General features: G+C 44.3%; 1 protein-coding gene across 1 annotated transcript; it reads right to left on the bottom strand.

The window, feature by feature from the left end:
• Nucleotides 1-31,967: 31,967 nt before the first annotated feature.
• Nucleotides 31,968-64,935, bottom strand: LOC148973666 (uncharacterized). The gene is made up of 2 exons (XM_089119202.1): nucleotides 64,696-64,935; nucleotides 31,968-33,908 (listed from the first exon to the last, which is right to left on the bottom strand). The coding sequence occupies exons 1-2, from the start codon at nucleotides 64,933-64,935 to the stop codon at nucleotides 32,403-32,405; spliced, it is 1,746 nt and encodes a 581-aa protein (XP_088975328.1). The 3' UTR covers nucleotides 31,968-32,402.
• Nucleotides 64,936-72,089: the final 7,154 nt, after the last annotated feature.

Here is a 72,089-nt window from a genome sequence, read left to right as displayed (position 1 = left end):
GGCCAAACCTGGACAACTGGCACCATCTGGTAAAAAAAAATTTGTAAAAATAAAAATTTTGGAGCCTTGCCAACAGAATAAAAGCCTCTTAACAAAGATTGCATCAATTAAATGTCAGTTAAATGACCCTGGGATTAAAAATTGCGGTTTCAATGGGTTTCAATGGGAACATTTTTGTCCAAGAGGCGCTGATAGGGAGTATTTTGTGTACCTAATGCAAAATTATTACTATTTTTTTTTTTAAGAAAATGGTGGGGAAATTGTAAAATTCTATAAAAAATACACACCTGTGCCAAATTAGCATTAACACAAGTGATTAAAAAAAAACTGAAAAGGACAAAAATGTCCATAAGGATGCACAAGGGTTAATGCAGCTTGTAGTTCTCATTAGTTATGTAGACCTACTTGTGTGTGAAACCCAGCGTTACTCGGTCAAAAATGAGCTGGGACTTTCAGATCTTTTAGCGCTTTTTGGGGGTTTAATTCTGTTTGGTGAACCACCGGGTAAAGGCAGTGCTCTGTACTTTTGGTACTTGTGTAAAGTAAAATAAAAGTGTTTAGTTTTTTACTTTTAGTTTTTTAGCTTTTAGTTTTTCTCCCTGGTACTCGTGTCAGGGCCTCCCAGAGTTTCCTCAACCTGTCCTGGAGGATGTGACATGTGAGCCTGTGCACTGTGTGCAGGGTTAAGGACTGATGATAGTAGCAGGACTGGCCCCTTCACCTACCGTCACTCTCTCTTCAAATAAATGCTGGACAGGCAGGACAAAGTAGAACACCACTCCTTCCTCTTGCACCATAAAGGGGCCTTGTTGTCACTTTCAGATATGTATGGTTTATGTTAAGCCACATCTTTGTGGATTTTGTGGCACTACTTTTGTGGAATTGGATGATGTCAGCTTATGACTTTAATTACAAATGTACATCATATTGTACAACGGTACAGTGAAGCATGGCTCTGCATTGCAATTTGCAACTCTTTCACTTGCACACACAACCAACACCACACTTTATGTAAAAAAGATTGGATAGCATTATTTATTATCTTTAACTTCAGTAAAGCAGATGTAAAACACTACAAGGGGAATGTGTTGCTCTCAGGAGGAGGCTGTTTTTGCACAGTGACATCCTGGCTCTGGCTAAATCTACATCTGTCCACTGCAGAGGCTAATAACCACAACCTGGAAGAGGAACTATAAATGTATCAAAGTATAATATAACCTTATAACATTTACAGTAGGTTTTAGTCTTCACTCACCCACTATGCTTGTAAAACATGTTAGGCCATATATGCTACTGAAAGAGTTGCAATGCAGAGCCCTGCTCATAGCATACATAGCTGTAGGCCCTCTTCACCAATGGTCTTACAAATGTTTAATTATCCCTAACAACCAGAGCTATTATTTTATTAATTTTCATTTTAGTTTCATTTTGTGTTTCATATTTTAGTTAACTAAAGTGTTTTTCACACCCAGTGCTACTTTAGTTGTACTAAAAAAAGTTATATTAGTTCAGTTTTAGTCTACCATCACCTCGCTAACTATAGTTACTTTTATTTTGAAAGTGTTTCCAGGTACATTCGCTTCCAAATAAGGAATGGACCACGTGATTTCCGTTTTTGGTTTATAAACGAAAAACGAATTGACACAAGTTCAAGACTCAATTCATTCTTTGTTCAATAAGGAATAACGATAAACGGGCAGTTTTTAATTGGTTTTTCGTTTTTTGATTCTGACACAAAAAACGGTTATTTGGTTTTTCTATTTGAAACAAAAAACAAAAAAACGGTATTTTCGTTTCATAATTACAAACGAATTACGGATTATCCAGAGATCCCCTGACCTATATTCACACAATAACTAACATGTTTCTCTGTGCAATGAAAAGAAAACACCTAATATGTTTCATTGGATTGCATAACAATCTAAATTGTTCTTCGTTGCAATGAAAAGGCATAACGTGATGTTTTCTCGTCTGTGCACAAACAATCTAGTTTGTGAAATAGAAATGCATGCGAAAGCACATGCATACATTTTCTTTTCATTGCAAAGAGGAACAAGTTCGATATTTTATGCATTGCAATAAAAAAATTACCCGTTGCTTTGTGCAATGAAGAGATATGGATTGTGCATGAAGAACGTTGTGCATCAAAAATAACATATACTGTATATGTACTATGCACTTTATTGCATTCAAGAACTAAACCTATCCTTAGTGCTTTGACTGGATAACGTGTGTTGTTTCATTGCAATGCTTACATTTTCTAACTTATTCTTCTTTGCAATGAAAAGAAAAGATAAAACACGAGTGCTTTTCCATGCATTTCGAATCTACAACTAAGTAATTTGTGTTTTGACGAGAAAACATCACAAGAGCGATCGCTTTACAATGCATACACTAACTTGTTCCTTTGTGCAACGAAGATATTTGCAATGCTTTGTGCTTTAGGATTGCATGGCACATGCACGCAATAACTAACCTCTGTCCAATGAAAAGAAAACACCTAAGATGTGTTTCATTGCATTGCATGAAAAATCTGACTTGTTTCTCGTTTTCATATGCACGCAATAACTAACCTCTGTGCAATGAAAAGAAAACAAACACCTAAGATGTGTTTCATCATGACATATCTAAATTGTTCCTCGTTATGCTTATGCACGCAATAACTAACCTCTGTGCAATGAAAAGAAAACGTCTTAGGTTAAGGTTACGACTGTAACCTATGTTCCCTGAGAACAGGGAACGAGACAATACGTCGAATGACGCAATGGGGAACGCCTCAGGCGTGACAGGTGTCTGAAATCAAATATCAACTCACAGTAATCAGGTTGACCGGCAACAGCCCGTGCATCATCAGCTTGAATGATGAGCTGGATGTATAAGAAGGGCGCCTTGAAACCGTGGCAACATCCTATCGTCTGAAGGGACTGTTGCAGGCAGGCCCCGAGGCATGGCAACGAGACGTATTGTCTCGTTCCCTGTTCTCAGGGAACATAGGTTACAGTCGTAACCTGAGACGTTCCCTTTCGAAGGGAACTCAACAATACGTCGAATGACGCAATGGGGAACGAAATACCCACTCCGCCATGCTGAGGGGAGTGCATGCCGAAAAGGCAGTGACAACTGTCAGAACCAGTAATTCCAAGGAACACTGAAACCACTCACCCTATGTTACATCGGGCTGTCAGTGACAGCACTCCCTACCGGTCATAGCCCAAGCTAATGAACCAAGAAAAACCAGAACGTAATAACGTGGGTAAATCGGGGCCAGCTCAAAGGCTTTAGGACCACAACTTCAAAATAGAAGGGGTCCCTTCTAGGGAGTGTGGCTAGGGGGCCAAAGGGACCCCCAGCCAGTCACTATTCAGGAGAACGCTCCTCCTGAAATGCCCCCAGGCTGGCCTGGTGATCTGTACTAAGACACAGAGTCTGGCCATAGCCTGTCCGTCCAAGACAGAGCCACTGGAAATTGCCTAGGAAAGGCATCCAAAAACTGAAGGCCCGCGAAGCTGGCAGAAACCATCGAGTTTCAGATCACAGAGACGGGATCCTCTGGAGAGTGTGACTCAACCTTAAAACAACGGGAATCGTACACTCAATCCACGAGTTTCCACCCAGTGCTCGCTTTGAGCACTGAGGAAGTAAGAGAGGGATCAAAACCAGGAAGGTCAATGAGACCTAAGACCTGATGACCCCCTGTGTGGGGAGCTCTGAAACATGAGGGCTCATGTCAGGAAGGCCGTACATTGTGCGGCCTGAAACCCAATGACCACAGCATGTGGAAGCTCAGCCTTCAGGAAAGCCAGAGGCTAGAAACCTGACAGACCCACAATATGGGGCTACCTCGAAAAAGGTCTAATGAGACCTAAAACCACCAGTTGTGGGAGATAGCTTGAACAAGTGAAGTGCCTGTCGTAATGTATTGCGACAAAGACACATCTAGAGTGGGACCCAAAGTGAAGAACCGGAGTCTGAACCACATAAGAAGGGACCGAAGCATACTGCGCGTAACCCTCACCATAAGAAATGGATTTTAAAAAGTGCACAAGACATCTCGTCGGGTGACTTATCACAATAATAGGTGAAGTATGGGTTTGTGTACTTCACTCTCAATTCAGGAAGGCCTGGTGAGGCCTGTAACCTGGTGACCACAGTATGCGGGAGCTCGTAATCTGGCGACCACAGTATGTGGGAGCTCATAACCAGGAAGGCCTAGTGAGGCCTGTAACCTGGCGACCACAGTGTGTGGGAGCTTGTGACCAGGAAGGCCTGGTAAGGCCTGTAACACCCGATAGTCCCAATGCATGGGGAGCTCGTACTCAGGAAGGTCAGTGAGACCCAGCCTGGTGTACCTGAAAAACCACACTAAGTGGGAGCTACTTCCAGAAGTTAGCTCTTAAGAACTCTTATAGTGGGACCCGAGGAACCCGAGGAAGATGTGGTCTGAGCCACATAAGAAGGGGCCGAAGTATACCGCGCGTGACCCTCACCATAAGGAATGGATTTTAAAAAGTGCACAAGACATCTCGTCGGGTGACTTACCACAATAATAGGTGAAGTATGGGTTTGTGTACTTCACTCTGAATTCAGGAAGGCCTGGTGAGGCCTGTAACCCAGCAACCACAATATGTGGGAGCTCATAACCAGGAAGGCCTGTTGAGGCCTGTAACCTGGTGACCACAGTGTGTGGGAGCTCATGACCAGGAAGGCCTGGTAAGGCCTGTAACCTGGCGACCACATTGGGTGGGAGCTCGTACTCAGAAAGGTCAGTGAGACCCAGCCTGGTGACCACAACCTGTGGGAGCTTACTCCACCAAGTGGAGGCTACTTCTTCCAGAAGTTAGCCAGAGAAGGGCATCCCTGTAGCCTACTTAAGTGACAGGACGCCTCTTAAAGTGGGACCCAAGGGAAGACCGAGGTCTGACCCACATAAGAAGGGACCGAAGCATACCGCGCGTGACCCTTACCATACGAAATGGATTTTAGAAAGTACACAAGACATCCCGTCATGTGATTTACCACAATAATAGGTGAAGTATGGGTTCGTGTACTTCACTCTGAATTCAGGAAGGCCGAACTTGAGGCCTGTAACCTGGCAGCCACAACAAGTGGGAACCCATAATCAGGAAGGCCTGACAAGGCCTAACACCCGATAGTCCCAATGCATGGGGAGCTCACATTCAGGAAGGCTGCTGAGGCCTGCAGCCTGACATGTGAAGACTCACCACTACAACTTAGCGACCACGAAAAGTGGGGGTTTCACGTTCAGGAAGGCCTGGTGAAGCCTGCAACCTGACATGTGACAACTCATAACCAGGAAGGCCAATGAAGCCTGAAGCCTGGTGACCACAGAGTGGGAGCAAAGTGCTCAGGAAAGGTGGTGAGGCTGTAGTCTGGCTACCGCAGCATGTGGGAGCCCACATTCAGGAAGGCTGGGTGAGGCCTGTAAACTGACTACCACAGTATGTGGGAACTCATAACCAGGAAGGCCCCTTTGAGGCCTGTAACCTAGCAACCACAATGTGTGGGAGCTCATCACCAGGAAGGCCTGGTGAGGCCTATAACCTGACTACCACAGTATGTGGGAACTCATAACCAGGAAGGTCCCTTTGAGGCCTGTAACCTAGCGACCACAATGTGTGGGAGCTCATAACCAGGAAGGCCTGGTGAGGCCTGTAACCTGGCGACCACAGTATGTGGGAGCTCATAACCAGGAAGGCCTGATGAGGCCTGTAACCTGGCGACCACAATGTGTGGGAGCTCATAACCAGGAAGGCCTGGTGAGGCCTTTAACCTGGCGACCACAGTATGTGAGAGCTCGTATCCTGGTGACCACAGTATGTGGGAGCTCCTAACCAGGAAGGCCTGGTAAAGCCTGTAACCCAGCGACCACAGCATGTGGGAGCTCATAACCAGGAAGGCCTGGTGAGGCCTGTAACCTGGCGACCACAATAAGTGGGAGCTCATAACCAGGAAGGCCTGGTGAGGCCTGTAACCCGGCAACCACAGTATGTGGGAGCTCATAACCAGGAAGGCCTGGTGAGGCCTGTAACCTGGCGACCACAGTATGTGGGAGCTCATAACCAGGAAGGCCTGGTGAGGCTTGTAACCTGGCGACCACAGTATATGGGAGCTCATAACCAGGAAGGCCTGGTGAGGCCTGTAACCTGGCGACCACAATGTGTGGGAGCTCATAACCAGGAAGGCCTGGTGAAGCCTGTAACCCAGCGACCACAGCATGTGGGAGCTCATAACCAGGAAGGCCTGGTGAGGCCTGTAACCTGGCGACCACAATCACTGGGAGCTCATAACCAGGAAGGCTGGTGAGGCCTGTAACCCGGCAACCACAGTATGTGGGAGCTCCCACAGATGTCTCTCCGTGGCCACCATAGCACCGACGGAACAGCAGATTGCTTGGTGGCCCGGAGTCCCGCAGCAGATCAGTATGGTAGGCCTGAGGACCACAAGGGCGTGCAGAACCGCACCTGCCTGACCTGCTGCCGTGTACGCTCTGTCATTCAAGCATGAAGATGTCTTGAGCAGCTTGGATGACAGGGTCAGAGCTCTTAGTGAAGAGGACCAACCAGAGACGAGATAGTTAGCCAACGTCTCGTCCACTGGCGGCATCGACACATATCCGTGCTCCACGGCTCCCTCCACAGCAGCGAAACTAGCCCGCTGATGCAGATAGAGACGTGAGGAGAACGGATTCTTCCATGCCCTCTCGATCCCAGCGTGGAGATCGGAAAGGAATGGAAGGCTCATCCGGGCTGGTGGCTTATGGGTGGGGAGGAACCAGCCATCCAAAATACCATGAGCGGGTTCCTCCCAGACGCGCCTCCACTGCAACTGCAATCTGTCTGTGGCGCGCCCCATAATGTCAACCAGCTCAGCGTACACTGGGCAGGAGGGCTGAAATGGTTCGGTCTCAACCAAACTGACATCCTTTTCTATATATATATATATATATATATATATATATATATTACAGCCAACTCCTGCCCTGCCCGAAGAGAACAGTTACAGATTCACCAAAGAGAGAGAGCGCTCATTTTCTCTCTTCTTAGAAGTTCAACGTTAATCTGTAACTCAGCCCGAGCGGGAACCAGAACCGCGGGGTTCAGATGCCGCGCCCACTTCCCTCGAGAAGTGGGTCAGACGAGAGCAGAGAGTTCTGAAAGGAAAACTCTCAGTTCGCGCAAAAAACTCCCCCGAGAGCTTCCCGCGAATGCTCTTCTCTCAGGCAGAACACGCACAGATCGTGTGAATCCTCCGGTGTCAAATATCTGGACACCAGTCGGCACACTCGCGCAAAGTGTTTCTCCACGTCTCTGCGCGCTTAATCGTTGATACTATCACACAGACAAACAGTCCCTGAAGACGAAAAGATGTTGCCACGGTTTCAAGGCGCCCTTCTTATACATCCAGATTGACGCACTCATCATTCAAGCTGATGATGCACGGGCTGTCGCCGGTCAACCTGATTACTGTGAGTTGATATTTGATTTCAGACACCTGTCACGCCTGAGGCGTTCCCCATTGCGTGATTCGACGTATTGTTGAGTTCCCTTCGAAAGGGAACACCTAAGATGTGTTTCATCGCATTGCATGACACATCTAACTTGTTCCTCATTATGCATATGCACGCAATAACTAACCTCTGTGCAATGAAAAGAAAACACCTAAGATGTGTTTCAGTGCATTGTTCCTCGTTATGCATATGCACGCAACAACTAACCTCTGTGCAATGCAAAGAAAACACCTAAGATGTGTTTCAGTCCATTGCAAGACATATCTAACTTGTTCCTCGTTATGCATATGCACGCAACAACTAACCTCTGTGCAATGAAAAGAAGACACCTAAGATGTGTTTCATTGCATTGCATGTGATATCTAACTTGTTCATCGTTATGCAAATGTACGCAATAACTAAACTCTGTGCAATGAAAAGAAAACAACTAAGATGTGTTTCATTGCATTGCATGACATATCTAACTTGTTCGTCGTTATAACTATCCACGTATTAACTAACCTCTGTGCAATGAAAAGAAAACACCTAAGATGTGTTTCATTGCATTGCATGACCTATCTAAGTTAGCCTAACAAGTTGTTCCTCGTTATGCTTATGCACGCAATAACTAACCTCTGTGCAATGAAAAGAAAACAACTAAGATGTGTTTCATTGCATTGCATGACATTTCTAACTTGTTCCTCGTTATGCCTATCCACGCAATAACTAACCTCTGTGCAATGAAAAGAAAACATCTAACATGTGTTTCATTGCATTGCATGACATATCTAACTTGTTCCTCGTTTTCACATGCACGCAGTAACTAACTTCTGTGCAATGAAAAGGAAACACCTAAGATGTGTTTCAGTGCATTGCATGACATATCTAACTTGTTCCTATGCATATGCACAATAACTAACCTCTGCAAGTAAAAGAAAACACCTAAGATGTGTTTCATCGCATTGCAGGACATATCTAACTTGTTCCTCGTTATGCATATGCACGCAATAACTAACCTCTGTGCAATGAAAAGAAAACATCTAACATGTGTTTCAGTGCATTGCATATTTAACTTGTTCCTCGTTATGCTTTTGCACGCAATAACTAACCTCTGTGCAATGAAAAGGAAACACCTAAAATGTGTTTCAGTGCATTGCATGACATATCTAACTTGTTCCTCGTTATGCGTATGCACGCAATAACTAACCTCTGTGCAATGAAAAGAAAACACCTAAGATGTGTTTCATCGCATTGCATGACACATCTAACTTGTTCCTCGTTAATAACTAACTCACGCAATAACTAACCTCTGTGCAATGCAAAGAAAACACCTACGATGTGTTTCAGTGCATTGCAAGACATATCTAACTTGTTCCTCGTTATGCATATTTACGCAACAACTAACCTCTGTGCAATGAAAAGAAGACACCTAAGATGTGTTTTATTGCATTACATGTCATATCTAAGTTGTTCATCGTTATGCAAGTGTACGCAATAACTAAACTCTGCAATGAAAAGAAAACAACTAAGATGTGTTTCATTGCATTGCATGACATATCTAACTTGTTCGTCGTTATAACTATCCACGTATTAACTAACCTCTGTGCAATGAAAAGAAAACACCTAAGATGTGTTTCATTGCATTGTATGACCTATCTAACTTGTTCCTCGTTATGCATATGCACGAAATAACTAACCTCTGTGCAATGAAAAGAAAACAACTAAGATGTGTTTCATTGCATTGCATGACATTTCTAACTTGTTCCTCGTTATGCCTATCCACGCAATAACTAACCTCTTTGCAATGAAAAGAAAACATCTAACATGTGTTTCATTGCATTGCCTGACATATCTAACTTGTTCCTCGTTTTCATATGCACGCAGTAACTAACTTCTGTGCAATGAAAAGGCAAAACCTAAGATGTGTTTCAGTGCATTGCATGACATATCTAACTTGTTCCTCGTTATGCATATTCACAATAACTAACCTCGATGGAATGAAAAGAAAACATCTAACATGTGTTTCATCGCATTGCATGACATATCTAACTTGTTCCTCGTTATGCTTATGCACGCAATAACTAACCTCTGTGCAATGAAAAGGAAACACCTAATATGTGTTTCAGTGCATTTGCATGACATATCTTGTTCCTCGTTATGCATATGCACGCAATAACTAACCTCTTTGCACTAAAAAGAAAACACCTAAGATGTGTTTCATCGCATTGCATAACAAATCTAACTTGTTCCTTATTATGCATATGCACACAATAACTAACCTATCTTCAATGAAAAGAAAACACCTAAGATGTGTTTCATTGCATTACATAACATATCTAACTTGTTCCTCGTTACAATGAAAAGATATGACATGATTTTGCATGCATTTCTATTTTACAAACTCATTTATTTGTGCACAGATGAGAAAACATCACATGAGCTTTACAGTGCAGAGTATAGCTATTGAGCTCATTTCTGGTAAAAGGGTTCTCAAAAGTTTTTAAACAATATAAGCTTATAGACACCTTTTGATGATATATAAGCTATACAAAGGTTCCTATTTGACCTACTGAACATAGTTCTGGCCCACGTGTACTAGATCTTAAACTTTCTAAACTTGCTCATTGACTCCTTTTGATGTTACTGAAGCCATACAAGTGTCCTTATTTTACCTAATGAACACATTAGCCATATGGATTGTTTATATCTGACCCATTGAACTCATGTCTGGTCAAAGGGTACTTGATCATTAGGTTACTATACATTGATATTTACTACTTATATTAGTATTAGATATTTGACCGACTGAACATATATCTGTCCCACGAGTACCTGATATTGAACTTTCTATACATACTAAATAGACTACTTCTTATGCTACTTCCTAGGCCTAGAGGTTCCTCTTTGACCCACAAACATAGTCCTGGGCAACGAGTACTAGGTCTCGAACTTTCTATAAATTCGAGATGGTCCTCACTGCGGAACATGAAATCCATGGGGAGGAGTCGGATCCAGATCCAACTCCTCCCACCGTACATACTGTACATCTAAACCTAACCAACTCCGCCCCCTGATCCCTAAACCCAACCCTAATCCCTAAACCCAACCCTAATCCTACCCATCTCCACCCCTTGGATCGTGATCCGACTCCTCCCCGTGGATTTCATGTTCTGCATTTAGGACGTGCTACTGATAAATTCTCATAGACTCCTTTTGATGCTTCTTAAGCCATATAAAATGTCCATATCTTAAGTATTTAACTCATGTCAGGTCAAAGGGTCCTCAAAAGCATAGCTGTCAACCCTCCCGTTTTTTCCGGGTTTCTCACGTATTTTAGTTCTTTTCCCGCTGTCTTCCCGTTTTAGTATTTTCCCGTAAAATATCCCGTATTTTTACGCTTTGATTGTGTCAACTCAGAACACGCAACTATCTGTCTGTGAAGTGTAATTTCAGTGTTGGTCACGGAGGGAAAAATGACGTTTCGCAGCACGACAAATCACTGAAACACAAGCGCGCGAGTGAGTCAGCTAGGCACACAACATCCTTAGCATCATTTGTGGTGAACCGTGCCTCTTCTGAAGCTGACCAAATATTAAAAGCTGAGGTGAAAATGTCGATGCTAATTGCCAAAAACAATGTCGCGTTCAGTTTTTTGGACGACTTCAACCGTAGTGTGTCTGACATGTTCCCGGATTCAGCGATTGCCAAGAAATACGCTCTGGGGAAAACGAAGGCTACACAAATCATTAAAGGTAAGACTAACTTAAATACTATACATGGAGTTACTAAGCTAAGCTTTTCTAACGTTAACGTTACTAAGTACGGGTAGCTGCTACACCATGAGTGGTTTTCACGAATCACAACTTAACATTACTCATGCTACTCATACATCAGTAGACTAACAAGATTTCCGAATTATTGAAATATTGCAGTCTTTTAACGTTAACTAATGTCCCACTCCCACATTCACTCCTTACTCAAAAGACTACAATCTTTCAATATTTTTTCCCAAATCGTGTCAAAGTCTTCTGGTGTAAGGATGGTTTTAGTTTACGTTATATTAAGTCAATGTAAGTTAATGTTAACAATTTTGCTGCACAGGTGCCATAGCTCTGGACATGGATGAAGATGTGACATCAATCTGTAAATCCCAGCCATTCTCTCTTTTATGTGATGAGTCCAACTGTCGAGGCTAGGTGCGCTGTTCCCACAGTTTCTCATACATGAGGATATGCTCAGAGAGGAGCTAATTGATTTCCAAGTCACTGATAGCAAAGATCTCCCACAAGAACCAAGAGTAGACAGATTCTGTGGCCTTGTAGGAAAGAATGACCGTTTCACTGAGTTGGCTAGACTTGCAAAGACACTGTTATGTATACCACACAGTAACGCAAGCTCAGAAAGGACATTAGCATGGTGAGCAAGATTGTTACAACCAACCGAATGGCACTGGATTCCAGCACTGTGTGTGCATTGCTATCTTGTAAAATAAACCACACTGGTCCGGTTCACCTATACACTCCCTCACAGAAAGTGTTAAGAAATGCAAAATCAGCCACATATGAATACAATAGGGCTCATGCTTCACACCAGGAAGGGTGGCAAGGTTGTCTTTACTGTCTCTATCCATTTGTTCAACTGCCTCTTGCACACATTCTGTCTCTTCCTCTCCATATCTTTCTCACTCTGTCTCCCAACATTAAAGGAGAACCCCAGTCAATTTTAACATTGAGCTCATTTTTTTGTATTGAATTTTAAAATTGAGCTCATTTGTTGTTCTCTGTACTGACAGCACTCCACATTTAGAAAAAAATTTAGCTCAATGTTAAAATTTACTGGAGTTCTCCTTTTAAGCTAAATGAAATGTAGCTAATGTTTACTTTGTTCATAAATAAAGCACTTTAAACATATCCATTGGTCTGTCATTCTTTAATGTATATCGTGTAGTTATAAACTCTTTAGACCGTTAATGATTAGTGCTTTTTTAAAGTTTGTGGTAAGAATGGTGTAAAAAAAAAAATCCCTTATTTTGGGGATAGATTCCGGGAAATCTCCCTTATTTTCAATGTTCAATGTTGACAGCTATGCTCAAAAGTTTTTAAACAAGAAAAACTTTTAGACTCCTTCTGATATTACATGAGCTATAGATAGGTTCCTTTTTGACCTACTGAACATAGTTCTGGCCCACGAGTACTTGATCTTGAACATTCTAAACATACTCATTAATTCCTTTTGATGTTACTGAAGCCTTATTTTAACTACTGAACATATTTCTGTTCATATATTTTATTTATAAAGTGTTCTTTGAAAATCAGGATACTATACAGAATGACCTCTTATCATGTTATTTTAGCCAGACAGATTTGACCTACAGACTATAATTCTTGCCCATGTGTCCATTTCTTGCCCATGTACCTAATATAACTGATCTTGAACTTTCTACATATTCTCATAGACTCCTTTTGATTATTCCTAGGCCATATAGAATTGTCCACATCTGACCTATTGAAATTATTTCTGAAAAACTTATGGACTTTTTTTGATGATATATAAATCAATTGCCAAAAACATTATAAAAACTCTATAGTAATTTGGACACTACCAACCACCTAAAACACCCTAGCAACACTCTAGCAACCGCCCAGCAACCTAGAACACCTTAGCAACACCCTAGCAACCAACCAGACCACCCTAGCAACCACCTAGCAACACCCTAGTAACCACCCAGAATACCCTAACAACCACCTAGCAACCACCCAGAACACTGTAGCAACCACCGAGAACACCCTAGCAACCGGGTGGTGAGATTTGCCACTGCAAGCACCACTTCACTTTTTCTTCTGGAAATGTGCCATAAATGTGTTACATAGGTCAAAAGTTGACCCATGTATCTAAAACAACATCAGAAGGAGTCTATAAGTTTATATTGTTATGGTAAAAGGGTCCTCAAAAGGTTTCAAACAATATAAACATGAAATGTAATAAAAGAATCGATTAGTTAAGAGCTAAATCATGCCAAAAACATTATAGAAATTCTATTGTAACCATATGTGAACACTACCAACCACCTGGAAAATTCCATAGCAACAACCCAGAATACCATAGTAACGACCTAAAACACCCTAGCAACACCCTAGTAACCACCCATTAGCACCTTAGCAACCATCCAGAATACCCTGGAAACCACATAAAAACACCATAGCAACCACCCAGAATACCCTAACAACCACCCTAACAAAAATTGACCTATGTATATCTAATATAACATCAGAAGGAGTCTAAAAGTTTATTTTTTGTTTTAAACTTTTTGAGGAACCTTTGACCAGAAATGAGTTCAATGACATCATGAGAAGTAAATCTATCGGTATATTAACCCACAGATCAAGTACCCGTGGGACATAAATGTGTTCCTGGAGGTCAAAAATTGACCTATGTATACCTAATATAATTGAACAATGTATATCTTCTATAACATCAGAAGGAAGTCAAATATTTGTATGACTGAAATGACATCATGAGAAGTAAATCTTTCGCTATACTCAACCACAGATCAAGTACCCGTGGGCCATAAATGTGTTCCTGGAGGTCAAAAATTGACCTATGTATAGCTAATATAACATCAGAAGGAATCTATAAGTTTACATTGTTTTAAATTATTTTGAGGAACTTTTGACCAGAAATGAGTTCAATAGGTCAATAAGCATCTATTGGAGTCTTGGAAAGTTCAAGATCAAGAACTTTTGGGACAGAAACATGTTCAGTAGGTAAAATATTTTCTGCCTTAAATGACATCATGAGAAGTAAATCTCCAATCAACCAGAACACCCTAGCAACCACCTAGCAACACCCTAACAACAAACCAGAACACCCCAGCAACCAGCTAGCAACACCCTAGAAACCACCCAGAACACCCCGGCAACCGCCTAGCAACACCCTAGCAACCACCCAGAACAGCTTATCATCCACCCAGAATACCCTAGCAACGGTATAGCAACATGTATATCAAACACCCAGAATAGCCTAAAAAAACACCTAGCAACCACCCAGAACACCATAGCAATAACCCAGAATACCCTAGCAATGGGGTGGTGAGATTTGCCGCTTCAAGCTCCACTTCACATTTTCTTCTAGAAATGTGCCATAAATGTGTTCCTGGAGGTCAAAAATCTATCTATGTATCTATTTTATCTGATGTTATAGTTGTCTATGTGTCTATTTTATCTGATGTTATAGTCAGACTCCTTTCTGACTATAACATCAGAAGGAGTCTAAAAGTTTATATTGTTTAAAACCTTTTGAGGAACCTTTGACCAGAAAGGAGTTCATTAGGTCAGATATGGACTTCTGTTGGAGTCTATGAGTATGTATGGAAAGTTCAAGATCAAGTACTTTTGGGCCAGAAACATGTTCAGTAGGTCAAATATTTGTCTGGCTGAAATGACATCATGAGATGTAAATTTCTTGGTATATTAACCCACAGATCCGTGGGCCATAAAAGTGTTCATGGAGGTCAAAAATTGACCTATGTAATATAACATCAGAATGTTATATTACATGGTCTATGAGTATGTATGGAAAGTTCAAGATCAAGTACTTTTGGGCCAGAAACATGTTCAGTAGGTAAAATATTTTTCTGGCTGAAATGACATCATGAGAAGTAAATCTCCAACCAACCAGAACACCCTAGCAACCACCAAGCAACAGCCTAGCAACCACCCAGAACACCCTAGAAACAAGCCAGAACATCCCAGCAACCATCTGGCAACACCCTAGCAACCACCCAGAACACCCCACCAACCGCCTAGCAACACCCTAGCAACCACCCAGAAGACATTCGCAACCTCCCAGAACACCCTAGCAACCGGGTGCTGAGATTTGCCGCATCAAGCTCCACTTCACATTTTCTTCTGGAAATGTGCCATAAATGTGTTCCTGGAGGTCAAAATTGACCTATGTATATCTAATATAACATCAGAAGGAGTCTAAAAGTTTAAATTGTTTTAAACTTTTTGAGGAACCTTTGACCAGAAATTAGTTCAATAGGTCAGATATGGACTTCTCTATGGCTTAGGAAGCATCTGTTGGAGTCTATGAGTATGAATGGAAAGTAAAAGGTCAAGTACTTTTGGGCCAGAAACATGTTCAGTAGGTCAAATATCTTTCTGGCTGAAATGACATCGTGAGAGGCAAAACTCTCGGTATGTTAACCCAAACATCAAATACTCGTGGACCATAAATGTGTTTCTGGAGGTCAAAAATTGACCTATGTAATATAACATCAGAATGTTATATTACATAGTCTATAAGTATGTATGGAAAGTTCAAGATCAAGTACTTTTGGGCCAGAAACATGTTCAGTAGGTAAAATATTTTTCTGGCTGAAATGACATCATGAGAAGGAAATCTCCAACCAACCAGAACACCATAGCAACCACCAAGCAAAAGCCTAGCAACCACCCAGAACACCCTAGAAACAAACCAGAACGCATCTCGGAAGCATCTGTTGGAGTCTTTGAGTATGAATGGAAAGTACAAGGTCAAATACTTTTGGATCAGAAATATGTTCTGTAGGTCAAACATCTTTCTGGCTGAAATGACATCATGAGAAGCAAAGCTCTCGGTATATTAACCCAAACATCAAATACCCGTGGACCATAAATGTGTTTCTGGAGGTCAAAAATTGACTTATGTATAGCTAATATACAGTAACATCAGTTTATATTGTTTTATACTTTTTGAGGAACCTTTAACCAGAAATGAGTTCAATAGGTCAGATATGGACTTTTCTATGGCTTAGGAAGCATCTGTTGGAGTCTATGAGTATGTATGGAAAGTTCAAGATCAAATACTTTTGGGCCAGAAACATGTTCATTAGGTCAAATATTTGTCTGGCTGATATGACATCATGAGATGTAAATCTCTCGGTATATTAATTTAACCCACAGATCAAGTACCCGTGGGCCATAAAAGTGTTCCTGGAGGTCAAAAATTGACCTATGTAATATAACATTAGAATTAGTCTATAAGTTTAGGAAGCATCTATTGGAGTCTAGTATGTATGGAAAGTTCAAGATCATGTACTTTTGGGCCACAAATATGTTCAGTATTTTAGTCTATAAGGCTTAGGAAGCATCTATTGGAGTCTAGTATGTATGGAAAGTTCAAGATCATGTACTTTTGGGCCACAAATATGTTCAGTAGGTCAAATATCTTTCTGGCTGAAATAACATCATGATAAGGATCAATTAATTACCCATAGGCTGGAAATATGTTCAGTAGGTCAAAAATGAACTTATATATATAACATCAGATTAATTCTATCAGTTGATATTATTTAAAAACTTTTGAGGAAACATAGACAAGAAATTAGTTCAATAGGTCAGATATGGACTTCTCTATGGCTTAGAATCAAGTACCCGTGAGCCAGAAATATGTTCACTAGGACAAAAAGGAACCTATATATAGATTATAAATCATCAAAGGTCAATAAGTTAATATTTATTAAAACCTTTGAGGACCCTTTGACTCTTTCGCATGGATTCCACTACTAATTCTTTTGTGCACTGACGAAAAAACATCACTTGAGCGGTCGTGCAATGCAATAACTTACTCGTTCCTTTGTGCAACAAAGAGATGTGTAATGCATGTGTTTTGTAACAAGGGAAATAATTGAATTAGTGGTTGCATTTCTGTGATGAAGAGAAATTGTTGCCATTAGCTGTTTCCTTACAACGCATGCAATAACTAACTCATTCCGTTGTTCAACGAAAACACCTCTAACGTTTAACGTTCAGCATTAAAGAATATGCACGCAATAACTAACATGTTTCTCTGTGCAATAAAAAGAAAACACCTAATATGTTTCATTGGATTGCATAACAAACTAAATTGTTCTTCGTTGCAATGAAAAGGCATAACGTGATGTTTTCTCGTCTGTGCACAAACAATGTAGTTTGTAAAATAGAAATGCAGGCGAAAGCACATGCATACATTTTCTTTTCATTGCAAAGAGGAACAAGTTCGATATTTTATGCATTGCAATAAAAAAATTACCCGTTGTTTTGTGCAATGAAGAGAAATGGATTGTGCATGAAGAACGTTGTGCATCAAAAAAAACATATATGTACTATGCACTTTATTGCATTCAAAAACTAAACCTTTCCTTAGTGCTTTGACTGGATAACATGTGTTGTTTCATTGCAATGCTTACATTTTCTAACTTATTCTTCTTTGCAATGAAAAGAAAAGATAAAACACGCGTGCTTTTCCATGCATTTCCAATCTACAAATAATTACTTTGTGTTTTGACGAGAAAACATCACAAGAGCGATATCTTTACAATGCATACACTAACTTGTTCCTTTGTGCAACGATTTGCATTGCACATGCACGCAATAACTAACCTCTGTCCAATGAAAAGAAAATACTTAAGATGTGTTTCATTGCTATGCATGACATATCTAACTTGTTCCTCGTTATGCATATGTACGCAAAAACTAACCTCTGTGCAATGAAAAGAAAACAACTAAGATGTGTTTCATTGCATTGCATGACATATATAACTTGTTCCTCGTTATGCATATGCACGCAATAACTAACCTCTGTGCAATGAAAAGGAAACACCTAAGATGTGTTTCATTGCATTGCATGACGTATCTAACTTGTTCCTCGTTATGCATATGCACGCAATAACTAACTTCTTTGCAATGAAAAGAAAACAACTAAGATGTGTTTCATCACATTGCATGACATATCTAACTTGTTCCTCGTTATGCATATGCATGCAATAACTAACCTCTGTGCAATGAAAAGAAAACACCTACGATGTGTTTCATCGCATTGCATGACATATCTAACTTGTTCCTCGTTACGCCTATCCACGCAATAACTAACCTCTGTGCAATGAAAAGGAAACACCTAAGATGTGTTTCATTGCATTGCATGACATATCTAACTTGTTCCTCGTTATGCATATGCACGCAATAACTAACCTCTGTGCAGTGAAAAGAAAACACCTAAGATGTGTTTCATCGCATTGCATATCTAACTTGTTCCTCGTTATGCATATGCACGCAATAATTAACCTCTGTGCAGTGAAAAGAAAACACCTACGATGTGTTTCAACGCATTGCATGACATATCTAACTTGTTCGTCGTTATGCATATGCACGCAATAACTAACCTCTGTGCAGTGAAAAAAAACCACCTAAGATGTGTTTCAGTGCATTGCATGACATATCCAACTTGTTCCTCGTTATGCATATGTACGCAATAACTAACCTCTCTGCAGTGAAAAGAAAACACCTAACATGTGTTTCATCGCATTGCATGACATATCTAACTTGTTCCTCGTTATGCATATGCACCACATGAGCTTTACAGTGCATAGTATAGCTATTGAGCTCATTTCTGGTAAAAGGGTTCTCAAAAGTTTTTAAAGGGTTAGTTCACCCAAAAATGAAAATTAAGTCATTAATTACTCACCACCATGCTGTACCAACCCCGTAAGACCTTCGTTCGTCTTCGGAACACAAATGAAGATATTTTTGATTAAATTTGAGAGCTGTATAACTACCACATTGGCTCCTAAGGGACTGCCTCTTGACGGCCCAGAAAGTCAATGAAGAAAATGTTTAAATATCCCAAGTGACTACCGTGGCTCAACTATATGTTTATCAAGCGACGTGAATACTTTTTGTGCGAAAAAACAAACAAAAATAACGAGTTTATTCGACTATTTCTTTTCTTCCTTGTAGGCCAGAACGAGAATTCCTTAGATTTCCACGACGCATGCGCGAGATTTGCGATCTGCTTACACCAGCTTAGATCGCAATTCTCGCGCATGCGTCGTGGAAATCTATAAGAAAGTCTCGTTCTGGCCTACAAGGAAGAAAAGAAATAGTCGAATAAACTCGTTATTTTTGTTTGTTTTTTCGCACAAAAAGTATTCGCGTCGCTTGATAAACATATAGTTGAGCCACGGTAGTCACTTGGGATATTTAAACATTTTCTTCATTGACTTTTTGGGCCGTCAAGAGGCAGTCCCTTAGGAGCCAATGTGGTAGTTATACAGCTCTCAAATTTAATCAAAATATCTTCATTTGTGTTCCGAAGACGAACGAAGGTCTTACGGGGTTGGTACAGCATGGGGGTGAGTAATTAATGACTTCATTTTCATTTTTGGGTGAACTAACCCTTTAAACAATATAAGCTTATAGACACCTTTTGATGATATATAAGCTATACAAAGGTTCCTATTTGACCTACTGAACATAGTTCTGGCCCACGAGTACTATATCTTAAACTTTCTAAACATGCTCATTGACTCCTTTTGATGTTACTGAAGCCATACAAGAGTCCGTATGGATTGTTTATATCTGACCCACTGAACTCATTTCTGGTCAAAGGGTACTTGATGATTTGGTTACTATACATTGATATTTACTACTAATGATGTTTTATGAGCATGAAGATATTTGACTGACTGAACATATATCTGTCCCACGAGTACCTGATATTGAACTTGTTATACATACTAAATAGACTACTTCTTATGCTACTTCTTAGACTACTTCCTAGACCTAGAGGTTCCTCTTTGACCCACAAACATAGTCCTGGCCGACAAAGTCCTGGCCGACGAGGTCTCGAACTTTCTATAAATTCTCATAGACTCCTTTTGATGCTTCTTAAGCCATATAGAATGTCCATATCTTAAGTATTTAACTCATGTCTGGTCAAAGGGTCCTCAAAAGTTTTTAAATAAGAAAAACTTTTAGACTCCTTCTGATGTTACATGAGCTTCTTTTTTGACCTACTGAACATAGTTCTGGCCCACGAGTACTTGATCTTGAACATTCTAAACATACTCAGCTTTTGATGTTACTGAAGCCATACAAGAGTCCTTATTTTAACTATTGAACATATTTCTGGCTAAAGTGTTCTTTAAAAATCAGGATACTATACAGAATGACCTCTTATCATGTTATTTTAGCCAGACAGATATTTGACCTACAGACTGTATTTCTTGCACATGTGTACTTGATCTTGAACTTTCTACATACTCATAGACTCCTTTTGATGGTTCCTAGGCCATATAGAATTGTCCACCTATTGAAATTATTTCTGAAAAACTTATGGACTCCTTTTGATGATATATAAATCAATTGCCAAAAACATTATAAAAACTATAGTAATTTGGACACTACCAACCACCTAGAAACAAGTCAAGTCAAGTCACATTTATTTATATAGCGCTTTTCACAATACAGATTGTATCAAAGCAGCTTCACACTGATAACATGAAAGTAGCACAACACAGATCAACAACATTGCTAAACACTAAATAATCCCAACTGAGCAAGCTCAAAGCAAGCCAAAAGCAAGGCGACAGTGGCAAGGAACCAAACTCCATCAGATTGGATGGAGAAAAAATCTTGGGAGAACCCAGGCTCAGTCGGGGGCCAGTTCTCCTCTGGCTTACATTCATATTGTTTAAATATAAATATTAAATATAAATATTGTTTATGAATAAAACGGCGCCATAACATATCGCAGGCGTTGAGTCGTCTCTTCACAGGCGTTGAGTCGTCTCATCACAGGTGTTGGGGCATCCGAAATCTCCGTGAGAGGCTGGACACAAAACTGGACCTGACGAACGCCATTTTTCTCGGGACAAGCGTCCCGAGATAACAGCAGAAAGGCAGATGGGAAATAATTAGCATAGCTGATGTTCATAATGATTTCCGTTATAACTCACAAACTCTCCGTAACCTGAACTCTCCGCAACCCAACCATACGCGCCGACCCGTTTGTCTAAAAGGCTGTCGAGCCCCACTGGTGCGTTAAGCAGTTTCAGTGGCAAACGGTTCCGTATGGCATAACAGAGGACTAGAAGGTAAGCATTATGTGAATGCTTGACTAAAGAGAAGCGTCTTTAATCTAGTTTTAAACTGTGTCAGCGAGTCAGAGGCTCGGACCGTATCGGGAAGGCTATTCCAGAGTTTTGGAGCTAAATGCGAGAACGCCCTCCCTCCTTTACTGGACTTCGATATCCTAGGAATGACCAGAAGCCTTGAATTTAGTGATCTTAAGGAACGCGGTGGATTGTAGGGCGAAAGAAGGTCCGTTAAGTACATAGGTGCTAAACCATTTAGGGCTTTATAGGTCAGTAGTAGTATTTTGTAGTTGATGCGGAACTTAATAGGTAACCAGTGTAGAGATGATAAAATCGGTGTTATATGATCATATTTTCTTGACCTAGTAAGAACTCTAGCAGCTGCATTTTGTACTAACTGTAGCTTGTTTATTGAGGATGCAGGACAACCAGCTAATAAAGCATTACAGTAATCTAGTCTCGAGGTCATGAATGCGTGAACTAATTTTTCAGCATCAGAAATAGATAGCATGTTACGCAGCTTAGCAATGTTTCTAAGGTGGAAAAAGGCTGTTCTTGTAACATATGAAATATGATTTTCGAACGACAAGTTGCGGTCTAGTATAACACCCAGGTCTTTTACCTGTAGTGGATAAAGTAACAGGACATCCGTCTATATTAAAGTTGTATTGTGAGAGGTTTTGTGAGTAGTTTTTTGGACCAATAAGCTATTACCTCCGTTTTATCTGAATTTAATAGCAGGAAATTACGCGTCATCCAGCATTTTATATCTTTGAGACACTCTGTCATTTTAGATGAGTTAGTGTTTTCATCTGGTCGTGATGAAATATATAATTGAGTGTCGTCAGCATAACAGTGGAAATTAATTCCATGTTTTCTTATAATATTACCAAGTGGCAGCATATATATTGAGAATAGCAGAGGGCCTAAAACCGATCCTTGCGGTACTCCATAGTCTACTGACGTTATCTTTGACTTTTTCCCATTTAAACAGACAAAATGAGAACGGTCCGATAAGTACGATCTAAACCAGCTTAATGCCTGTCCCTGGACACCAGTGAAGTTTTGTAGTCGATCCAAGAGTATTATATGATCTATAGTGTCGAACGCAGCGCTAAGATCAAGTAGGACTAGTATTGAGATACAGCCTTGGTCAGAAGCTAAAAGTAAATCATTTGTAATTTTAACTAGCGCAGTTTCTGTACTATGATGCGGTCTGAATCCTGACTGGAATTTTTCATAGATATCATTTTCTTGCAAAAAAGAGCACAATTGAGCGGACACTACTTTTTCAAGTATTTTGGACATAAATGGAAGATTTGAAATGGGTCTGTAATTTGCCAAGTTATTTGGATCTAATTGCGGTTTCTTAATGAGCGGTTTTATTACTGCCAGCTTGAATATTTTTGGGACATGACCTAAAGATAAAGACGAGTTAATAATATTGAGGAGAGGCTCTTCCACTGCAGGTAATAGTTCTTTCAGTAGTTTAGTGGGTATTGGATCTAATAAACATGTTGTTGGTTTAGATGCAATGATAAGTTTATTAAGCTCCTCCTGTCCTATCGTTGTAAAGCGGTGTAGTTGTTCTAGAGGGGCCATAATTGAAGCTGAATCATAAGACACCATAGCGGATTGTACATTTATAATTTTGTTTCGGATGCTTTCTATTTTCGCATTGAAGTAATTCATAAAATCATTACTACTAAACTGTAACGGTATATTTTGCTCTGGTGATGTCTGTTTATTTGTTAGTCTAGCCACGGTGTTAAATAAAAACCTTGGATTATTTTGGTTATTTTCGATTAGTTTGCGGAGATGCTCAGCCCTGGCTGTTTATAGGGCCTTTTTATAACGTGACATACTGTCTTTCCACGCGATTCTAAAGACCTCTAAATTAGTTTGTTTCCATTTACGCTCTAAGTTGCGAGTTCCCTTTCGTAGTCACTTCGAGTTACGTCAGAAGTGACGGAGATTGGGGGTTTCGCATAGAAAGCCAATCCTCTTCGAGTATTTAAACACGAGCCAATGGCATGCAATGCCTTGGGGCTGCGGAAATTTGCATAGCGTACTCCGCCCTACTCCGTGAGTATAAAAGGAGGAAGTGAACGCAACCGCAGTATGTTTTCGCTTCGGAGCCAAGAGAACCTCTTCACTCCTGAAAGCCATTCTCACTGTTCAAGACTCTTCGAGACGAGCGTCCTCTTCAGTGTTGGTGTGACGGTGGTACCCAGCGAGATTCTGCATCGCCTGCGATCTGAGCAGTGGTCTGCCAGACTTTGCGCTTCTCCCTGGTCGCTTCAGCGCTGAAAGAGTGATTTTCCTCCTCTCATTGAAAGAGCTGCACGCGCACATCTTTTTAAAGACGGTTCGCCCGTGTTCTTCTGGGTGTGGTTGATTTCTGTCGTCATCTGATGGTCACGATCGCTGCTTTGTATACCTGGGCATTTCAGCATGCAGCAGCAGCGTTCGTGGATGACTCATGTTCCTTCTGGGAACATGACCATCTCTACACTGAGGTCGAGACTCAATGATCTCACTTGAGTGAGAGTCCCGGTCCCCCCCGCTCGATCGGTTTCCTCCATAGGGGGCCCGTCGACCCGGGGACCTGGTAATTTTACGGTGATGGTGTGGGACAAAGCCCCGACGATTCCTCGGGCCACACCTCCCGCCTCAGTGCGAGAGCCAGCGAGCGTTAGTTCGATTCAGTCGGTTGCTTCTTCGGTGGCACCGGCTGCTTCGGGCAGCGCTCCAGATGATGATGCGATGTCGATCACAGCATCACTAGGCGGGCTTGACTCCTCGGGAAGTGAGCATGCGGCCGCGTTGCCTCCCTCGGGAGCGTCAGCGCCGCCGTGTCTGATCCCGCGATGATGGCCGTGCTATCTCGGGCGTCCGTGAGCATCGGGTGGGGGTGGAACTCCGCCCCATCCCGATCTCTCGCGGCTGAATAATTGGTTTTTGGGTAACGCTGCCGCCTTACGGCCACGGCCAACCCCAATTTCCTTTTTTCCCCGAGTTGCATGCGGAACTGACACGCACTAAAAAAATAAATAAATAAATAATAATAATAAAAAAAAAAGGCGTGCTTTAGTTCCCCGCCCTTCCTCCCCTCGGCGATGCGGCTGTCTGTGGGTAGGCTGGGGCTCCCCCGGTCAACCAGCGGTTGCTCTCAGATGCCCCTCCAAAGCCTATGGGTTCTCGTCGTCTATGGCGGCGCGATTCTGTAGAGCGGCGGGACAGGCAGCCTCCGCCCTGCATATGATGAGCACCTACAAAGCTAGCTGCTCAGGAATGTGCACGAGGAGGTGACGGACCAAGCGAGCTGCGAGCCTGCCGCCTACCTTGTCCTTAAACGGGTCACGGAGGCGGTCGCTCGCTCCCTTGGTCAGGTGATGCCCACCGCTGTGGTCCAGGAGCATCATAATGTTCGGCGGTGCGGTCCAGGACTTTGCCCAGCACTTCTCGACCGCCTAGGAGCAGACGAAGGCGGTTTCTCTGCCCCGACGGCCAGCTGCTGCCTCCAACCAGCGTGGCTTACAGCCCCTACTTCATTGTCCCCAAAAAAGACCGGTGGGTTACGACCGATCCTGGACCTGCGCATTTTGAACCGTTCTCTCCATCGACTACCGTTCAAAATGCTCACGGCCAAACGCATTTTCGAATGTGTTCGGTATCAGGATTGGTTTGCAGCGATCGACCTGAAGGACGCGTACTTCCATGTCTCCATTCTCCCTCGACACAGACCGTTTCTTCGGTTTGCCTTCGAGGGCCAGGCATACCAGTACGCCGTTCTCCCATTCGGGTTAGCTCTGTCCCCTCGCGTCTTCACGAAGATCGTCGAGGCAGCCCTTGTTCCCCTTCGCGAACACGGGGTTCGCATCCTGAACTATCTTGACGACTGGCTGATACTAGCACACTCTCGAGCTCAGGTTTGCGAACACAGAGAGCTGGTGCTACGGCACCTCCCGTCTGGGCCTTCGGGTCAACCGGGAAAAGAGCAAACTTTGCCCCGTGCAGAGGATCTCTTTTCTCGGCATGGAGATAGACTCGGTCGCCATGTCCGCGCAGCTCACGAACGAGCGCGCGCACTCACTGCTGGCTTGTCTTCGACAGTTCGAGGGCAAGAGTGCGGTTCCACTGAAACTATTTCAGAGGCTCCTGGGGCATATGGCATCCGCGGTACGCCGCTCGGTTTGCTTCATATGAGACCGCTTCAGCTGTGGCTTCGCGATCGAGTCCTGAGGTGGGCATGGCATCGCGGCTCGCTCCGAGTTCCAGTGACTCCGACGTGCCGCCGAACCTTCTTCCCGTGGTCGAACCTCAGCTTTTTACGGACAGGGGTCCCTATTCAGCGAGTTTCCAGGCATCTCGTTGTCTCCACGGATGCGTCTACCACGGGTTGGGGTGCCATGTGCAATGGGCATGCAGCCGCCGGTTCCTGGACAGGAGCCCAGCGCCTCATGCACATCAATTGCCTTGAGCTGTTGGCAGTACGGCTCGCCCGGCACCGCTTCCGAGCGTGCTCAAGGGCCAGCATGTGCTTGTCCGCTCAGACAACACTACGGCAGTAGCGTACATCAACCACCAGGGGGGTCTACGCTCACGCCGGTTGTCGCAGCTCGCCCGCCACCTCTTGATATGGAGTCAGAAGCACCTGAGGTCCCTTCGTGCAGTTACATTCCTGGAGACCGGAACCGGGCAGCCGACGAGCTGTCCCGGGCCCGTCCCATCTCCGGCGAATGGCGACTCCATCCCCAGTCGGTCCAGCTGATTTGGGACCAGTTCGGGGAGGCACAGATAGACCTGTTCGCCTCTCGGGACTCGTCCCACTGCGCCCAGTTTATTCTCTGACCCGCGGCACTCTCGGCTCGGATGCGCTGGCGCACAGCTGGCCACGGGGCCCACGCAAGTGTGCGTTCCCCCAGTGAGCCTCCTTGCACGGGTGTTGTGCAAGATCAAGGAGGACGAGGAGCAGGTCTTGCTGGTAGCCCCCTACTGGCCCACCAAGACGTGGTTCTCCGAACTCATGCTCCTCGCGACAGCACCTCCTTGGCCTATTCCTCTGAGACCGGACCTACTCTCTCAGAGACGGGGCACTCTGTGGCACCCTCGTCCCGATCTTGGAGGCTGCACGTGTGGCTCCAGGACGGGACGAGGCAGGTTTGAGTTCGCTGCCACCTGCGGTGGCGGCAACCATCACTTCCGCAAGAGCGTCGTCCACGAGACACCTTTATGCGTTGAAGTGGAACCTCTTCGTCAATTGGTGTTCTTCTCGCTGAGAAGACCCCCGGAGATGTTCGATCGGAGTCGTGCTTCCTTCCTGCAAGAGGGGTTGGAGCGTAGGCTGTCGCCCTCCACCCTTTGGATTTATGTCGCGGCCATTGCCGCGTCTCATGATGCAGTGAAAGGTAAGTCTATGGGAAGCATGACCTGGTCATCAGGTTCCTGAGGGGAGCGAGGGGGCTAAATCCGCCTCCCTCCCCTCCTGCCCTCTGGGGACCTCTCAGTAGACCTGGGTGCTCTGCAGAGGCCTCCCCTGGAGCCTTTGCAGTCGGTAGAGTTTTTGCCCTGTCCTATGTGACAGCACTCCTGATTGCATTGGTCTCCATCAGGAGAGTAAGGGACCTGCACGCACTCTCTGTTGACGAAGTGTGCCTGGAGTTCGGGCCGGCTTACTCTCACGTATTCCTGAGACCCCGGCCTGGATATATGCCCAAGGTTCCTACCACTCCCCTCCGGGACCTGGTGGTGAACCTGCAAGCGCTGCCCCTGGAGGAGGCAGACCCAGCCTTGGCACTGCTCTGTCCGGTACGTGCTCTCCGCACCTATGTCGACAGAACGCAGTGTTTCAGGACCTCAGACCAGCTCTTTGTCTGTCATGGGGGGAGCCAGAAGGGAAGGGCTCTCTCAAAGCAACGGCTGTCCCACTGGATAGTGGATGCCATTGCTTTGTCTTACCAGCAGCAAGGCCTTCCGTGCCCCCTTGGTGTGACGGCCCATTCCACTCGGAGTGTAGCCTCCTCTTGGGCTTTAGCGCACGGCGCCTCGCTAACAGACATCTGCAGAGCTGCAGGCTGGGCGACACCCAACACCTTCGCCAGATTCTATAATCTGCGAATTGAGCCGGTATCCTCTCACGTACTCGTTTCGGCCAGTTCTGGATCCGCTCAGGTGTCTTCGCTTGCTCGCCACTCCACTCCCCGGACTGGATAAGTGCGATATTTCCTCAGTTCTTCCATTGAAGTCTTGAGTCCTCCAGCACCGACGATGCGGGCACCACTGCTGTTGCTCTGGATGCTGGCTAGGTGCCTCCATGCGCACGGTTCCCCATGGTAACCGTCTCATGTGTATTATCCACTGTAAGCCTCTCTGAGCATGTGTCTTCCCTTGGCAAGCCATCTGCCACCCCTGGAGTTGAAATTAGTAGCCACCTGCGGTTGGTACTCCAGTGTTCCATATGTGTTCCTATGTGGCCATATGTGTATTCGTAAGTCCTCCCTTCGGTAGGCAGCTGGTAGCATGTCCCTTCCGGGATATGTTTCCCAGTGTACCTTGGTAATCCTGTGTCAAAGTCGGATCCCCCCAAAAAAAAAAAAAAAAAAAGAGGTAAGGCTCGGGGGTCCAGACTTTCGCAGGGCACTGGAAGACAGCTTGAAGATGGCGTGATGGCACAGACCCCCAATCTCCGTCACTTCTGACGTAACTCGAAGTGACTACGAAAGGGAACGTCTCGGTTACGTATGTAACCCTTGTTCCCTGAGTAGGGAACGGAGACGTTACGTCTCCCTGCCACTTCTGCTGTATCGCTGGGTAGACGCCGAGTTCAGTCTTGGCTCCTCAGCGAAGACATACTGCGGTTGCGTTCACTTCCTCCTTTTATACTCACGGAGTAGGGCGGAGTACGCTATGCAAATTTCCGCAGCCCCAAGGCATTGCATGCCATTGGCTCGTGTTTAAATACTCGAAGAGGATTGGCTTTCTATGCGAAACCCCCAATCTCCGTCACTTCTGACGTAACGTCTCCGTTCCCTACTCAGGGAACGAGGGTTAGATACGTAACCGAGACGTTTCTCTCTTGATAGCATGTGTAGCACTGTTGTACCATGGTGCTTTAATTTTCTCTCGAACCTTTTTTAATCTAATTGGCGCAACAATATCTAATGTACTAGTAAGAATGGTGCTTAAACTGCTAGTCATTTCCTCTAATTCATCTGTTTGTTTGGGTTCACTTAGCAGCTTAGATAGATCAGGTAAGCTATTTGAGAATCCATCTATAGTGGTTGGAAGGATTGTTCTGCCTGGTCTATAACGTGGTGCAACATGACATATTTCATCAGTACGTATTATGCAAGTCACCATGTAATAATTAGTGACATCATCGCTTTGCGGTATAATATCTATATCAGTTGGATCGGTTCCATATGATATAATTAAATCTAGTGTATGATTTAGACGATGAGTGGGACCACTGACGTTTTGTTTGACCCCAAAGGAGTTTAATAAGTCTGTAAACGCAGCCCCTAAAGCATCATTTGTATTATCTACGTGATCTACGTTCTACGTGACATCTGATATGTTCGCCATTATAACAGATGATCAGTAAATTAGTAGTGATACTACAACTATCACTACTAATTTAGGATTGAAATGTCGGAAATAACCAGGATTCAGTGAAACGGGTGTAAAATGAGACAATCAATAGGCGAGAGGGCACGCGTGGAATGCTAGCGGGCTAAAGGCTAGTAGCCAGGATTAGGAAGGTTGGATATAAGTAGCGATATCAAAGCAATCCAATTGTTTTTTATAAGGAATACTATCGAGGATAAGTTCACATAATATAAAAATAGAAAGTGCTTGTTTATAAATAAGTGGTATAGAAGAAAAATCAAGGATTAGTGAAGAAATTCTCCGGAGCTACAAACACAAACAACCGATCGCACGTGCAGAATGAGTGAGGGGACCCTCACTCACTCAGAAACACCATAGGAACCACACAGACTACCATAGTAACCACCTAAAACACCCTAGCAACCACCCAGAACACCCTAGCAACACTCTAGCAACCGCCTAACAACCACCCAGAACACCTTAACAACACCCTAGCAACCAACCAGACCACCCTAGCAACCACCTAGCAACACCCTAGCAATCATCCAGAACACCCTAGCAACCACCTAGCAACACCATAGTAACCACCCAGAACACCCTATCAACACCCTAGCAACCACCCAGAATACCCTAACAACCATCTAGCAACCACCGGGAACACCCTAGCAACCGGGTGGTGAGATTTGCCACTGCAAGCATCACTTCACATTTTCTTCTGGAAATGTGCCATAAATGTGTTACATAGGTCAAAAATTGACCCATGTATAGCTAATACAACATCAGAAGAAGTCTATAAGTTTATATTGTTATGGTAAAAGGGTCCTCAAAAGGTTTCAAACAATATAAACATGAAATCTAATAAAAGAATTGATTAGTTAACAGCTAAATCATGCCAAAAACATTATAGAAACTCTATAGTAACCATATGTGAGCAATACCAACCACCTGGTAACACCATAGCAACAACCCAGAATACCATAGTAACGACCTAAAACAACCTAGCAACCACACAGAAACCCCCACCAACAAACAAGAACACCCCAGCAACCACCTAACAACACCCTAGCAACCATCCAGAACAACCTGGCAACAGCCTAGCCACAACCTAGCAACATTAGCACCTTAACAACCACCCAGAATACCCTAGCAACCACATAAAAACACCACAGCAACCACCCAGAATACCCTAACAACCACCTAGCAACCACCCAGATGCAACTGGGTGATGAGATTTGCCACTTAAGGTTCAACTTCACATTTTCTTCTGGAAATGTGCCAGAAATGTGTTCCTGGTGGTCAAAAATTGACCTATGTATATCCAATATAACATCAGAAGGAGTCTTGTTTTGTTTTAAACTTTTTGAGGAACCTTTGACCAGAAATGAGTTCAATGACATCATGAGAAGTAAATCTATCATTATATTAACCCACAGATCAAGTAGACATAAATGTGTTCTTGGAGGTCAACAATTGACCTATGTATATCTAATATAATTGACCAATGTATATCTTATATAACATCAGAAGGAGGTCAAATATTTGTCTGGCTGAAATGACATCAAGAGAAGTAAATCTTTCTGAATACTCACCCACAGATCAAGTACCTGTGGGCCATACATGTGTTCCTGGAGGTCAAAAATGTACCTATGCATAGCTAATATAACATCAGAAGGAATCTATAAGTTTATTGTCACAGTCTGTCGTCTTCACCTGTTTTCTCCCGTCATCTGCACCACACTTCCCCGGATCCTTTTGTTCCTCTCCCGGACTCACTCCCCAATCAGCCACCTGTTCCTCGTCCTGTCATTATCTTTTTCACCTGTGTTCACCCCAATTAGCCTTATTCCTCTGTGTATTTAGTTCAGTCCAGTTTGATTCAGTTTTGTCGGTCAATGTGAATGTCAGTGTTACAATGAGTGTTTCTACCCGTCTTCCTGCCTGTACCTGTATCCTGTTTCGTGAGATTAAACCTCTGTATTGGAACTTTTGATCTCTGCCTGTTCGTCTGCCTGAACTCCTGCACCAGATTCCGTGACATTTATATTGTTTTAAACTATTTTGAGGAACTTTTGACCAGAAATGAGTTCATTAGGTCAGATATGGACTTCTCTCTGGCTTAGGAAGCATCTATTGGAGTCTATGAGTCTGTATGGAAAGATCAAGATCAAGAACATTTGGGACAGAAACATGTTAAATGACATCTGCCTTAAATGACATCATGAGAAGTAAATCTCTAATCAACCAGAACACCCTAGCAACCACCTAGCAACCACCTAGCAACAAACCAGAACACCCCAGCAACCAGCTAGCAACACCCTAGCAACCACCCAGAACAACCCAGCAACCGCCTAGCAACACCCTAGAAACCACCCAGAACCCCTTAGCAACCACCCAAATACCCTAGCAATGGTATAGCAACACATATATCAACCACCCAGAATACCCTAAAAAAACACCTAGCAACCACCCAGAACACCGTAGCAACAACCCAGAATACCCTAGCAATGGGGTGGTGAGATTTGCCGCTTCAAGCTCCACTTCACATTTTCTTCTGGAAATGTGCCATAAATGTGTTCCTGGAGGTCAAAAATGTATCTATTTTATCTGATGTTATAGTTATTTATGTATCGATTTTATCTGATGTTATAGTCAGACTCCTTTCTGACTATAACATAAGAAGGAGTCTAAAAGTTTATATTGTTTAAAACCTTTTGAGGAACCTTTGACCAGAAATGAGTTTAATAGAGGAGTTTAATAGTCAGATATGGACTTCTCTATGGCTTAGGAAGCATCTGTTGGAGTCTATGAGTATGTATGGAAAGTTCAAGATCAAGTTGTTATGAAGTGGAAGGATGATGAACCCAAACGCAGACAGTGTACAATGAACTCAGGGTTTATTAGGACAAAAAAGGAAAACAAAGCCCTCGAGGGGGCAAAACAGACGAAACAAGGGAAGTTAGACTGACAAGACTAGACTAGAGAATGACTGAACAAGAAACCAAAAACACTATGTATAACACTACAAATGACTAACAGCGACTCTCTATGACAAAGCTCTCCACAAAAATACTCACAGGTAACATTAGGCAACATTTGGCAATGAACCGACACAGGACAGCAAACACAAGGGGATTAAATAGGAAACACTAATGACGAGGACAGGTGAAACTGACTAGACAATAATCACAAGACAAGGATAACAAGGGGGCGGGGTAACGTAATGAGACAACACAAGCACATGGCCCAAACAACAGACCATGCGCTTGTACACAAAACATGATTCGGTCATGATCCTGCCTCATGACCAGAGAAAAATCAACCACAAGAGGGCAGAATCATGACAGAACCCCCCCCTTAAGGAGCGGCTACCAGACGCTCCTCAAGGGGACATTAAACACGGGACATGACAGACTGTGACAAAGACAAAAACCAACAGTACATAGCAAAAACTAACAAAGGCAAACAAGAATACACAACAACAGGGTTGGGGTGGAACATCAAAAATAATAAACAAGGAAGGGGAGGCGGAGGGACAACAAAGTCCTTGAGCGAGGGTCCAGGGTGCACAGGCGGGACGGTGATCTTGGGACCACGGGGTATGGGCTTGGGACGGGGGGTCCGAACGAACTTGGGTGGAGTGGTGTGGGTAGAGGGAGAAACAGTCAGGGGTTGAGACATGGCAGGGGAGACAGGAGAAACAAGCGGAAGTCCAGGGGCAGTGGAGACAGGGACAAATGGGGAAACAGTCCGGGAATTAGTGGAGACAGGGGCGACCGGGAAAACAGACTGGGGTACTGCATTAGTGGCAGCAGCAACAAACTCAGAGGACTCAGAGGATGGGGAAACAGGACTCCTGACGGGGGACATGACAGGCGAAAGGACAGGACTGGGTGCAGCGCTCTCTGTGGCGGGCGCGGGTGCTGCGCTCTCGGCGGCTGGCGCGGGTTCGGCGCTCTCGGCGGCTGTAGACACGGGACAAGACAACATGCCAGATCTGGCTGGAACCTCCAGAATCTTGGCTAGACTTGACAGGTACTTGGACAAAGTTCTTGCCGCAACGGCAATAGGCAACTCCTGATCTGCTGACACTGACCGCAAAACAGCCTCAGCAGCCGAATCAGCTGCAGCCCTCTCGGCGGCGCTTACGACAGCAGACTCAGGAACTGTGACTTCAGCAGCTGGTTCAGGGACAGCGCTTACAGCCGCGGGCTCTGGGACAGCGCTTACGGCAGCGGGCTCTGGGACAGCGCTTGCGGCAGCGGGCTCTGGGACAGCGCTTGCGGCAGCGGGCTCTGGGACAGCGCTTGCGGCAGTGGGCTCTGGGACAGCGCTTACGGCAGCGGGCTCTGGGACAGCGCTTACGGCAGCGGGCTCTGGGACAAGCGGAGATGAAGGACGAGAGGCTCCCCTCCTCCTCCTCTTCTTCCTAGGCCGTGGCACGGACGTAGTAGACGGACCCTTGACTGGTTGGAGAAGCTCAATGGGGGCTGTAACTGGTGCAGGAAGGGCAGTCTCAGACAGCGTAGACTCCGTCGAGGATGATTCCGAAGGAGAATCCCATGAACTCCGTCTGCCTCGCTTGCCACGGAGATCAGGAGGTGTGGACGAAACCTCAGGAGAAGAAACCAGATCTGCTTGAGTAACCACAGCTAGAACACGACCCTCCGGGATCACGGGCAGCTTGGCGGATGGCGACAACAAGGAGGGACCCTGCGGCTCCTCTAGACAAAGACAATCCACCATGTCCCGGAATGGGCGATGAACCAGTCTCTCTCGTTCAGCCAGAGGTGGGGAAACGTTGAGGCCAGCTATGAAGTAGCGATTTAGGTGGATGTCAGGTAAGAAAAACCTCCTCCTTTCAGCGACTTCAGCGTACTCCTTCAACGGCAGCTCACCCTGAGGGGGAATTGGGAGCTTGCCCCCTCTCGAGTCAGAAATGGTCTTGAGCTACCAATCTTCTAGAAGATCCAACTGCTGATCTCCAGATGAAGGCAAACAGTCTGCTGGGTTCTGCTTTGGTCGGTTCATTCTGTTAGGAAGTGGAAGGATGATAAACCCAAACGCAGACAGTGTACAATGAACTCAGGGTTTATTAGGACAAAAAAGGAAAACAAAGCCCTCGAGGGGGCAAAACAGACGAAATAAGGGAAGTTAGACTGACAAGACTAGACTAGAGAATGACTGAACAAGAAACCAAAAACACTATGTATAACACTACAAATGACTAACAGCGACTCTCTATGACAAAGCTCTCCACAAAAATACTCACAGGTAACATTAGGCAACATTTGGCAATGAACCGACACAGGACAGCAAACACAAGGGGATTAAATAGGAAACACTAATGACGAGGACAGGTGAAACTGACTAGACAATAATCACAAGACAAGGATAACAAGGGGGCGGGGTAACGTAATGAGACAACACAAGCACATGGCCCAAACAACAGACCATGCGTTTGTACACAAAACATGATTCTGTCATGATCCTGCCTCATGACCAGAGAAAAATCAACCACAAGAGGGCAGAATCATGACACAAGTACTTTTGGGCCAGAAACATGTTCAGTAGGTCAAATTTTTGTTTGGCTGAAATGACATCATGAGATGTAAATCTTTCGGTATATTAACCCACAGATCAAGTACCTGTGTGCCATAAAAGTGTTCATGGAGGTCAAAAATTGACCTATGTAATATAACATCAGAATGTTATATTACATAGTCTATAAGTATGCATGGAAAGTTCAAGATCAAGTACTTTTGGGCCAGAAACATGTTCAGTAGGTAAAATATTTTTCTGGCTGAAATGACATCATGAGAAGTAAATCTCCAACCAACCAGAACACCCTAGCAACCACCAAGCAACAGCCTAGCAACCACACAGAACACCCTAGAAACAAGCCAGAACACCCCAGCAACAATCTGGCAACACCCTAGCAACCACCCAGAACACCCCAGCAACCGCTTAGCAACACCCTAGCAACCACCCAGAACACATTCGCAACCACCCAGAATACCCTAGCAACCGCATAGCAACACCATAGCAACCACCCAGAATACCCTAAAAAACACCTAGCAACCACCCAGAACACCGTAGCAACCTCCCAGAACACCCTAGCAACCGGGTGCTGAGTTTTGCCGCTTCAAGCTCCACTTCACATTTTCTTCTGGAAATGTGCCATAAATGTGTTCCTGGAGGTCAAAATTGACCTATCTATATCTAATATAACATCAGAAGGAGTTTAAAAGTTTATATTGTTTTAAACTTTTTTAGGAACCTTTGACCAGAAATTAGTTCAATATGTCAGATATGGACTTCTCTACGGCTTAGGAAGCATCTGTTGGAGTCTTTGAGTATGAATGGAAAGTACAAGGTCAAGTACTTTTGGATCAGAAATATGTTCTGTAGGTCAAACATCTTTCTGGCAGAAATGACATCATGAGAGGCAAAGCTCTCGATATATTAACCCAAACATCAAATACCCGTGGACCATAAATGTGTTTCTGGAGGTCAAAAATTGACTTATGTATAGCTAATATAACATCAGAAGGAGTTTAAAAGTTTATATTGTTTTAAACTTTTTTAGGAACCTTTGACCAGAAATTAGTTCAATATGTCAGATATGGACTTCTCTACGGCTTAGGAAGCATCTGTTGGAGTCTTTGAGTATGAATGGAAAGTACAAGGTCAAGTACTTTTGGATCAGAAATATGTTCTGTAGGTCAAACATCTTTCTGGCAGAAATGACATCATGAGAGGCAAAGCTCTCGATATATTAACCCAAACATCAAATACCCGTGGACCATAAATGTGTTTCTGGAGGTCAAAAATTGACTTATGTATAGCTAATATAACATCAGAATTAGTCTAAAAGTTTTTATTGTTTTAAAATTTTTGAGGAACCTTTGACCAGAAATTTAGTTCAATATGTCAGATATGGACTTCTCTATGGCTTAGGAAGCATCTGTTGGAGTCTATGAGTATGAATGGAAAGTACAAGGTCAAGTACTTTTTGGCCAGAAACATGTTCAGTAGGTCAAATTTTTGTCTGGCTGAAATGACATCATGAGATGTAAATCTTTCGGTATATTAACCCACAGATCAAGTACCCGTGGGCCATAAAAGTGTTCATGGAGGTCAATAATTGACCTATCTAATATAACATCAGAATGTTATATTACATAGTCTATAAGTATGTATGGAAAGTTCATGATCAAGTACTTTTGGGCCAGAAACATGTTCATTAGGTAAAATATTTTTCTGGCTGAAATGACATCATGAGAAGGAAATCTCCAACCAACCAGAACACCATAGTAACCACCAAGCAAAAGCCTAGCAACCACCCAGAACAGCCTAGAAACAAACCAGAACACCCCAGCAACCATCTGGCAACACCCTAGCAACAACCAAGAACACCCCAGCAACCGCCTAGCAACACCCTAGCAACCACCCAGAACACATTCGCAACCACCCTGAATACCCTAGCAACTGCATAGCAACACCATAGCAACCACCCAGAATACCCTAAAAAACACCTAGCAACCACCCAGAACACCGTAGCAACCTCCCAGAACACCCTAGCAACCGGTGTGCTGAGTTTTGCCGCTTCAAGCTCCACTTCACATTTTCTTCTGGAAATGTGCCATAAATGTGTTCCTGGAGGTCAAAATTGACCTATCTATATCTAATATAACATCAGAAGGAGTCTAAAAGTTTATATTGTTTGAAACTTTTTTAGGAACCTTTGACCAGAAATTAGTTCAATATGTCAGATATGGACTTCTTTACGGCTTAGGAAGAATCTGTTGGAGTCTTTGAGTATGAATGGAAAGTACAAGGTCAAGTACTTTTGGATCAGAAATATGTTCTGTAGGTCAAACATCTTTCTGGCAGAAATGACATCATGAGAGGCAAAGCTCTCGATATATTAACCCAAACATCAAATACCCGTGGACCATAAATGTGTTTCTGGAGGTCAAAAATTGACTTATGTATAGCTAATATAACATCAGAATTAGTCTAAAAGTTTATATTGTTTTAAAATTTTTGAGGAACCTTTGACCAGAAATTAGTTCAATATGTCAGATATGGACTTCTCTATGGCTTAGGAAGCATCTGTTGGAGTCTATGAGTATGAATGGAAAGTACAAGATCGAGTACTTTTTGGCCAGAAACATGTTCAGTAGGTCAAATTTTTGTCTGGCTGAAATGACATCATGAGATGTAAATCTTTCGGTATATTAACCCACAGATCAAGTACCCGTGGGCCATAAAAGTGTTCATGGAGGTCAAAAATTGACCTATGTAATATAACATCAGAATGTTATATTACATAGTCTATAAGTATGTATGGAAAGTTCAAGATCAAGTACTTTTGGGCCAGAAACATGTTCAGTAGGTAAAATATTTTTCTGGCTGAAATGACATCATGAGAAGGAAATCTCCAACCAACCAGAACACCATAGCAACCACCAAGCAAAAGCCTAGCAACCACCCAGAACAGCCTAGAAACAAACCAGAACACCCCAGCAACCATCTGGCAACACCCTAGCAACAACCAAGAACACCCCAGCAACCGCCTAGCAACACCCTAGCAACCGCATTCGCAACCACCCTGAATACCCTAGCAACTGCATAGCAACACCATAGCAACCACCCAGAATACCCTAAAAAAACACCTAGCAACCACCCAGAACACCGTAGCAACCTCCCAGAACACCCTAGCAACCGGGTGCTGAGTTTTGCCGCTTCAAGCTCCACTTCACATTTTCTCTGGAAATGTGCCATAAATGTGTTCCTGAAGGTCAAAATTGACCTATCTATATCTAATATAACATCAGAAGGAGTCTAAAAGTTTATATTGTTTTAAACTTTTTTAGGAACCTTTGACCAGAAATTAGTTCAATATGTCAGATAGGGACTTCTCTACGGCTTACGGCTATCTGTTGGAGTCTTTGAGTATGAATGGAAAGTACAAGGTCCTGTACTTTTGGATCAGAAATATGTTCTGTAGGTCAAACATCTTTCTGGCTGAAATGACTTCATGAGAGGCAAAGCTCTCGGTATATTAACCCAAACATCAAATACCCGTGGACCATAAATGTGTTTCTGGAGGTCAAAAATTGACTTATGTATAGCTAATATAACATCAGGAGTCTATCAGTTTATATTGTTTTATACTTTTTGAGGAACCTTTAACCAGAAATGAGTTCAATAGGTCAGATATGGACTTTTCTATGGCTTAGGAAGCATCTGTTGGAGTCTATGAGTATGTATGGAAAGTTCAAGATCAAATACTTTTGGGCCAGAAACATGTTCATTAGGTCAAATATTTGTCTGGCTGAAATGACATCATGAGATGTAAATCTCTCGGTATATTAACCCACAGATCAAGTACCCGTGGGCCATAAAAGTGTTCCTGGAGGTCAAAAATTGACCTATGTAATATAACATCAGAATTAGTCTATAAGTTTATATAGTTCCCTTTCGTAGTCACTTCGAGTTACGTCAGAAGTGACGGAGATTGGGGGTTTCGCATAGAAAGCCAATCCTCTTCGAGTATTTAAAAACGAGCCAATGGCGTGCAATGCCTTGGGGCTGCGGAAATTTGCATAGCGTACTCCGCCCTACTCCGTGAGTATAAAAGGAGGAAGTGAACGCAACCGCAGTATGTTTTCGCTTCGGAGCCAAGAGAACTCTTCACTCCTGAAAGCCATTCTCACTGTTCAAGACTCTTCGAGACGAGCGTCTTCTTCAGTGTTGGTGTGACGGCGGTACCCAGCGAGATTCTGCATCGCCTGCAATCTGAGCAGTGGTCTGCCAGACTTTGCGCTTCTCCCTGGTCGCCTCAGCGCTGAAAGAGTGAATTTCCTCCTCTCATTGAAAGAGCTGCACGTGGCACGTCTTTTTAAAGATGGTTCGCCCGTGTTCTTCTGGGTGTGGTCGATTTCTATCGTCATCTGATGGTCACGATCGCTGATTTGTATGCCTGGGCATTCAGCATGCAGCAGCAGCGTTCGTGGATGACTCATGTTCCTTCTGTGGGAACATGACCATCTCTACACTGAGGTCGAGACTCAATGATCTGACTAAAGTGAGAGTCCCCGTCCCCCCTACTCGATCGGCTTCCTCCACGGGGGGCCCGTCGACCCGGGGACCTGGTGATCTAACGGTGACGGTGTGGAACAAAGCCCCGACGATTCCTCGGGCCACACCTCCCGCCTCAGTGCGAGAGCCAGCGAGCGTTAGTTCGATTCAGTCGGCCGCTTCTTCAGCGGTACCGGCTGCTTCGGGCAGCGCTCCAGATGATGATGCGATGTCGATCACAGCATCACTAGGCGGGCTAGAGTCCTCAGGAGATGAGGATGCGGCTGCGTTGCCTCCTTCGGGAGTGCCAGCGTTGCCCCTTTCGGATCCCGAGCTGACGGCCATGCTGTCTCGAGCCGCTGGGAGTATCGGGTTAGAGTGGAACCCTCCGCCCTGCCCCGATCTCTCACGGATGGATGATTGGTTTTTGGACAAAGCTGCCGCCGCAAGGCCACGGCCAACTCCATTGCCTTTCTTCCCCGAGCTGCATGTGGAGTTATCGCGCTCTTGGGGGGCTCCCCTGTCCACTCGAGAGCGCGATCTCTCCCCCGCCTTCCCCCCCCTCGATGGTGGGGCCGCCCGTGGGTACACTGGGATGCCCCCGGTGGAGCGCTCTGTTGCGATGCAGCTGTGTCCACAGAGCACCTCCTCCCGTGGTCCTCTTAAGCACCCATCCAAAGCCTGTAGGTTCTCGTCTGCTATGGCGGCGCGTTCCTATAGAGCGGCGGGACAGGCGGCCTCCGCTTTGCATGCGATGAGCACTTTGCAGGTCTTCCAAGCGAAGCTGCTCAGAGATATGCACGAGGGCGGGACTGATCCAACGGCATTCAAAGATTTGCGGTCTGCCACTGACCTTGCTCTCCGGGCGACGAAAGTGGCCGCTCGCGCCGTTGGTCAGGTGATGGCCACCAGTGTGGTCCAGGAGCGCCATCTCTGGCTCAACCTGGCAGACACTCGGAGCGCTGAGCGGACTCGTCTGCTCGACGCCCCACTCTCCCAGGTTGGCCTTTTCGGCAGTGCAGTCGAGGACTTTGCCCAGCAGTTCTCCACTGCCCAGAAGCAGACGGAGGCAATCAAACATATTCTGCCCCGACGACCAGCTGCTGCCTCCACCCAGTCGTCGGCACAGATGCCTCCCGCTGCTCGCCGCCGAGGACGCCCCCCGCGGCTCCCCTCCCTCCCGCCCGGCCCCAGCAGCAGCCTTCATCCGGGCCGCGGCGTGGAGGAGGCCGCAGGCAGGCGTCACAGCCCCCTCAGGCCGCACGCCCCGCTAAACGCCAGGCTAAGCGACGTTCCTGACACGGGCTGCTCAGTGATGAAGTTGAGTTTTTCCCAGAAGGCGGTAGCAGGCCCCCTCCTTCCCCCGGTGGAGGGCCGGGGGAGAATCTTTTGTTCTCAGCTCCCCGCTGCTCACCCACGGGTGGGCAGCACCCTGAGTTGGTTAAAGAAAGACTTGACATCATCACTGAGCACACAGACAGGATTGGGTGCGCTCGACGTCCCAGTGCGTCAGCCCACTCATTCCTCTCTGTCTCTGAGGGCGCGGAAGGGAGCGTGTGTCGTCCCCGGGCTACGCCACTCCCTTCCCCCTCTATCGCCAGACCCCCGGCAGAACAGACCCCCGTGGAACGCTCTGCCTTCCCTGGTCTCTTCTGTCGGGGAGCGGGCTTCGACGGTGCATCCGGGCGGGGTAACTCCAGCGCGCATGCCGGTCGACCCACCTCGCTGCCCCTCCGGGGGGACGTCTGTGGTTCGGATGACCCCGCTGGTTCACTTCCTGGAAGCCTGGCTAGAGCTTCCCGGGCTGTCCCGCTGGGTCATCAGAACGATCAGATTCGGCTACGCAATTCAGTTCGCACGGTCTCCTCCCCGTTTCAGGGGAGTTCGCTCCACGATGGTCGGTGGCAATGCCCCGGTCATGAGAGCGGAGATTGCGACCCTGCTGGCGAAGGGTGCAATCGAGACGGTCCCTCCAGCCGAGATGAGGTCCGGGTTTTACAGCCCCTACTTCATTGTCCCCAAAAAGACCGGTGGGTTACGACCGATCCTGGACCTGCGCATTTTGAACCGTTCTCTCCATCGACTACCGTTCAAAATGCTCACAGCCAAACGCATTCTCGAATGCGTTCGGTTTCAGGATTGGTTTGCAGCGATCGACCTGAAGGACGCGTACTTTCATGTCTCCATTTTGCCTCGACACAGACCGTTTCTTCGGTTTGCTTTCGAGGGCCAGGCATATCAGTACACGGTTCTCCCATTCGGGTTAGCTCTGTCCCCTCGCGTCTTCACGAAGATCGTCGAGGCAGCCCTTGTTCCCCTTCGCGAGCACGGGGTTCTCATCCTGAACTATCTCGACGACTGGCTGATACTGGCACACTCTCGAGCTCAGGTTTGGGAACACAGAGACCTGGTGCTCCGGCACCTAGCCCGTCTGGGCCTTCGGGTCAACCGGGAAAAGAGAAAACTTTGCCCCGTGCAGAGGATCTCTTTTCTCGGCATGGAGATAGACTCGGTCGCCATGTCCGCGCAGCTCACGAACGAGCGCGCGCACTCACTGCTGACTTGTCTTCGACAGTTCGAGGGCAAGAGTGCGGTTCCACTGAAACTATTTCAGAGGCTCCTGGGGCATATGGCATCCGCGGCCGCGGCAACGCCGCTCGGTTTGCTTCATATGAGACCGCTTCAGCTGTGGCTTCGCGATCGAGTCCCAAGGTGGGCATGGCATTGCGGTTCGCTCCGAGTTCCAGTGACTCCAGCGTGCCGCCGAACCTTCTTCCCGTGGTCGAACCTCAGCTTCTTACGGACCGGCGTCCCTATTCAGCGAGTTTCCAGGCATCTCGTTGTCTCCACGGATGCGTCTACCACGGGTTGGGGTGCCATGTGCAATGGGCATGCAGCCGCGGGTTCCTGGACAGGAACCCAGCGCCTCATGCACATCAATTGCCTCGAGCTGCTGGCAGTACGGCTCGCCCTGCACCGCTTCCGAGCGTTGCTCACGGGCCAGCATGTGCTTGTCCGTTCAGACAACACTACGGCAGTAGCGTACATCAACCACCAGGGGGGTCTACGCTCACGCCGGTTGTCGCAGCTCGCCCGCCACCTCTTGTTATGGAGTCAGAAGCACCTGAGGTCCCTTCGTGCAGTATACATTCCTGGAGACCGGAACCTGGCAGCCGACGAACTGTCACGGTCCGTCCTATCTCCGGCGAATGGCGACTCCATCCCCAGTCGGTCCAGCTGATTTGGGACCAGTTCGGGGAGGCACAGATAGATCTGTTCTCCTCTCGGGACTCATCCCACTGCGCCCAGTTTTATTCCCTGACCGAGGGTACGCTCGGCTCAGATGCGCTGGCACACAGCTGGCCACGGGGCCCACGCAAGTATGCGTTTCCCCTAGTGAGCCTCCTTGCACGGGTGTTGTGCAAGATCAAGGAGGACGAGGAGCAGGTCTTGCTGGTAGCCCCCTATTGGCCCACCAAGACGTGGTTCTCCGAACTCATGCTCCTCGCGACAGCACCTCCTTGGCCTATTCCTCTGAGACAGGACCTACTCTCTCAGAGACGGGGCACTCTGTGGCACCCTCGTCCCGATCTTTGGAGGCTGCACGTGTGGCTCCTGGACGGGATGAGGCAGGTTTGAGTTCGCTGCCACCTGCGGTGGCGGCAACCATCACTTCCGCAAGAGCGTCGTCCACGAGACACCTTTATGCGTTGAAGTGGAACCTCTTCGTCAATTGGTGTTCTTCTCGCGGAGAAGACCCCCGGAGATGTTTGATCGCGGTTGTGCTTTCCTTCCTGCAAGAAGGGTTGGAGCGCAGGCTGTCGCCCTCCACCCTTAAGGTTTACGTCGCGGCCATTGCCGCTTCTCATGAAGCAGTGGAAGGTAAGTCCTTAGGGAAGCACGACCTGGTCATCAGGTTCCTGAGGGGAGAGAGGAGGCTACATCCGCCTCGTCCTCCCCTCGAGGTCTTGGGACCTCTCGGTAGTTTTAAGTGCGCTGCAGAGGCATCCCTTTGAGCCTTTGCAATCGGTAGAGTTAAAGTTTCTGTCCATGAAGACAGCACTCCTGGTTGCATTGGCCTCCATCAAGAGGGTGGGGGACCTGCACGCATTCTCCGTTGACGAAGCGTGCCTGGAGTTCGGGCCGGCTTACTCTCACGTGATCCTGAGACCCCGGCCTGGATATGTGCTCAAGGTTCCCACCACTCCCTTCCGGGACCAGGTGGTGAACCTGCAAGCGCTGCCCCTGGAGGAGGCAGACCCAGCCTTGGCACTGCTCTGTCCGGTACGTGCTCTCCGCACCTATGTCGACAGAACGCAGTGTTTCAGGACCTCAGACCAGCTCTTTGTCTGTCATGGGGGGAGCCAGAAGGGAAGGGCTCTCTCAAAGCAACGGCTGTCCCACTGGATAGTGGGACGCCATTGCTTTGTCTTACCAGCAGCAAGGCCGTCCGTGCCCCCTTGGTGTGACGGCCCATTCCACTCGGAGTGTGGCCTCCTCTTGGGCACTAGCGCACGGCGCCTCGCTAACAGACATCTGCAGAGCTGCAGGCTGGGCGACACCCAACACCTTCGCCAGATTCTATAATCTGCGAATTGAGCCGGTGTCCTCTCACGTACTCGTTTCCGCCAGTACTGGACCCGCTTAGGTGTCTTCGCTTGCTCGCCATTCCACTCCCCGGACTGGATTAGTGCGATATCTCCTCAGTTCTTCCATTGAAGTCTTGAGTCCTCCAGCACCGACGATGCGGGCACCACTGCTGTTGCTCTGGATGCTGGCTAGGTGCCTCCATGTGCACGGTTCCCCATGGTAACCGTCTCATGTGTATTTTCCACTGTAAGCCTCTCTGAGCATGTGTCTTCCCTTGGCAAGCCATCTGCCACCCCTGGAGTTAAATTTTAGTAGCCACCTGCGGTTGGTGCTCCAGTGTTCCATATGCGTTCCTATGTGGCCATATGCGTATTTGTAAGTCCTCCCTTTGGTAGGCAGCTGGTAGCATGTCCCTCCCGGGATATGTTTCCCAGTGTACCTTGGTAATCCTGTGTTAAAGTGGGATCCCTAAAAAAAAAAAAAAAGAGGAGGGGTCCAGACTTTCTAAGGGCACTGGTAGACAGCTTGAAGATGGCGTGATGGCACAGACCCCCAATCTCCGTCACTTCTGACGTAACTCGAAGTGACTACGAAAGGGAACGTCTCGGTTACGGATGTAACCCTCGTTCCCTGAGTAGGGAACGGAGACGTTACGTCTCCCTGCCACTTCTGCTGTATCGCTGGGTAGACGCCGAGTTCAGTCTTGGCTCCTCAGCGAAGACATACTGCGGTTGCGTTCACTTCCTCCTTTTATACTCACGGAGTAGGGCGGAGTACGCTATGCAAATTTCCACAGCCCCAAGGCATTGCACACCATTGGCTCGTTTTTAAATACTCGAAGAGGATTGGCTTTCTATGCGAAACCCCCAATCTCCGTCACTTCTGACGTAACGTCTCCGTTCCCTACTCAGGGAACGAGGGTTACATCCGTAACCGAGACGTTTTAAACTTTTTGAGTAACCTTTGACCAGATATTAGTTCAAAAGGTCAGATATGAACTTTTCCATGGCTTAGGAAGCATCTATTGGAGTCTATGAGTATGTATGGAAAGTTCAAGATCATGTACTTTTGGGCCAGAAATATGTTCAGTAGGTCAAATATCTTTCTGGCTGAAATAACATCATGAGAAGGATCAATTAATTACCCATAGGCTGGAAATATGTTCAGTAGGTCAAAAATGAGCCTATATATATAACATCAGATTGATTCTATCAGTTGATATTATTTAAAAACGTTTGAGGAAACATAGACAAGAAATTAGTTCAATAGGTCAGATATGGACTTCTCTATGGCTTAGAATCAAGTACCCGTGAGCCAGAAATATGTTCACTAGGACAAAAAGGAACCTATATATAGCTTATAAATCATCAAAAGTCAATAAGTTAATATTTATTAAAACCTTTGAGGACCCTTTGACTCTTTCGCATGGATTCTACTACTAATTCTTTTGTGCACTGACGAAAAAACATCACTTGAGCGGTCGTGCAATGCAATAACTTACTCGTTCCTTTGTGCAACAAAGAGATGTGTAATGCATGTGTTTTGTAACAAGGGAAATAATTGCATTAGTGGTTGCATTTCTGTGATGAAGAGAAATTGTTGCCATTAGCTGTTTCCTTACAACGCATGCAATAACTAACTCATTCCGTTGTTCAACGAAAACACCTCTAACGTCTAACGTTGTGCATTAAAGAATATGCACGCAATAACTAACATGTTTCTCTGTGCAATAAAAAGAAAACACCTAATATGTTTCATTGGATTGCATAACAATCTAAATTGTTCTTCGTTGCAATGAAAAGGCATAACGTGATGTTTTCTCGTCTGTGCACAAAAAATGTAGTTTGTAAAATAGAAATGCACGCGAAAGCACATGCATACATTTTCTTTTCATTGCAAAGAGGAACAAGTTCGATATTTTATGCATTGCAATAAAAAAAATTACCCGTTGTTTTGTGCAATGAAGAGATATGGATTGTACATGAAGAACGTTGTGCATCAAAAATAACATATATGTACTATGCGCTTTATTGCATTCAAGAACTAAACCTTTCCTTAGTGCTTTGACTGGATAATGTGTGTTGTTTCATTGCAATGCTTACATTTTCTAACTTATTCTTCTTTGCAATGAAAAGAAAAGATAAAACACGCGTGCTTTTCCATGCATTTCCAATCTACAAATAATTACTTTGTGTTTTGAAGAGAAAACATCACAAGAGCGATCTCTTTACAATGCATACACTAACTTGTTCCTTTGTGCAACGAAGAGATTTGCATTGCACATGCACGCAATAACTAACCTCTGTCCAATGAAAAGAAAATACCTAAGATGTGTTTCATTGCATTGCATGACATATCTAACTTGCTCCTCGTTATGCATATTTACGCAAAAACTAACCTCTGTGCAATGAAAAGAAAACAACTAAGATGTGTTTCATTGCATTGCATGACATATATAACTTGTTCCTCGTTATGCATATGCACGCAATAACTAACCTCTGTGCAATGAAAAGGAAACACCTATGTTATGTTTCATTGCATTGCATGACGTATCTAACTTGTTCCTCGTTATGCATATGCACGCAATAACTAACCTCTGTGCAATGAAAAGAAAACAACTAAGATGTGTTTCATCGCATTGCATGACATATCTAACTTGTTCCTCGTTATGCATATGTACGCAATAACTAACCTCTGTGCAATGAAAAGAAAACACCTACGACGTGTTTCATCGCATTGCATGACATTTCTAACTTGTTCCTCGTTACGCCTATCCACGCAATAACTAACCTCTGTGCAATGAAAAGGAAACACCTAAGATGTGTTTCATTGCATTGCATGACATATCTAACTTGTTCCTCGTTATGCATATGCACGCAATAACTAACCTCTGTGCAGTGAAAAGAAAACAACTAAGATGTGTTTCATCGCATTGCATATCTAACTTGTTCCTCGTTATGCATATGCACGCAATAATTAACCTCTGTGCAGTGAAAAGAAAACACCTACGATGTGTTTCATCGCATTGCATGACATATCTAACTTGTTCGTCGTTATGCATATGCATGCAATAATTAACCTCTGTGCAGTGAAAAGAAAACACCTAAGATGTGTTTCATCGCATTGCATATCTAACTTGTTCCTCGTTATGCATATGCACGCAATAACTAACCTCTCTGCAGTGAAAAGAAAACACCTAACATGTGTTTCATCGCATTGCATGACATATCTATCTTGTTCCTCGTTATGCATATGCACCACATAAGCTTTACAGTGCATAGTATAGCTATTGAGCTCATTTCTGGTAAAAGGGTTCTCAAAAGTTTTTAAACAATATAAGCTTATAGACACCTTTTGATGATATATAAGCTATACAAAGGTTCCTATTTGACCTACTGAACATACAGTAGTTCTGGCCCACGAGTACTATATCTTAAACTTTCTAAACATGCTCATTGACTCCTTTTGATGTTACTGAAGCCATACAAGAGTCCTTATTTTACCAATGAACACATTAGCCATATGGATTGTTTATATCTGACCCACTGAAACTCATTTCTGCTCAAAGGGTACTTGATGATTAGGTTACTATACATTGATATTTACTACTTATGATGTTTTATGAGCATGAAGATATTTGACCGACTAAACATATATCTGTCCCACGAGTACCTGATATTGAACTTGTTATACATACTAAATAGACTACTTCTTATGCTACTTCTTAGACTACTTCCTAGACCTAGAGGTTCTTTGACCCACAAACATAGTCCTGGCCGACAAAGTCCTGGCTGACGAGGTCTCGAACTTTCTACAAATTCTCATACTCCTTTTGATGCTTCTTAAGCCATATAGAATGTCCATATTTTAAAGGGTTAGTTCACCCAAAAATGAAAATTCTGTCAGTATTTACTCACCCTCATGTTGTTCCAACCCCGTAAGACCTTCGTTCATCTTCGGAACACAAATTAAGATATTTAAGATATTAAGATCGCTCCTGCATACAGTCCATAGGCTTCTTGAGGGACTGGCTCTTGCTGTCCCCGAAAAGTCATTAAAGACATCGTTAAAATAGTCCAAGTGACTACAGGGGCTCAATCTTAAGTTTATCAAACGACGAGAACACTTTTGTGCGCAAAAAAACAACAAAAATAACGACTTTATTTCAACTATTCACTTCCTTCTCCATGAGCCTGTAAGTCAGTTAACGTAGTGTGATTGCGTAGAGCTACGTCACACGTAGGCTCACTATTGGCCGACGCTGGTCATGTGTGTGTGATGCGTGTGACGTACAATAACAGAAGCTTACGCTATTAAACTAGTAACCTGACTCGCGCAGAGGGAGAAATAAACGAATAGTTGAAATAAAGTCGTTATTTTTGTTGTTTTTTTTGCGCACAAAAGTGTTCTCGTCGTTTGATAAACTTAAGATTGAGCCCCTGTAGTCACTTGGACTATTTTAACGATGTCTTTAATGACTTTTCGAGGACAGCAAGACCCAGTCCCTCAAGAAGCCTATGGACTGTATGCAGGAGCGATCTTAATATCTTAAATATCTTAATTTGTGTTCCGAAGATGAACGAAGGTCTTACGGGGTTGGAACAACATAAGGGTGAGTAAATACTGACAGAATTTTCATTTTGGGGTGAACTAACCCTTTAAGTATTAAACTCATGTCTGGTCAAAGGGTCCTCAAAAGTTTTTAAATAAGAAAAACTTTTAGACTCCTTCTGATGTTACATGAGCTATAGATAGGTTCCTTTTTGACCTACTGAACATAGTTCTGGCCCACGATTACTTGATCTTGAACATTCTAAACATACTCATTAACTCCTTTTGATGTTACTGAAGCCATACTAGAGTCCTTATTTTAACTACTGAACATATTTCTGGCTAAAGTGTTCTTTGAAAATCAGGATACTATACAGAATGACATCTTATCATGTTATTTTAGCCAGACAGATATTTGACCTACAGACTGTATTTCTTGCACATGTGTACTTGATCTTGAACTTTCTACATACTCATAGACTCCTTTCGATGGTTCCTAGGCCATATAGAATTGTCCACCTATTGAAATTATTTCTGAAAAACTTATGGACTCCTTTTGATGATATATAAATCAATTGCCAAAAACATTATAAAAACTCTATAGTAATTTGGACACTACCAACCACCTAGAAACACCATAGGAACCACACAGACTGCCATAGTAACCACCTAAAACACCCTAGCAACCACCCAGAACACCCTAGCAACACCCTAGCAACCATCCAGACCACCCTAGCAACCACCTAGCAACACCCTAGCAACCACCCAGAACACCCTAGCAACCACCTAGCAACACCATAATAACCACCCAGAACACCCTATCAACACCCTAGCAACCACCCAGAATACCCTAACAACCATCTAGCAACCACCGGGAACACCCTAGCAACTGGGTGGTGAGATTTGCCACTGCAAGCACTACTTCACATTTTCTTCTGGAAATGTGCCATAAATGTGTTACATAGGTCAAAAATTGACCTATGTATAGCTAATACAACATCAGAAGGAGTCTATAAGTTTATATGGGGGCAATGGGGTGGTGAGATTTGCCGCTTCAATCAATCAATCAATCAAATTTTATTTGTATAGCTTCAAGGCTCCACTTCACATTTTCTTCTGGAAATGTGCCATAAATGTGTTCCTGGAGGTCAAAAATGTATCTATGTATCTATTTTATCTGATATTATAGTTCCCTATCGAGGGAACTCAACACTGCGTCGATAAAATCGACTCTTTGGGGACGCTCCCTAAGCGTGCGCCTCTGAAGTATGAATGAAACTAATCCAATCCTGATTGGTGTTGCGTCGTGACGTAACATGTGACGGCATACCCGGAAGTATAAAAGTGACGCTGTCACAACACACACTAGCTTCGCTCTTCAGCAAGCGCTTTATGTTGAAACTGTCTGTCTTATTTGGTGTTGTTTGTCTTATTATTGAAAAGAATGGCCAGTGAACAGTTCAAGAAGTGTGTGCATCCCTGCCCTCGTTACATCACGGGTGGGGACGCACACTCTCTTTGTGTGAAATGTTTGGGAGTGCAGCACGCACGGGCAGCTCTTGAGGGGGCTGCTTGTGAACTTTGTGAGGCTATGCCTATTAGAGTGCTGCGCTCCCGGCTGGCGTGCTTTGACGAGCACGGTCAGGCTCGCGTTCCCCAGGGTTCCGGTCCCGCATTTGTCGAGGCGATGCGGCGATTGAGATCCTGGGGTTCGCAGCGGGATCTGGCAGAGGAGAGTGAGAATGCTGAGGCATTGTCTCGCTCTCCATCGGCTGATCCCGCGGCCTCTGAGAGTGGTGTGGGAGCCCGCGCTGCGCTTTCTCCTGCCCGCGATCAGGTCCCGATGCTTGAGCTGTCTGCTTCTGAGGAAGTGGACGTGCTCAGCATTGATGCGGACGACCGTGATCTCAGCGCGCCATCACGCGGCCTGAATTATGAGGAGCTGGTGGAGGTTGTGACACGCGCTGTGGCCAGACTAAACATCAGCTGGCCACAACATGAGCAGGAAACGCAAGTCACAAGTAAAATGGACGAGCGTTACCTGCAGCGCAGGTCACAGCCTCACCGCCGGGGTCTGCCGTTTTTTCCCGATCTCCATAAAGAGTTCACGAGATCGTGGGAAAGACCGCATTCGTCCCGTGTTTTGAGTCCCAGTATAATAGATTACAGCAATGTTTTGGGGGCACGAGATATGGGATATGGGAAGATGCCGAAGGTGGAGGAGGCTTTAGCGAGCTATCTCTCTCCCGAATCGGCGTCTTCCCTAAAGACCCCGGTGTTGCCTAGTAAGCCCTGCAGGGAAACATCTGCATTAGTGGGCAGGGCTTACATGGCGGCAGGTCGGGCTGGCTCATGTCTGCACTCGATGGCGATCTTGCAGGCATACCAGGCCGACCTCCTGAAGGATTTGGATGAGGGGGAGGGGCCTACTCCTGAGGACATCTCAGAATTGAGGAAGGCCACAGATTTGTCTCTCCGGGCCACTAGGGAAACAGCCCGCGCTATTGGCCGCTCTATGGCGGCCATGGTGGCCACGGAGAGGCATCTGTGGCTGGACTTATCTGGGATTAAGGAGAAGGATAGGTCCTTCCTGCTGGATGCGCTGCTTTCGGCTTCTGGCCTGTTCGGCGACGCCGTTAATTCAGTTGTCGACAGGTTTCAGGAGTCGAGAAAGCAATCTGCGGCGTTCCAGCAGTACCTCCCCCGGAAAGCGAAGGCCAAATCTAGTAGGGTGGGGCAAAGCGATCAGCCCCAGCCATCAGCCAGCTCCTCCCACAGGGCAGAGCAAAAGGAGAGCGTTTCCTCCAGAGCCCCCCCTCCGGGGTCTTGGCAACAGAGGAAACGCTCCCAAAAACCGAAGTCCTCCGGCCAGAGGGGTGACCTGAGGGACGTCATTCAGGCTAGGAGGACTTCGGAGAAGAAGTCCTAGCCACGGCAGGACTTCAGAGGCCTGCCCCCTCCGCAGTGAAACAACCGAGGTTGTTCTCACAGCGGGGCCCTCTAGGAAAAGATGCATGTCCGCCGTTAGCAGCGTTTCGGTCCGCATCAATTTCCAGCAAAAAGATGATTTTAAAACATCGGTTATGGTCGCAGGGACCGAATCGACTACAGCCTGCCAATATTCAGCTTCAGGTAGTCGAAAAGAATACCCTGACTACACCCGAGGCCAGCCTCGAGAGGCTGGTACCCTTAGTAGATTTTGTAGAGGGATGGTATCATCTTCCCAACATATCTCCATGGGTCAAATCGTGAGTCAAATCAGGTCCGAGGACTGGTTTGTCACGATAGATCTGAAAGACGCCTATTTTCACATCTCCATCCTTCCATGTCACAGGAGGTACCTGAGGTTCGCTTTTGGGGGCGAAGCGTACCAATATCGGGTTCTTCCGTTCGGCCTAGCACTCTCTCCCCGCACATTTACCAAGTGTATCCCTTGCTCCACTGAGACTTCAGGGGATTCAGATATTGAATTATCTCGACGACTGGCTTATTCTGGCCCAGTCTCGGGAGATGGCAGTTCGGCATCGAGATGTCGTTCTTGGCCATATTCAAAAATTGGGATTAAGACTCAATTTGAAAAAGAGTGTGCTAGAACCGTCCCAGGGCTCGACTTTTTTGGGAGTCGTGTGGAACTCGACTACAATGCAGGCACGCATGTCTCCCGCACGTATCGAGTCAATTCTGGCGATGGTATCCAGGGTGAAGCTAGGCCAAGCCATCACTGTGAAACACTTTCAAAGGATGCTGGGCCTCATGGCAGCGGCATCCAGCATTATTCCTCTGGGCCTCCTTCACATGAGGTCCCTCCAGTGGTGGTTGAAGACCAAGGGGTTCTCACCCAAAGGGAATCCGTTCCGTATGATCAGAGTAACGCGCAGGTGCCTTCATTCTCTGCAAATATGGAAGAAGCCTTGGTTCCTATCCCAAGGGCCAGTGTTGGGGGTGTCATGTCGCCGGGAAACCGTTTCGACAGACGCCTCCCTTACTGGCTGGGGCGCGGTCATGGACGGCCGCTTTGCCAGGGGTCTGTGGCAGGACCATCATCGCACTTGGCATATAAATTGCCTGGAGATGATGGCTGTGTTCAGGGCTTTGAGGAGCTTCCTCCCAGACATCAAGGGTCGCCACGTCCTAATACGGACAGACAATACGTCAGTGGTGGCCTATCTGAACCGACAAGGGGGACTCAGATCGCACCCTCTGTGCAAACTGGCGCATCAGATTATCCTTTGGTCCCAGGGGAAGATATTGTCAATAAGGGCAATGTATATTCCAGGGGTTCAGAATCGGGGAGCAGATATCCTGTCGAGGCAGGGGCTGAGGCCCGGGGAATGGAGACTTCATCCGGGGGTGGTGAAGTCGATATGGGAGAGGTTCGGACCAATGGAAGTGGATCTGTTTGCGTCTCGAGAGACGGCCCACTGTCCTCTTTGGTTCTCCCTCTCACATCCAGCCCCGCTGGGGTTGGATGCCATGGTACAGGCTTGGCCGAGGCTTCGCCTGTACGCATTTCCCCCGATCGCTCTGCTCCCGGGAGTCCTAGAGAGGGTCCGTCAGGAGAGCATCAGTTTACTTCTGGTTGCCCCGAGATGGCCAACACGAGTATGGTTCTCGGACATAATATCACTCCTCATAGCTCCGCCGTGGCCGATTCCTCTGAGGAGGGATCTGTTGTCTCAGGCGGAGGGCACGATCTTCCACCCTCGCCCAGAGTTGTGGAAGCTGTGGGTCTGGCCTCTGAGGGGGTTCAGTACCTGAATGCTGGCTTATCAGCTGAGGTGGTTGAAACCATACTTAGCTCTAGGGCTCCATCTACCAGGAGATTATATGGCCTCAAGTGGAATGTGTTTCTCACTTGGTGCAGAGAACAAAGGTTGGATCCAGTAAACTGCCCAGTGGCTTCAGTTCTGGACTTCCTTCAGGATCGTTTCTCTGCGGGTCTCTCCCCGTCCACTCTTAAGGTGTACGTGGCTGCCGTTTCGGCTTTCCACGCGCCAGTAGATGGTGGACCTCTGGGGAGGCACCAATTGGTCATTCGGTTTCTCCGTGGTGCTTGGAGGATGAGGCCGGCGACCAGGTCCAGGGTTCCTGCCTGGGACCTGGCGATAGTTCTGGAAGGGTTATCCCTCGCTCCCTTCGAACCTTTAGAGTCGGCTTCGCCTAAGGACTTAACACTAAAAATGGTCTTTCTTTTAGTGATTACTTCTCTTAAGAGGGTGGGAGATCTCCAGGCCCTGGCGGTAACGCCAGCTTGCTTGGAGTTTGCCCCTGGCAAAGTAAAGGCCTTTTTGCACCCGAGTCCGGGCTACGTGCCTACAGTTCCTTCGAATACGGCTCGCTCTATAGTCCTTCAGGCATTCCATCCTCCACCTCATATGTTGGCGGAAGAAGAGAGGCTTCACTTGCTCTGCCCCGTCAGAGCTTTGAGTGTATACCTGGAAAGGTCCGCTTCTTGGAGAAGATCGGACCAGTTGTTAGTATGCTTTGGGTCACCTAAGAGTGGGCTCCCGGCGACCAAGCAAACTCTAAGTAACTGGATTGTCCAGGCTATTACTGAGGCTTACAAGGTGCGCAGGGTTCCTTCACCTTTGGCCTTAAGGGCTCACTCGACTAGAGGCATGGCTTCCTCTAGGGCCCTTCTGTCGGGAGTACCTCTACAGGAGATTTGTGAGGCAGCCGGCTGGGCTACCCCACATACTTTCATCAGGTTCTATAGTCTCAACCTTCCCAGTACGCCCGGTGCACACGTACTCGGCCCTTGCTGAGTGCCTAATCAGTTTCACTCTGGGGCGGGTCTGTTCGGTGCGTGGCCTAGTGGGTACTCGTTCCCCAAAGAGTCGATTTTATCGACGCAGTGTTGAGTTCCCTCGATAGGGAACGTCTCGGGTTATGACTATAACCCTTGTTCCCTGAGAAGGGAACGAGACACTGCGTCGTGTTGCCACGCCCTTGAGCGTCTTGCTTCATCGCGAGGCTAGTGTGTGTTGTGACAGCGTCACTTTTATACTTCCGGGTATGCCCTCACATGTTACGTCACGACGCAACACCAATCAGGATTAGTACTAGTAGCTAATTAGATTAGTTTCATTCATACTTCAGAGGCGCACGCTTAGGGAGCGTCCCCAAAGAGTCGATTTTATCGACGCAGTGTCTCGTTCCCTTCTCAGGGAACAAGGGTTATAGTCATAACCCGAGACGTTATCTATGTATCTATTTTATCTGTTATAGTCTGAGACTCCTTTCTGACTATAACATCAGAAGGAGTCTAAAAGATTGTATTGTTTAAAACCTTTTGAGGAACCTTTGACCAGAAATGAGTTTAATAGGTCAGATTTGGACTTCTCTATGGCTTAGGAAGCATCTGTTGGAGTCTATGGGTATGTATGGAAAGTTCAAGATCAAGTACTTTTGGGCCAGAAACATGTTCAGTAGGTCAAATTTTTGTCTGGCTGAAATGACATCATGAGATGTAAATCTTTCGGTATATTAATACTTGCGTTAAATTATCCATCCAAGATGGCGTCTTGAGGTCAAGACATGTTTGTACTGAGTCTGTGTATATAGAGTGTTTTATTGCTTTTAATGGTGCCCGTTACTCCACAACTTTGTCTACAAAAATAACTCTTATGCACAAGCATCTCCTTAACTGTTGGATTATTACAGTCAACCATCTGGCCAGCACTGGTAACAGCCACTAACTACCAAGTTCAGCTGACTAGCTGCAATCGTGCACCTTACAGTATTCCGTAGTGTCAGGTAGCAACGGAGTTTTGGTCTACCCTCGGCTGGTATCTGGCTGGTGTCCCTCCCTGGCGCTGTTACCCCGGAGCTTTGTAGCCCGGCGTGGGTACTCCATTGATAGGAATTCGGCGACGCTTCGGTGCCCATTGATGCCCAGCCATCTGACCAGTAACACCAACAACAGCTACCTAGCCCAGCTGACTTGTACACAATCGTGTACATCGCGGCACCCTAGTGGCGGATAACAACGGAGATCGGTCTACCTCGGGTGGTTGGCGTCCTCGCTCCTCGGCGTTGTCTTCTCGGAGCTTTGTTGGACTCGTCGTGGGTGCCCCGTCGATGGGATTTCGTGGCGACGTCCTCGGTGTGCCTCCAATGTGATGCGGGTCTTCTGGATAACTGACGGGACTGGCTGCTTGGACTAAAAGTTGAACTTTTTGCCATCATATACATTTTCCTTTAATTTGTGAAACGAACCTGTGAAGCCCGATCATCAACATCGTAAGAATACATTATTATTTGGCTTACTCATTGTCGATTTGTGTGTGCGACTGTGCGTGCAGCGCTCTCTTTTTTTTTTTCTCTCCCGAACATGTCTCGTTTTTTGTTCTTGCATTTAGTTTTTATTGTCCTATTTATGCAAAGACCAGAGAGTCATGATAGTTCAGACAACCATTTTATACCTCCTCCCATTTTTGCTGAGACACAAAATGGTACAACTTATCCTTACAATTTTCATAGAGATGCAACTTGTTTCTTTATCACTTTACACATAGGTTTACCCCCTCTGTATATACCTCTGACTACACCCTTATCTGCCTTTAGGGCGATGAATATATTCTATTCTGCTCAAAAATCCTTTCTATATATCTATCCGGTCCAATACTCAAAACGCCCTGTTCTGCTTGCCTTCTGCAGAATTTTCACATTGCTCTTACTTTGCTCGGGTGATGTTGAATTAAATCCTGGCCCTGTAGCAAATAATACCATTTTAACACCTCAGGATATCTCTTATGCAGACTTCTGTAATAGTAATAATTTGAAGTTCATGCACATTAATATCAGAAGCTTACTTCCTAAAATGGATTTGTTTGCTGCCCTTGTACACTCAACCAACCCTGATATTTTAGCAGTGTCTGAGTCCTGGCTTAGGAAATCTACTAAAAATGTAGAAGTCTCAATTCCAGGTTATAATATTTACCGTCAAGATAGAACCACTAAAGGAGGCGGAGTCATTCTTTATTGTAGACAGGCTTTACAATGCTCTATCATTTTATCTAGGTCTCTGCCGAAACAGTTCGAGCTTTTAATCTTGCAAATCCACCTTTCTAGAAATAAGTCCTTGACTGTAGCTGCCTGTTACAGACCCCCCTCTGCACCTAGTTGTGCCCTAGACAACCTGTGTGAACTGATTGCTCCCCACTTATCTTCTGAGTTTTTACTGTTGGGCGACTTAAACTGGGATATGCTTAACGCTTCTTCCAACTTATTATCTAAACTTGATGCCCTCAATCTCACGCAAATCATTAACGAACCTACTAGATACAACATGAAATCTGTAAATAAGGGCAGCCTTATAGATATTATTCTAACCAATTTGCCCACTAAATACATCTCAGGTGTCTTTAGTCAAGACATCAGTGATCACTGTATAACTGCATGTGTTCGTAATGGGTCTGCAATTAAAAGGCCTCCTCTTATCATTAATAAACGTTCTTTAAAACATTTCTGCGAACAAGCCTTCTTAGCTGATCTAGCTCAGGTATCCTGGAAGGACATTGACCTTATCCCTTCAGTTGAGGATGCCTGGTCATTTTTTAAAAATTCTTTTTTAGCTGTTTTAAATAAACATGCCCCGTACAAGAAGCTCAGAACTAAAAGTAGATACAGCCCGTGGTTCACCCCAGAACTCACTGCCCTGAGCCATCATAAGAACATCTTATGGCGTACTGCATTAGTGACGAAAAACCCTCGAGATCGTCAACTTTTTAACGAAGCCAGAAATCGATACACACAGGCGGTCAGGAATGCTAAGGCTAGTTTTTTCAAACAAAAATTTGCCAATTGCAGCACTAACTCTAGAAAGTTTTGGGATACAGTAAAATCTATGGAGAACAAGAATACCTTTGCACAGCTGAATATAGCTTTGAAGTTAGATAATATTACTACCACTGACAAGCCTTCCATGGTTGAGAATTTTAATAAGCATTTTGCCATGGCTGGTCATGCTTTTCATTTGGCGAATCCGACCATAACTAATGGCTCTTCACCCTCTGTAGCATCTTGTAACAGCTTCTCTCATTTCTCCTTTGCCCCTGTTCAGACAGTAGACGTTCTAAGGGAGCTGCAGCATCTTGACCCCTTTAAATCAGCGGGACTAGACAATTTGGACCCTTCCTTTTTAAGGCAATCTTAGCTACCCCCATCACCAGTCTTTTCAACCTTTCTTTCAATTCATCCGAACTACCTAAAGATTGGAAATCTGCGGCAGTAATTCCGTTATTTAAAGGAGGGGATAGATTAGACCCAAACTGCTATAGACCAATCTCTATCCTCCCTTGCATTTCAAAGGTTTTCAAAAGAATTGTTAATAAACAAATTATCAATTATTTCGAATCCCAGCACAGTCTTTCTGACATGCAATCAGGTTTTCGTGCCGGTCATGGGTGCACCTCAGCCACACTTAAAGTACTAAATGACATTATAACTGCTCTTGATCACAGAAACTACTAAGCAGCAGTATTTATTGACCTGGCCAAGGCCTTTGATTCTGTCAATCACAACATTCTAATTGATAGATTGAAAAACCTGGGTTTCTCTAATGATTGTCTTGCTTGGTTTACAAATTATTTTTCTGATAGGTTTCAATGTGTTAGGTCAGAGGGACTACTCTCCAGTCCTCTTGTTGTCTCCATGGGGGTGCCTCAGGGTTCAATCCTCGGGCCGACTTTATTTTCTATATATATCAATGACGTTGCTCTTGCTGCAGGAGACTCAATGATTCACCTCTATGCAGACGATACCATCCTTTATACAGTTGGCCCGGTGTTGGACACTGTGTTAAACAACCTCCAAGAAAGCTTTAATAATATACAACACTCTTTCTGTTCCCTTCAACTGCTTTTAAATTCTAGCAAAACAAAAGTTATGCTTTTTGATCGATCTCACACTGTACTTGATTGTTCAAAAAGTATCATAACTCTAGATGGGTTTGCAATAGAGTGGGTAGATACCTATAAATACCTAGGGGTCTGGTTAGACTCTTCACTCTCCTTCCAGACCCACATCAATCAGCTTCAAGCTAAAATCAAATCTAGGATTGGATTTTTATTTCGTAATAAAGCCTCCTTTACTTTCCCAGCCAAACTTGCCTTTGTGAAAATGACTATTCTTCCAATTATTGATTTCGGTGATATTATTTACAGAATCGCTTCAAATTCTCTCCTTAGGAAACTGGATGTTGTATACCATAGTGTCATCCGTTTTGTCACCAATGCTCCATATAACACTCACCATTGCAATCTTTACAGTTTAATAGGCTGGCCTTCATTACATACCCGGCGTCAAAAACATTGGTATCTTTTTATCTATAAATGCTTACTGTGTAAAAACCCACCCTATCTACAAGCATTAATTTCGAGAGCGATCCCCACTATGAACCTTCGTTCTAGCAGGTATATCACTCTGGTGGCTACTAAAGCTCGTACTTCGTTTGGACGCCTCTCCTTCCAGTTCTCTGCTGCTAATGATTGGAATACACTTCAAAAATCTTTGAAACTTGAATCCACTGTCCCACTAATCACTTTTAAATCATTGTTAGCAAATTTAATGTCAGACCATTGTACATGCTAACCTGATCTGTGCACTTGATCTACGGATCTGTATTAATCTTCTACTGTATGTTAATTATGTACTACTTTGTCTTGTAATTTTATGTGTAACTTATGTTTTTTGTACCTCGACACTTTTTTGCGTTGAAACAGTAACCCATTTGTTTTGGCACTGCCCTTTTGTCCAAAATCTCTGGTCTGACATTTGTAATTTTATTGCAGAAAAAAATGACCTCAACAGAACTAGGCCTAATGAAACTTTCATTATTAATCTGATTATTCTCTTGGCAAAATTGTACATTCATAAATGTAAGTTTGCGCATTCCATAACATCTTTTATTGCTTTTAACAATGAGGTCAAGCAATATGTCAACACGATTAAGTATTCTCTTAATCAGAAGGCAACAAAAACTGAATGTGTGTAAACAATTTTATATCTTTTTGTAAATCTGTACTTCCCCTGGCAAAATGTGATGATGTAAATCTTTGTTTATGTTTTATGTTAAAACACCCACAATGTTGGAAACTGCACAATGTATTATTTTTATAATGGAGGGCAATGTTCATTGTAAACTGTGCAATTGTTGAATAAAAAACAAAACAAAAAACGAACCACAAACATTTTTTTATTTGGATTAAATATTGTAATCATTCAATGTCATTTTTCATTGTCAATCGTTTTATTATTAACATGATCATGCCCAATACTTAATATTCAAAGAAGTTGACTGTCATTCTGTGAACTATTAAAAAGACAGGAATAAAGCACCAATGCACAAAAGAAATACTTTTAATTAGTCAAATTCATAAAAAAATTTAAACTCAACAGGTATAGAAAATAAGTAGGCTGTGAGAAAAATACTGTTAATGAGAAGACATAGTGAAGTGGGACACTTTTTAGTAAATTGCATTTTAAACAACCTACGTCAGTTAGAATGTATTCAAATTGTGTTTTGTTTCAATAGATTGTAATTAAGGCCACTATGGTGAAATTTCCCCAATTTATGTACTTATTAACAAACTGTTCATCTATACAACATCTGACACCCTCTTCAGCAAACTGGAAGCACTCAGGTTGAGTAGGACACTTTGTTAGGGAAAGTGGGACACTATTTTGTGGTTAAAATTAACATGAGAAATACAAACCCCAATTCCAATGAAGTTGGGATGTTGTATAAAACGTAAATAAAACCAGAATACATGCATTGAAAATGTGTGTGCATTATGAATCAATTAATACTTGGAAGGATTTAAAAAAAAATAATTTCTGGAACAAATGCAAATATTTTAACAATGTAAGCTTCACTCAACATTAAATGAATGTAACTTTCATTAAGCCTACATCCTTTAACCTGAGATGAGAACAGGGGCTGGCGGTAAATGGCTTTCACTGACCTTTGCAGTGTTGATTATGGGACGTTCTATGCCCAGGTTAAAAACCTTAATTTTGGTTTGTGTCCTGCAGTCACCTCCTGCTCATATTCTTTAATAGCCCCTGCCATTCTCTCTTTATCTTTATCCTACTTTGCTGTCTTTTCCTTTTCTGTATTGTATTGCTTTCTTCTCTCTCTCTCTCTGTCCCTCTCCTCTGTGTATGGGTACTATCTTGTGTATATTGAAGTAACCAACCTAAAATTGTATATTCAGACACATTATTATTAAATATAACATTAAAATGTTATATTTTGTTCATGAAATGGCTGCAGTGTGTTTGCTAGCATTAGCCCTAAAACTGTCCCGCTCAACGTGAAATGCACTGTCCCACTCAACCTAACACTGTCAGGTTGAGTGGGACTGTGCTTTGAATCTAATTTTCACAAATATTTTATACAGTTAGATGCTCATTGTTATTAATCTCTAATACACAGACAGTATAAATGTGTGTAAAAACAAAAGTTTTATTGTTAAAATCATACGTGACAGAATTATCAACCTTATTATTCTAAAATAGATTTACACTTGCCGGGTTGGTTACCATGAATTCCCAGGAGTCAAGCAATTTGAAAAATAAAATCTGGACCACATCTGTGATGTCACATCAATCACAACATTTATTTCATATCCAATAGACATTCAGCTACAACACAGTAATAATTGTTGTGATTGGCTTACAAAATTAACCCTTTACAGTACCCAAAAGCTTAAAGGAGAACTCCGGTCAATTTTAACATTGAGCTAATTTTTTTTTTGTACATTTGGAGTGCTGTCAGTACAGACAAAAACGACAAAAAGCGGTGTTGCCTACATATTGTTATCATCTTTTTAAAATTTGCACCTGTTGTCTTTGAAGTCAACAGGGTGCGAATTTTAAAAAGACGATAACACGGTGTAGGCAACACCGATTTTTGTCGTTTTTGTCTGTACTGACAGCACTCCGAATGTACAAAAATGCTCAATGTTAAAATTGAGTTCTCCTTAAAGTGTCCCACTCAACCTGATGTCCCACTCTACCTGAATTCACCACTGCTGCAGGTTAGTGGATAAATATATTTAGCCTATTTATTCTTCAGAATGGAACAGTTGGAAAGAAAATATTTTTATAGGAACATTTCAGCAGGCTTAAGATAATTAATAAAGAGATCATTATTCATTGTTTAATCAATTGTCATCCATAAAACATAGTGATAATCTGCCTTCTCTATGGACTTGTGATTAACACTCTAACCGGAAACTCCCGTTATGTAATAAGTAGGACGCGGAAGTAGTTGTGCAAGTAGTGTATTGGGGCTAGCCTGGGGCAGATAATAATGGACTAAAGAAAACTGGGTGTAACAAATAAGGATCAGAGCCTAAAATAGATTTTTTTCTCCAGGTGTCTCTGTCTCTCTCTCTCATTTAAATAGGCAGTTTGTGCCGACATCATATAGGTAGACGCCCTTTCGACCGCTACAGCCTAGTGGCACGGACGCGCCGTGGGGCCACCATCTTAAACCGGTCATCCGCACAGCACATTTAATGAATCATATCTCACTGAATACCGAACTGATTTTCACGCTGGGTTTTTGCTGCAAAGGTCATACATGTAGCTATGATACAGGACACGGGATATTTTATTCACAAAATACAAGCTTTAGTCAGGTAATTTTAAATGTTAAATCTTACTTGTGAAAAGTAATTCCCGAGCGATAGTCCGCCGATTTGAGCAGGAAGATGCTGCACAGTGCTCAGTCATCTACTCCTGCTATGCAACACAAGGAATATGACCGGTTTAAGATGGCGGCCGCATTTCTCAGTACCCAACAGCCAAAAGAGCATCACAGCCAGTGCCGGCCGGAAGTAAAAATTCAATACAATTTCTCCATTGACATTTGAGATATAAGCCATAAAAACGTAACCATACATGGTAGACTTAAAACCAGCTACGGCTGTACTAAGCGATTGTATATGCTCATATAAACGCCAAAAGTTCATGGGACACTAATCTTGTTTTAAGAAAAAAATGCCTTTTATTTGCGATGTATTGGATAAGTACTTCATTACCCACAATCCTGAACAATCCCACAGTGATGCATCTGATTGGTGGAAGTCGTGTCACGTGTCTGAAACCCCGCGAAGGTACGTGAAGACTGAAGATTGCGTAATGACGTAGGGCTAAGTTCATTGGTCGCACCTCTGAGACGCCCATTGGATGTGCAGTTGCCACAGCTTAGCCTATGAGCGAGCCAGATGCTCAATGTTTTAGCATGTGGAGCTGCAAATGCATTTGCTTCAGTAAATCGAGGAAAAGGAGTTTCCCTGCACATTCACTAAATTCACTGGAGGAAAAGTTCATGTGGCCGTCGTCAGATTTGAAAGTCCAGGCCAGTGGGTCGCAAAAACGGGCGGCGTTCTATTTGTAGTTACGTAGGTGGCATCTATGAATACCTAGACATGTGTTTTTATATATTGTTTTATAAAAATGGCATCACATAATAACCCATATGGCACTGTCAGAGAGTTTATTCACTCATAACATATGTATACACATAAAACATGATATCAGAGTTTTAAAATCAAACATATTAAAAGAGAACAATACATTGCGGTTGTTTAAACCAATGAACATTAAGCTGTGTCATCAGCAAGTCGTTTCCCATTGTGCTTTTGATCAGTGCAGTCAGTGGAGAGCAACTACGCGCAACTGCAGAATCCAACACTTCCACCTTGCGCTCGAGAGTTTTTTGACATACATCGGCATGACATCAGAGCCAGGTGGACCGCTCTCGGACACATTTCTAACCGGCATGCATTTCGCGCTGATCACCGGTTATCGGTTCTGCGCAGATTTTGCTCATCTTAAACAAGCCTATAGAGTTCAACCAAACGGTTGCGGTGCAGCGCAACAGGGGAGAGTATCCTTGAGCTCCCAGAGTATGACAGTGGTTCCACAGCCCTATCTTATCAGTGTGGCATTAGATCTCTTTTTTACAGTTTTGTATCTTGATATCATTCGCTTATCAATCCACGCTGATTCGTGCTAGCTGAGGCAAAGAACGTATATTCACAAGAAGTGAAAGGCAATAGAACGTTCCATTGCAACACATTGCAACACCAGCGCCCAGCAGCAGCCCTACGCTTCTACCATTTTGGGGTGAAAGCGACTCGGCAGTCATATATTATACATATATTTAGTCCAGTGCAGAGGTCATTTTTAGGTTGAAATAATTAGGTGATTATTTTAACTCACAACAGTTAACGTTATAGCAGTTAAAAAGAAGTTTCTACTTAACCAGACTTCCCCCCCCCCCACATAACTTGAGACAGGGAAGTTCAAAGATTTAATTAATTATATTATTAATTGCAATACTATCTTATATTGATGACCGTTAAAACAAGACAAACAAAAAAACACAGCCACGGTCCAAAGTGGCAATTAAAGTTATAGGATAACGGACACAATGATCAATGATCGTCATGTTTGTAGCATGATCCAGGGGGTTAAAACGTATAAAATATATTTCAGGCCTAGTGGAGTTGGTAACTAATAATAGTAGTAAATGTGTAAAGTTGCATACAATGGAAATACTCACTAATGAAAGAAAAAATCTACCTGAAAAAACTGATATCTGTGCTGTTGCCCAGTAACTCCAGTTGGAATTTTCACCCCAAAATGGCGGCCGCGCTACCAAAGTGCCATCAAGTGGCTGTTACCAAAAAAGCATCAGAGTTTCGCCTCTTGTTCTTCTAAACTCTTTGCCTCTTCTCACATGCCCCGTTTCCTTGGTTAAAAATCGCAATTTTCTCACGATTTACAAATAGTTGGAAACAATTGGGATATTTTAAGTAGGCTAATCAATTAAACAAAATATATAACATTGGCCTAGTGGTTTTTGGATATTTTACTACAAAAATCCTGCATATTGTACCTTTAACTTTTATTTAAAGAAACAGAACTATTTGTGTAGATTTAAAAAAAACTTCTTTTGCTTTCCCCTTATTGTTGATTAATTTCATGAAAAGAGACACCAGTGATTTTGCCAAGAGATCTCTCGAATTTATTTATAATATTTAGAAGACATAGGAGGAAGAGACAGAGAGGTCTTCATTCTGCATCGTTATCATCTCTTCCTGCTTTTCGAACAAAAGGGGCTCAGTATAAATACTACTGACCAAGAAAAAAACTATATCACCATAGTAACACATACATTACCACAAGAACATGTGGTTCCCATTAACAATGGAATGTATATCCAATCCCAGTGGAATAAACTGCATAAACTTTCAGTCTCACTCCAACATACATTCTCTCATATAGTCTAACTTATCACAAAGTCTCCTAAAGTCTCTCTCTCTCCCACATCTTCAAAACATTATAAAAACGTAATAATAGTACTAAAAACATTAAATTAAGAGATTTTCAATCTTCAGTCCCTATTACACATAATTCCCTCAATGAGCTGACGAACTTGTGCTTCAGTCCACGTCCTCCCTTGAGAGGTTTCATCATGGTTCTTCCCAATGACTTGTTTAAACGATGGACCTTCTGCTCCACCTCCTTTAGCCCAACAATCTTTTCTTAAGTGTCCACACTTTCCACAGTTGCTGCAAATCTTCAACCACCTCTCTATGTCCATGTTGTATTGAACTGTCGCCACTCCTCTTTGATTTGGCTTGTTTCCTTCTTCAAGGTTTGATCTCATAGCCATCTCTAGACGGCCAGCCCATTGCATAATTTGGTCAAATGTCTCGCCTGGATTGACTCCAAGTGATAAGGCTTGTTGGTATTTAGAGCTAAAGCCATCCACAAGTGTTTCAGTGAACTGTACATCATCTCTGTCAGGTTGTTTCTTAGCACAGAGAGCCCATCCCTCATAAGCATTCCACTTACGTAGAGCATATTCATCTGGAGATTCATCATCCTTTTGCTTAATCAATGTCACTGAAGTGAATGGAATTTTACCACTTCCCAAGATTTCTTGGATTTCTTTTCGAAATTCGTCTAATGTTTGCCAAAGACCCAGGTGTCTTCCCTGGCCATCAACCTCAAAGTCTACCCATTGGGCTTTTATCACTGCTGGCATGCGTTCCCATCTGTCTCTTGAAATTTTAGCTTTCACAATGGTGTGAATGTCTTTTAGTGTCATTTGATGTGCTTCAACCAGAGAGTCTAATTCTCACCAAAACTCTGTGTTTGGATCTTGTCTCTTCAGAGGAGGCAAGGCTGTGAGGATGGCTTGACGTTCTCCTGGAGTGAATGGTCTTTCTTTGGTCATCATTTCAGATTGTGACTCTTCCCTTTTGATCACAGGCGAAGAAAATTCAGGACCGATTTTGTCAATTGTGATCATGTCGTCATCCCTTGTCTGGTCACCCCAGTCAGATCCATAATTATGAGCTGGTGTACATCGCATCATGTCTCTGCTTTGCTGGGCTGATTTAGATCTTGTTATTATTGGAGCTGCTTGTGCAGATGCAGTATAGATTTTGCCAACTGGACCTCCATTTGATCTTGGAGCTGCGTCAGAGGTTTAGATGAACTTGTGTATTGTTCAGGCAAAGTTGGATAAATTGGTTTGTAAGGCGGAGGCGTTACTGTTGTCGCGGATTTCACTGGTGCTTGTGAATATTTCCTTTCAGCTTCAGTTATTAAATTTGTCCAATCTGGATCAAATAAATCATCACTGGTTGTGTTTTCTTTCTCTGGACATGTGATGGACATGATTTTGTTTAACTTGTGGTATGCTTCAACTTGAGGCTTCATCACTTCCACAAGTGGAACGGGACCACCATTTAAATCACAACAAATTCCACCTTGTTTCACAATCCAATTAGCTGCTAAAATTGGAAATGCTTTTGATTTTATCTTGTCTTTTTGGGACTCGAACCAGCATAACTGCTCATTCATAGATGCATTAGTGTTCAGTCCTTTTTTCAAAAGTTTAGTTAGTTTCTTGTTCTTCTTCCTTTCAAAGTACCAAGCAGCTATCATGCTGGTACAGACAGTTGCTGCCCTTTTCAAGGTGCTCAAAGTCTGTGCATACAGAACAGCAGGGAAATGTATGAGTCCATATATGTGTGTGTGAATTATGTTCAGAAACTGCAGCCTATGTGATGCGTCTGTGTGTGTGTTCAGAGCTGCAGGCTGTGTGTGTATTTGTGTGTGTGTGTGTGTGTGTGTGTGTGTGTGTGTGGGGGGGGGGCTACCCTGTTTCTCCCTCCCTCTCTTTCCTTCTCCAACTGGATGTGTACAGAGCAATTCTGAAGGGAGGGGCTGCTTCGCTCTCTTTCTCTATCCCTCACTCACAGAACAAAAGAAAAATTTAAAGAAAAGTTAACTCATGCTTTTCAGTATGTTAGTTTTCTTTTTAAAACTCAAAATGGTTTCTTTTTTCCCTTTACAAATATTTTGGATTTTATCTCATATTAATTTCTTTGGTGTTTATTTTTACACTAATGAAAGAAAAAATCTACCTGAAAAAACTGATATCTGTGCTGTTGCCCAGTAACTCCAGTTGGAATTTTCACCCCAAAATGGCGGCCGCGCTACCAAAGTGCCATCAAGTGGCTGTTACCAAAAAAGCATCAGAGTTTCGCCTCTTGTTCTTCTAAACTCTTTGCCTCTTCTCACATGCCCCGTTTCCTTGGTTAAAAATCGCAATTTTCTCACGATTTACAAATAGTTGGAAACAATTGGGATATTTTAAGTAGGCTAATCAATTAAACAAAATATATAACATTGGCCTAGTGGTTTTTGGATATTTTACTACAAAAATCCTGCATATTGTACCTTTAACTTTTATTTAAAGAAACAGAACTATTTGTGTAGATTTAAAAAAAACTTCTTTTGCTTTCCCCTTATTGTTGATTAATTTCATGAAAAGAGACACCAGTGATTTTGCCAAGAGATCTCTCGAATTTATTTATAATATTTAGAAGACATAGGAGGAAGAGACAGAGAGGTCTTCATTCTGCATCGTTATCATCTCTTCCTGCTTTTCGAACAAAAGGGGCTCAGTATAAATACTACTGACCAAGAAAAAAACTATATCACCATAGTAACACATACATTACCACAAGAACATGTGGTTCCCATTAACAATGGAATGTATATCCAATCCCAGTGGAATAAACTGCATAAACTTTCAGTCTCACTCCAACATACATTCTCTCATATAGTCTAACTTATCACAAAGTCTCCTAAAGTCTCTCTCTCTCCCACATCTTCAAAACATTATAAAAACGTAATAATAGTACTAAAAACATTAAATTAAGAGATTTTCAATCTTCAGTCCCTATTACACATAATTCCCTCAATGAGCTGACGAACTTGTGCTTCAGTCCACGTCCTCCCTTGAGAGGTTTCATCATGGTTCTTCCCAATGACTTGTTTAAACGATGGACCTTCTGCTCCACCTCCTTTAGCCCAACAATCTTTTCTTAAGTGTCCACACTTTCCACAGTTGCTGCAAATCTTCAACCACCTCTCTATGTCCATGTTGTATTGAACTGTCGCCACTCCTCTTTGATTTGGCTTGTTTCCTTCTTCAAGGTTTGATCTCATAGCCATCTCTAGACGGCCAGCCCATTGCATAATTTGGTCAAATGTCTCGCCTGGATTGACTCCAAGTGATAAGGCTTGTTGGTATTTAGAGCTAAAGCCATCCACAAGTGTTTCAGTGAACTGTACATCATCTCTGTCAGGTTGTTTCTTAGCACAGAGAGCCCATCCCTCATAAGCATTCCACTTACGTAGAGCATATTCATCTGGAGATTCATCATCCTTTTGCTTAATCAATGTCACTGAAGTGAATGGAATTTTACCACTTCCCAAGATTTCTTGGATTTCTTTTCGAAATTCGTCTAATGTTTGCCAAAGACCCAGGTGTCTTCCCTGGCCATCAACCTCAAAGTCTACCCATTGGGCTTTTATCACTGCTGGCATGCGTTCCCATCTGTCTCTTGAAATTTTAGCTTTCACAATGGTGTGAATGTCTTTTAGTGTCATTTGATGTGCTTCAACCAGAGAGTCTAATTCTCACCAAAACTCTGTGTTTGGATCTTGTCTCTTCAGAGGAGGCAAGGCTGTGAGGATGGCTTGACGTTCTCCTGGAGTGAATGGTCTTTCTTTGGTCATCATTTCAGATTGTGACTCTTCCCTTTTGATCACAGGCGAAGAAAATTCAGGACCGATTTTGTCAATTGTGATCATGTCGTCATCCCTTGTCTGGTCACCCCAGTCAGATCCATAATTATGAGCTGGTGTACATCGCATCATGTCTCTGCTTTGCTGGGCTGATTTAGATCTTGTTATTATTGGAGCTGCTTGTGCAGATGCAGTATAGATTTTGCCAACTGGACCTCCATTTGATCTTGGAGCTGCGTCAGAGGTTTAGATGAACTTGTGTATTGTTCAGGCAAAGTTGGATAAATTGGTTTGTAAGGCGGAGGCGTTACTGTTGTCGCGGATTTCACTGGTGCTTGTGAATATTTCCTTTCAGCTTCAGTTATTAAATTTGTCCAATCTGGATCAAATAAATCATCACTGGTTGTGTTTTCTTTCTCTGGACATGTGATGGACATGATTTTGTTTAACTTGTGGTATGCTTCAACTTGAGGCTTCATCACTTCCACAAGTGGAACGGGACCACCATTTAAATCACAACAAATTCCACCTTGTTTCACAATCCAATTAGCTGCTAAAATTGGAAATGCTTTTGATTTTATCTTGTCTTTTTGGGACTCGAACCAGCATAACTGCTCATTCATAGATGCATTAGTGTTCAGTCCTTTTTTCAAAAGTTTAGTTAGTTTCTTGTTCTTCTTCCTTTCAAAGTACCAAGCAGCTATCATGCTGGTACAGACAGTTGCTGCCCTTTTCAAGGTGCTCAAAGTCTGTGCATACAGAACAGCAGGGAAATGTATGAGTCCATATATGTGTGTGTGAATTATGTTCAGAAACTGCAGCCTATGTGATGCGTCTGTGTGTGTGTTCAGAGCTGCAGGCTGTGTGTGTATTTGTGTGTGTGTGTGTGTGTGTGTGTGTGTGTGTGGGGGGGGGGCTACCCTGTTTCTCCCTCCCTCTCTTTCCTTCTCCAACTGGATGTGTACAGAGCAATTCTGAAGGGAGGGGCTGCTTCGCTCTCTTTCTCTATCCCTCACTCACAGAACAAAAGAAAAATTTAAAGAAAAGTTAACTCATGCTTTTCAGTATGTTAGTTTTCTTTTTAAAACTCAAAATGGTTTCTTTTTTCCCTTTACAAATATTTTGGATTTTATCTCATATTAATTTCTTTGGTGTTTATTTTTTCCTTAAAGTTAACTCGGATCAGTCTCCTCAAATATTTGAACAGCTTTACGCTCAGGTTTAGAATGCCCCCGATCCTAGCTAGTTACAAGGGCGCCTTTTATACTTGTATAACTTTAGCGTGTTACAATGTTTTAGGGATTACTCTGCCATCTTTAAACAGTCCCGCCACATTTAACCGCTTTGGTCAATCAAGTATCACTTGTGTCACACTTTCCTCGTCTCCTTCTGAGAACAAATCTTCGGTGTGTTGGATGTTTTAGGGATTACTCTGCCATCTTTAAACAGTCCCGCCACTATCCAACCACGTCGCAGTTATATCCAAGCAAATTTTACCAGCTTAACCGTTTTACAGCTAATTCCAAATTTCTGACTAGATGGCCTTTTTTCTAAAAAAGATCCACCTCTATCCCAGCATTTCAAATATTTTTTGAGGTTTACTTTTCAGAGAAACTTAAATAAGCCAAATTAATTCAAATTACTTAATTTATATTAATTTTGATATATGTATTTTACTATGTCTTATATTCATTGGCAAAACAACTGGTACCTAAAATCACACAGTTCTTTTCAGCAGTTTCAGTCATTGTCTCTAATCATCAGGCAGACTTAGAACTTTTTATAAAGCAAAAAGTCTTACATGCAATGATTGAGAGACGAATGCCTGGACGTGCGATCCTGTTCGTAACACCAAACTGTAGATTTAAAAAAAACTTCTTTTGCTTTCCCCTTATTGTTGATTAATTTCATGAAGAGACACCAGTGATTTTGCCAAGAGATCTCTCGAATTTATTTATAATATTTAGAAGACATAGGAGGAAGAGACACAGAGAGGTCTTCATTCTGCATCGTTATCATCTCTTCCTGCTTTTCGAACAAAAGGGGCTCAGTATAAATACTACTGACCAAGAAAAAACTACATTCCACCGCCTGATCGACGCCCTCTCTTTTGCTTCATACCCCTGTACACTGGGGGGACGGGGGCGCTTTGTCTGTCAAACACATTAGCCACAGGGGACCTGTACCAACGTCTTCTCGCTGAGTTCCCTGACATCACCACACCCACGTTTTCATCGGCGGTGGCTAAACAACGGCGTGGAGCACTACATCACCACGGTGGGCCCACCAGTCTACGCACGAGCTCGGCGCCTCTACTCTGCCAAGCTCGCGATCGCCAGGGAGGAGTTTGCCACTATGGAGCACCTCGGCATTGTGCGCCGCTCCAACAGCCCGTGGGCACATGGTGACAAAGTCCGATAGCAGTTGGCGTCCCTGTGGTGATTTCCGTCGCCTGAACAACGCTACAACCCCCGACCGGTACCCGGTGCCGCACATACAGGACTTCTCCGCCCACCTAGCCGGCACCACCATATTCTCAAAGGTGGACCTGGTGCGCGGTTACCATCAGGTGCCGGTCCACCCGCAGGATGTCCCCAAGACAGCGGTCATCACAACCTTTGGCCTTTTTGAATTCTTACGGATACCTTTCGGCCTTAAAGGGGCAGCGCAAACGTTTCAGCGCCTTATGGACTCTGTGCTGAGAGACATGCCGTTTCTATTTGTCTATTTGGACGATATTCTCGTGGCCAGCGCGTCCGCAGACGACCACCTGACACATCTCCGGCAGCTACACATCTATGGCAGGCTCAGTGAGCATGGTCTCATCATCAACCCGGCCAAGTGTGAGTTTGGCCGGTCATCCATCACTTTCCTCGGCCATCACGTCACACCGCAGGGGGCCGTCCCCCTCCCGGCCAAGGTGGATGCTGTCGCCAATTTCCCTCGCCCACACACGGTAAAGTCCCTGCAGGAGTTTCTGGGTATGGTGAACTTCTACAACCGTTTCCTCCCCCATGCGGCTCAGCTCATGCGACCATTGTACGATGCCTTGCGTGGTGGGCGGGCGGCGGAAGTGTTGGATTGGTCCCCAGAGATGGTTTGTGCTTTTGATGCTGCTAAAACGGTGCTGGCCAATTCTGCTCTGCTAGCGCACCCATCTCCTACCGCCCCAGTGGCTCTGACTATGGACGCCTCGGACTACGCCGTTGGGGCTGTGTGTGAGCAGTGGGTGGGCGGAGCCTGGCAGCCGCTGGCCTTTTTCAGCAGGAAGCTCCGGGACAACGAGAGGAAATACAGCGCCTTCGACAGGGTGCTCCTGGGTCTTATCCTCGCCACCCGTCATTTTCGTTTCCTGTTGCAGGGCCGGCGGTTCACGGCTTTCGTTGACCACAAGCCGCTGATGTTTGCTATGGCCAAGACTTCAGAGCCATGGTCTGGTCGCCAGCAGCGTCAGCTCTCTGCCATATCTGAATATACCACCGACATTCAGCATGTGGCCGGCAAGGAAAACTTTGTGGCCGACTGTCTCTCCCGGGCGATCATTGGTTCCGTCCACTTGGGCCTTGACTACGCAGCTATGGCTGAGGATCAAACCGCGGACTCTGAGGTGCAAGCCTATAGGACGGCTCCCACAGCGCTGCTCATGGAGGATGTGGTGTTTGACACTGCCAACTCTACACTTCTCTGCGACGTCTCCACTGGACAACCGCGCCCCAT

The sequence above is a fragment of the Pimephales promelas genome, chromosome 14 (assembly GCF_988280905.1).
Source record: "Pimephales promelas chromosome 14, fPimPro1.hap1.1, whole genome shotgun sequence".
NCBI lineage: Eukaryota > Metazoa > Chordata > Actinopteri > Cypriniformes > Leuciscidae > Pimephales > Pimephales promelas.
Note: the sequence above shows the minus strand (reverse complement) of the source record. Positions and strands in the feature narration are given on the sequence as shown.

What these genes read in the sequence shown, in the direction of transcription:
- LOC148973666 (XM_089119202.1), bottom strand. Translation starts at nt 64,935, where the DNA reads ATGGCTATGAGATCAAACCTTGAAGAAGGAAACAAGCCAAATCAAAGA. An exon ending in GGACGTGGACTGAAGCACAA is followed by an intron (nt 33,909 to 64,695) that starts GTTCGTCAGCTC and finishes ATTCCCCCTCAG; the next exon opens with GGTGAGCTGCCGTTGAAGGA.